At 33.5% G+C, this 60,575-nt stretch overlaps 4 protein-coding genes and 1 pseudogene across 5 annotated transcripts; 2 read left to right on the top strand and 3 right to left on the bottom strand.

Moving 5' to 3' along the window:
* The first annotated feature begins 5,824 nt into the window (after window positions 1-5,824).
* LOC120256772 (uncharacterized protein At4g14450, chloroplastic-like) lies at window positions 5,825-6,604 on the top strand. The gene has a single exon (XM_039264436.1). It carries the CDS (start codon window positions 6,182-6,184, stop codon window positions 6,602-6,604), a length of 423 nt encoding a protein of 140 aa, XP_039120370.1. The 5' UTR covers window positions 5,825-6,181.
* Window positions 6,605-13,930: 7,326 nt separating this feature from the next.
* LOC120256773 (LOB domain-containing protein 29-like) lies at window positions 13,931-14,597 on the top strand. The gene is made up of 2 exons (XM_039264437.1): window positions 13,931-14,209; window positions 14,301-14,597. The coding sequence occupies exons 1-2, from the start codon at window positions 13,931-13,933 to the stop codon at window positions 14,595-14,597; spliced, it is 576 nt and encodes a 191-aa protein (XP_039120371.1).
* Window positions 14,598-15,732: 1,135 nt separating this feature from the next.
* On the bottom strand, window positions 15,733-28,957 carry LOC120256771 (poly [ADP-ribose] polymerase 1). Its single transcript, XM_039264435.1, is given in 21 exon segments — window positions 15,733-16,035; window positions 16,137-16,319; window positions 16,549-16,686; window positions 16,776-16,858; window positions 17,050-17,158; window positions 17,261-17,452; window positions 18,541-18,704; window positions 18,781-18,857; window positions 18,940-19,033; window positions 19,036-19,051; window positions 19,146-19,383; window positions 21,757-22,014; window positions 22,117-22,180; window positions 22,328-22,388; window positions 22,878-23,027; window positions 23,104-23,299; window positions 25,096-25,405; window positions 25,492-25,675; window positions 27,459-27,657; window positions 27,803-27,852; window positions 28,737-28,957. Coding segments are annotated over 21 exon segments (2,961 nt in total). The 5' UTR covers window positions 28,884-28,957; the 3' UTR covers window positions 15,733-15,987.
* Window positions 28,958-41,123: 12,166 nt separating this feature from the next.
* Window positions 41,124-47,453, bottom strand: LOC120256774 (annotated as a pseudogene).
* A 7,757-nt stretch (window positions 47,454-55,210) lies between these two features.
* On the bottom strand, window positions 55,211-60,437 carry LOC120256775 (putative ribosomal large subunit pseudouridine synthase SVR1, chloroplastic). 2 transcript variants are annotated; one of them, XM_039264438.1, is made up of 10 exons: window positions 59,917-60,437; window positions 59,754-59,833; window positions 59,114-59,214; window positions 58,948-59,017; window positions 58,694-58,787; window positions 58,557-58,605; window positions 57,127-57,277; window positions 56,323-56,379; window positions 55,616-55,671; window positions 55,211-55,493 (listed from the first exon to the last, which is right to left on the bottom strand). In XM_039264438.1, the coding sequence occupies exons 1-10, from the start codon at window positions 60,407-60,409 to the stop codon at window positions 55,439-55,441; spliced, it is 1,206 nt and encodes a 401-aa protein (XP_039120372.1). In that variant the 5' UTR covers window positions 60,410-60,437; the 3' UTR covers window positions 55,211-55,438. The 2 variants fall into 2 exon arrangements, with proteins under 2 accessions (XP_039120372.1, XP_039120374.1); XM_039264440.1 differs by lacking the exon at window positions 55,211-55,493 and having other exon boundaries at window positions 55,612-55,671.
* Window positions 60,438-60,575: the final 138 nt, after the last annotated feature.

Below are 60,575 nucleotides of genomic sequence, written 5' to 3' on the forward strand. Positions count from 1 at the left end.
CGGGTCTCAATAGATTGTTATTCCTAAATGTGGTGGAATAAACGTGTAAATCATATTCTTCCTAAATTTCTACTTCTTCAAACCTTTGCTCTTATTCTGCCAATTCTTCTATCTGGATTCCTCTGCCTTTATCTTTAAGTCAATGGCTCTCTAAAGTAAGTCATTTGATTTATTTGTTCTTCTAGATTTCTTATTATTTTTAATAATTGTGCAATTACCTCTTTATCTGTGTTACTGCTACAACTTGTATTGGCTATAAATCTTTATTTTTCTTTAAAATTAAAACCAAATAATTCCCAGGTACATCTTCTACATATAGATAATTTGCATAAAGTGCACATAACTCTATGTCTCAAAACATGGAACATATAATATTTATCACATTTTTCCTTATAGTTAGGTTTAAAGAGCTCAAAATTATGAGAGCACTTGAAGAAATCTTCTACTTGATTATATTGTTCTAAAAGAAATTTAGAATTATTATCCAGATTATAAGTTGAATTCATTCATTTATCCATTTTGGGTTCACATAAGCTTCTTCAAAGTCTGCTAATTTGCCCATCTCTACAAAATTATTGGTTTCATTTCCTCCAAAGAAACTATAGATATCACTATCATTACTATCTACGCTTACTTTATCAATTTCATTTGCTAATTCAAGTTCTTGATACATGTTTAATCTTTCTTTCTTTAATTTACCTTTTTACATTCTTTGGCATAATGTCATCTACCCAACATTTATAGAATTCATTTTCTAGGGTATTTATTTTGTTTAAATTTCTTAACATAATTGTATTTGAGTTTCCCTTTCTTATATTATGTACTTTTCAATATATGTTTTTTTTATATTCTTTATGAGTAAAAGGTATATAGATTTTATTGCAATAACTATAGTTTGTTATTTGTTTCATAACTTGTGCTTCTAAACATTTATCTTTAAAATAATTAAAAGTAAATTGTATAAAAGGTCATGTTCCTATTAAATTTTCATGACCCTTTTCAACCCAGCATTTAAATATTATGTCTCCTAAGGGTTTTGGCAACTTACTAAACCATCTTTTAATAAGATTATTACTACTAAGACTCTTCTTGTTTTTGCTGCTAAAGTTTTATAGACTTGGTTGAATTTGACAATTCCATTGAAATTACTTATTTAGAGTCTTTCAAGATCTCTTGATGAGGCATCTTGCAACAATGTGCCTCCTCTAGAAGAATTTGTTCCTAAGATAATTTGTCTTGTTTTGTTACATTGTAAGCATTGTTTGCCATCTCTATCATGCTTTGATATTCCGTGGGATAATTTAGCTTCCAGCTATTTAGCAAATTTGTGGCCGTTGTTCCTAATAGAATTCCTATGAAATTTGTAACACTAATATTATCTAATGTATGGGAAATTCTTTCAATAGTGTTTATTGCATCAAACTCTCATCTGTCAATTAATTCTAGCCATTTTTGTCGGTGGATTGTACTTAGAATTAACATGTTTACTTCATTATTTTGTTTTGGCATTGTCTTAACTACTTTTACGGGATCTGGTTTACCTCTTCCTTGTCTATTACTTTGTTTAGTATATTGGGTAAAATCATAACTCGAAAATTGTTATAATGGTTGGGTAGTTCTACTAGTTCGTTTTGTAGAGGTTAAAGTTACAGAAGTTCTTCCTTTATCTAAAGTACTATGGGAACTACTAGCTTGTGTCTATCTTACTTAATTATTATTACTTCATTTGGATTCAATGTTCATCATTGCTTCATCTAGATTTATCTCCTCTTTTGTCTTAATAAGTCTTGACAGTCCTAGTCTTCATTAGTAACATATGATTCTTCTATATTATATTCATTTTCACTATGCTACTTAATTTGTTTCATAGGATATTCTTCATATCTATATCTACATAAGGAAAATTACATCATCTATATCTTTTGGTAGTTCTTCAAAATTTTCTTGCTAACCATATCCTGGATAAAGATTGTCAATCAAATTTCCATACTTAATTTGGATTATATCATTGACAATATCAACTTTCTATTGATTCTAATTTCTTTTCCAAATCTGTCTTCCATTTTTCTAAATATTAGAGATCAAATTTATGCAATCTCTTTAAGAGGGCTTCAATCTTTGGATCAAACCTTTTTATGCATGTATCATCTTTTTCTATAGAAATTTTGGAAGAATGAACACTCGACTAAAAGGAGAGGGAAAGAGAGAGCAGTATCTTATACACGTATTAACAACCAACCTGAACTGCACCCGGAAGGGCCATCTCCGACTCCTTAAGGGATGAAAGAGCATGAACTAATCTCTAAACCGATGGACTTATCTGAGAAATGAGATTGGTTAGCTGCTCCCTCAAAATATTGGTTAATTGACCGGAATAGAAGGCATCGAAATCTTCGAACCATCGCCTTACAGCCCGAGGTTCCCAAAAAACCGATTCCTCTTGAATCGAATATTTGCATTTGATCCGACTTCGATCAGAGAATGCCTATGGAATTTTCACAGAGAAATCTACTTGTTAGGATCTAATATTCAAATTTTACTACATTTTCCTGGTCGACTATCTTTCAATTTTGATCAATGTATATGTCTATCATTTCCATATTTTCTAAAGCTAATTATTCTTTCATAGCTTATATTGTGTATTCTTCATACAACTCTTCTAAGCATATGGCTTTTTCCTCATATTTTTCCATGGTAAAACTTAATCGTCCATCACTATGTTCATAATATTCAGTGTTCTGTGGGAAAAGGATAGTTTGTTCTTTTATCTGTTTTATATCCCTTTCTTTTCATGCTAATAATACTGAGTTATAATACTTTGCCAGGAAAGCTTTTATACCCTAACTTCCTAATATTTTGGTTATGTTTTCAATCTTATATGTTTTTATCAGCTATTTTTGGACAATTTGACCAGTAAATGCCTTAGTTATTAGTAAATTTGGTTCCACATATGTCATATAGTAACCTTTTGATTTATAATCAACTTAATATGTTTGAATAAGGTACTTAAAGAAACTAGATAGTCTGGTGTAAGATAAACTAGTTCTAAATTGGTATTCATATCTACGTCTATTACTCCTATTACAGCTCTAGACATTGATTCCATGTGTTTAGCATCTGCTAAGCTTGCCATTACTTTGGATCATAATCTTTTATGATTCATTCCTATTATTCCAATTAAGAATAATCCTAAATGTATGACTGAGAATCCTGACTCCCACCCAAGTCAACCAGGAAAAAGGGAGCGAGAGCGGATGGAGCGAAAGCTGCAGAGGGTCCTAAAGCAAAATTGGAAGTGCATACTTCGGCTATCAGGCGGAGCTTGGAGTTCCTTGGTACTTCGGTGGAGGGCTCAGGGGAAGTGCCGATTCCGGAGGGTGGACGTGATTCGCACACTGGCTAGTCGGTAGCGGTTGGGGGAGTGATGGAGGCAGTTTTGTTGCCTCGTTTTGCTGTGTTTTGTTGTGTTTCCCTTGCTGTTCCACTTCTTGTGGTTCTTGGTTTTGTTGTTGCTTCACCTTGCCCTGCCTAGCGGCTGTGTCTTGGGGGTTGTCTGTATCTTTTATTTTTATCTATTCGAAGTAGTTTATCCACCTTTTTTTTTAAAAAAAAAAAGTAGTTTGACATAAGATTCTTTAGTTACTAGATCTAACACAACCTGAGCATCATCATTTTGACAACACATCTCAAATTCACATAATGCTCATAAATTTTGTTTTGGAAGTCAAAAATACCATTTTACATAATTGTTCTCTAAGTATTAGTTGAACAATATTATTTCTGACTTTTTCTACCTGTTGTTCTCTAGAGAGGAACATTTCTTTTGCTTATATATTTTTTTAGTTTTAAAAGTAAATCTTCTCACTACATTTTATGAATCTATGGGGACTTAGATTTTTTTTCCATTAACAATAACAAGATTCTATACTCTCAAGTTCATCAGCTAATTCTTGTCTCCATCTTCAACTTTTTTCATTTTTAAATAATACTATTTATCAAATAGAGGGTGAAGGAAAGATGTTTCTTCCTTTCGTCTTTTCAAATTATCTTTAATGGTATCTTATATGTTATGTAGTCTTGTGCCCGTCCTAGCCATTGCAATCTTTTTTCTTTAATCTTATTTTCTAATATATATTCAGTATAATGTCCTAGTTATATTCTAGAATGAACGGCTAATATTTTATTATAAGTTTTTATTGGAACGCACAAACACAAAAAAAGTAAAAATAAAAATTCCTTATTTAGCTCTTATTTATCCATGTGGCCTTCATTCATACCTTTAAGTTGGCAGTTGGTTTTCCATATTTTCATGGTGAGTTCTTTCTCATTGTGCGATGTAGGATGTAGTTCACAAATGAACTACAACCAGGTAATGTCACTTTTGGGGAAAGGGAAGATCCAAGAAATGAAGAATATTGAATGCGAAGATCCCAGAAATTGAAAAAAAAAAATCAAACAGAGAACTTTAGGGAACTAAGAAAAAAGAACTGTTTTTTAAAAGTGAAATTCTGGCAAACAGACGGCTGATGAACCATATGTGCCAAGAGGTCTTTTCAAACTAAGAACCATTTAGGAGGTTTTTTTCCCAACGCAAGGCATTTCCAACAATTTCGGTCAAAACTAACCCCATGAATAGATGAAAAGAATAAAAAGTAACATGAAAAATGAAAGATTTTTTTTTAAATACTGAAACTTTAAGGGACCATGCATGTGTGGATTGTATTAATTGGAGAAGCTTTTGTTCATTTCAAGCTAAATTTATTAATCATTTTTTGATGCGTTGGAATGAGTAATTAATATGTTTAAACAAGAGAATTGTAAAAACAAATTACTAGACAATTATAACTTAATCAATATTAAATATTTTTAAATTGACAATTTATTTTTTAATAATTTTATAAAATTTAATTATTAAATATATTTATTTAATTAAAATTTCATTAAAAAAAGTTAGTTGGATAAGTCTTTCGTGTTGGGCCAAATGGGCCCCATCAATCGACTAAGCAAACAAACATTTATTATTTCGAGCCAATTTAACTTGGTCTGTTTTATTGTATTTTGTTTGGATTATTATCTATATTTTATAAACTACTCACTTGTATCTAGATTGTAAGCAGGTGTCAGCTCTTTATTACCATATAAATAAATAAATAAAATATTTACAAACTCATTTTATACTTGCAAATACCTTTCATACTACACTTTTACTTTAAAAATAAATAAATAAAGAAATAACATAGATAACGTCTAAGTAAAGTTCTCTATGACCATGGGAACTTAACTCCTTAAACAAAAAAAAAAACAGGTGCGAATGATGGTAAAATATATAATAATAATAATAATAATAATAATAATAATAATAATAAAAGAGAAGTACTAGCAAGTCCTCTAATTCTTTCACTTCTCCAATTCTTTGAATTTATAAAATCCAAAAATAAAACATAATTTTCAAAACTTTTATTAAAACTAACTTAAATTTAAATTACAAAATTATCTAACACTTGATGTCACCCTACTTCCCACCGCAACTAATGTTAGAGATATTTTCAGTATTATATTAAAATATTAAAAATACATGACCCAATAAAAAAAATCTAAAAAAAGATGAATTAGAAAATAAATGAAAAACTCAAGAGTTTACAAAGTCAAAATAAAATATTCACATGAGGTTATCAATAATTTTATCAATAATAATAACAACAACAACAACAACGTTAGCTCACAATAAAATTAGCTAGCGGTCCCAAAGAAAAAGCATTGAAAAGGAAAAGACAGGATGGTTTTGTTGAAAAATTAATTATCAAAAGAAAGATAGAAAAATCACACATTTGATCCACAAACCCTTCATACCACGTTCTCGCCACATGATCCCCGGCCCCCTCCTTTATCTCTTCTTCATCCTCCTACATCCTCCCATCCCTTCTCCCTCAAATCCTTCTACAAACATTCCTAATCTCTCCTCTTTCATCCTCAACTAATCTTTGTTCTCTTCTTGATCCCTTCCCTTCTCATCACTCTATATATCATCCATCTCTCCATCTCTTTTCATACTTTTATTGTTCTCCCACTGAGAAACCAGATACAAACTTTTTATCATTTCTTCTTCATCATCATCATCATCTCTCTCTATTTCTTTGTTTTGTTTGAGTACATAGATAAATATAGAGATTGAGTATATGATATGGAAGAAGAGAAGGAGAGTGTTAGTACAAGTAGTGAGAAAAAAGGTGCCAAAAAAAAGCTAGAAAGACAAAGAAGCAGACTCCAGATGCAAGCACCATCTTCAATCCAAGTTACTCACACATCCATCTCCTCCCTCTCTGATTGGAACATCCCCATCCCTCTTCTCTCCCCTCTTGACTTCCCTAACCCTCTCCACCACCACCCTTCAAACATTCCTCCTCCTTCTTCTTCTTCTTCTTCTTCTTTTATTGATATTGATCATCAAGAGCTGAGGCAAAGAGAAGAGAAGGATGATGGTGATATCAAAGGGAACAAATCTGGCACCGGGTGGAGAGGTTGGCAACACCCGGCGGAGCCGTTTCACTATGAGCCTGTCCCCGGCAAGGCTCCGGCGTTCCTCCTCCCTTCTCACTGTACTTGATTAATCTGATGTTTTCAATAATTTCTCTTTTTATTGGATCCATTTGTAAAGTTGTTATTATTATTGGATTGTTACAATGTGGCAGTCTCTGTTAGGTTGGCTGTTGATTTGTATGTGGGGTTTTTGAGGTGGAATTTTACATATATACCCCTTGGACTATGTTGAAAATAAAAAAATAAAAAATTAGATTTTAATAAACATGTAAAACTTGAAATGAGACACATTTTTCACTTCTCCATCTCTCCATCTTCTCAACAAAACTCACATAAAAGGTAGTTTGGTGGAGTTGGGTTATTTTTTTTTAAAAAAAAAAAGGAACGAGGGACATTCACGGAATTTCACAATATAAGCAAATTTATTTTTTTCCTAGGGCATCCATGCAATTTTATTAATTAATTTTTTCTTTTAACACCAAAAAGAAGCCAAATTATAAAATATATATATATATATGGTAAATTATACTTTTGATTTTTTTTCATAATAAATACTTCTGAAAATATAAACTAAATACTTATCATCATAAACACATTCAAATCTCACTTCATTAAACCATTTTAAGAAAAATTAAAATTAAAATAAAAAAAAGGAAAATCCAAATGCTAACTGTTGATGTGTCATATGGACAAATTAAGTTGTTATTGCAAAAAGAGAAAAGCAAGGTTGAGAATCACATGCACATGAAAAAGATCAAATGAAAGGCATGGAAAGGGAATATTATTGAGAATATTATTGGGTGGGAAAGTTGAAAGCTTTGCTGGTTTTTTATTTGATTTATTTGGATCTTGTGACAAATGAGGTAGCTCATGTCATGCTCCACTCTTGTTTTAAGATTAGTATGCATCTTTGTGGTCAATTTAACAATGACCACTAATTTGGTTGTATTTATCTTATTAAATTGTTTATAATTATTCATGTCAAATTTGATGGTTATGTTTATTATTATTAAATAATGAACTCATAAAAAATGAATATATTTTTTGAGTTATTGATTAATATTATGTGAGGTTTGATTAGTATGAGAACTTAAAGAAAGGATAAACCATATATATTAATTTTTTTTTTATGAACCTTAAAATAATTTATTGCACATTTCACCTATACTACCGTTAATAAATAAAATAAGAAGAATAAAGTTATGAATATTAACATCACTCCAAAATCTAATGCATAATTATAAGATAATGTATATGTTGTTTATAATACTTTTCACTTATTGCCCAAGGCCAACACTTGGTTAGTGCAAGTAGTAAGACATTTAGGCAGTGCATAATCAGGCACAAGGTTAAAACTTCGCATTTATGACTATATCAACATTGTTTATACATTGTTCACTAAATTCTCAGTATTGTTGTTCATTCATTATTTATTAGATTACAGGGATAGGCCATATTATTCATTTTTTTAAGATTGCATAGCAAAAGGGATTTACTATCCTAAGATTATAATCCATGATATACAATAGTGAAACATAGAGTACGCCTTTATTGCCCAGCATGTTAGCTAGCTCCACCTGATAAATTCTTAGAGGGTTGTTACATGCCTATCTCTTTGACCTTATTTTTGCTTTGTATAAAAAAAGGAGGAAAAAAAATATTGCCTAAACCAGATTAGCTTATCAATAATTAAAAAAGAACATTGTGATTTATAAAGATATTATTAATATGATAATGTTGTGGCCCTATTAATAGAAATTGAGTTTTACTTAACATCTTTTTGCAAGCTCCAAAATGGAATAAATCACCAATTTTCTTGAACAAGATATAATAATTAAGTGTGTGACATATTTTCCTATTCTCTGATCTTAAAGAGCAGACTCTTAAAAGAAAAACCCTCATCAACTTTGTTTTCTCCCACAAATCTCATTACAATTTAATAGGGTATATTTATGTTCATTTTCACTATTTGATGGAAAATATTACCTATGGTTTTTATATAAAATTATAAAATAGATAAAATATGCATATGCTTTGAATCATGTATATCATATATCTCTCTCATGTGTAATACATGATGGATGATCTTCTAGAATAATTATTTCATATATCTCATTATTTCTTATTTGTTTACTTATTTTTTTTTTTAATGTTTACATTCACCGCAGTTAAATTTAAGCTTTTTCCACTTCAATAATTTATTAGTTATCTTATTCAATAATTCTTTATTTTGTATCGGTTAGTTATCAATATTATTCTCTATGACTTTCTCTATTTTTTTTATTTAATTAGTTTATGATTTATTTATTTTTTTTAAAAGAAAAAGCCAATACTAAAATTATTATTTGGGCATTTTCAAAGTAAAAAAAAAAGTATTAGATAAATAAAAAGGAGAAAACATTATACTATTCAATAAAACACAGGCTAAAATATTTCTACATAAATTCACCCATAGATAAATTAACATGATTTTTGGTATACTGAAACCCCACATACAATTGACCACAAAATGAGATAAAAATAAAGCATGCTGTCATCCAATGCAAATAAATTAATTGGGAGTAATGAAATAAAGAAACAGATATTTATAAAATAATTAGGTGATATTTGTTTTAATATATATAAAACTATGGTGAACACGAGCCCCTATGTTATCTTGGCAATAAATAAATAAATAAATAAATTTAATAATCACACATTGAGAACAGGGAAAAAATTATTTTAAAGTAACGTATACAATATGGAGATGAGAACTAATCATGTGCTGCATGGAATTGTTAATCAGCCTTTCATTGTGAATTCTTACCCAATAATTGTACTTTTAATAATTAAATTGAATATTTTATTTATTTGAGTCATGAATTACACATAAAAAGAATATTTAGAAGACAAGACCAGAGTTTTGAGGATAGCATAATATTATCAAATTATTGAGGTTTTCTAATCTGGAATTGTGTGTATGTGTTTGTATGTATATCTTTATAGTTTATACAGTCAAGAAATTACATATAATAATATATATATATATATATATTTTTTTAATTATTTATAAGCTATGTAAATTATGAAAAACTTTCATTTTGATGTTCAAATTCAGCCCTAACATTTTATTATATTACAAAATTTTAATAAGAGACCAAGTTTTCTACAAAGTCCCTAGATAAGGATTTTACAAATGCCAGTTAACAGGTGAGAATTATCCATTCCAATGAATAGTTAGTGCAACAACAATCGTAAAAAATAGTGTTACTTAATAATATTATAAATAATATTATGAACGGTTATACAAGTGGGATAAATAGTACTATAAACAGCTATGGGTGTATTTGAGCCGAGCCGTTCGTGAATAGCTCTGTGTTCGGCTCGATAAAGGCTCCTTCGTGTTTAGCTCGTATTAGTAACGAGCCCAAGCTCGAACATCGTTTTCAGCTCGATTAATAAACGATCCAAGCTGAGCGAGCCCAAAAAGCTCGGCTCGTTTTTGGCTCAGCGAACACGACTGTGACCAAGTTCATGAACAAGCTTTCGTTTATAAAGCTCGATTGTGAGCTCGTTTATATATATATATATATATATATATATTACATATATATGTATATGTATATGTATATATTAAGGTGTATATGTGAATATGTCGTTGTTGTCGATTTGAGTTACTACATATAGGGGCTATAAACTACTATTCGAAGGCTAAAAGTCTCATTAAAAAGCTCATGTCAACTAGTTCATTAAGTTAAATGAGCTCATAAAGATAAAAGCGAAAGCTTTCGAACACCACCAAACTCGGCTCATTAAATCTTGTGAAGAACTCGTTTATTGTATAATTAAAAGCTCGTTTATAGTATCATTTACTAATTTTTATTTGTAACAATCATTAATATAATCAAACTCAAATCGAGTTGAGTCACACTTGATAATGATTCATTAAATAAGTTTACTAAATAAAAAAATAAAATATAAAAAAATAGTCAAGCTTTTAATCAAGTTAGCTAGCTAAGTCTAAGCTCGAATTTTCTTAACAAGTTGAGCTCGAGCATGAAGCTCGAAAAGAAGCTCGATTAGAGCTCGAGCTCGGTTAAAAATAATGTAATCGAGCTCGAACATAAAAAAATGAAGCTCGAAGAAAGCTCGGCTCGAGTTCAAGCTCGATTAAATAGTAACGAGCCAAGCTTGAACAAGACAAAGCTCGGTTCGGCTCGGCTCGTTTAACAGCTGCAAAGTGCAAAATAGCATGCATAATATTTTTTTTATCAAAATCATCTAATCATCATAACAGTAAATCAGTGCATCACAGCTGTTGAAGCTGATCCCCCAAAGAGATCCGATCAACCACCAAGCTCAGCCATTGTTTATGTTAATTGTTGCTAATCCTCTCTCTTCACTCTTGTGTCTATCTCTCTCATTTCTACAATGTTTGGTGAATATCCGCGAGAACGTATTGTTTTTTAATAATCTTATTTCTTCCAGAAGAACTCCATTTATATTAGCAAATGTATATATATATCATTATAAAGATTAAAAACTCAAATTTCTTTTTATTTTAAAATTTCAAAAAAAAAAAAATTTATTATTTTCAATAATTTTCTCATAATAATTTTCTTATATTATTCAAATTAAGCGTCTCAGACACAATAAGGTAATTTTTTTTATCTCATTACATTATTTGGAATAATAATTTTATTTTAAAAAAAAAATACCGCACGTGGAGTGCACGTGTCAAAACAAGTTTAATAATAAGAAGAAACGAATACTCAAGGTGTCATTATCAATAAATATATAGGTTATCAGTGGGCTTGTGACAAAGTTCTCTTATTTCTACACTCAATCATCGACACACGTGTGGAAAAGAAACTCACACGTGGCAACTAATGAATGTGTGAAAGGCTACCGCAACCCTAGTTTTGTTTACAGCCCCCAAATTTGACTACCAAACAGAAAGAAAGAAAAAAAGAAGAGCCGCATAAATAGTAATAATAATATATTATTTTAGACAAAAGGAAATAAGAAAATTAAAAAGGCATGACATTTATCAAGGGGAAGGTAAGATGAAGCAATTAATTAAAATTTGTTGATTGATAACAAGAATCCAAAAGAAAAGAAGAATTCCATTGAATGGTTTTCTTCTTTTCAAAGTTTGGCCCAGAGAGTGAGTGTTTAATTAGAGCATCACTATAAGCACTCTTGTCCTCTTATATATATATATATATATAGGCACATCATTGCAAATTTTTATTTAAAAACCTTAACGGTTAAATATTATGGAGGATTAGTTGAAACTAAGAAGCCTCTTGATTTGGCTCTAACTTGAGACCTATAACTTGAGTTACAATTTATTCATATTTAATTTTTTTTTTTTAACTTGGATTAAATATCAATGGTGAAATTAACCCATTAGAGGATATATTAAATTAACCTTCTACAAATACTCTCTTTCTGTCTCATTTTATATGTTTACTTCTAAAAAAAAAATTTCCCAAATTATCTATCAACATAATTATTTAAGAGTTAAATTTTCAAATTTAATCTTATAAATCTATTTAAATACATCTCAATCACAGTCATATTAAAAACAATCTTCAAATAAACCAATCCACAAAACACATAGCACTTTCTTCCAAAATTGACTTTGATCGAGTAATACAAACTCATACTTGTTTCCTAAGAAAAAAATCAATGCGCATGAAAATAGCATGCGTTTAATGAAAAAGAGTAAAATAAAAATAGAATAAATAGATGCGAGAGAGAGAAATAGTGGATGGTGAATGAAAAATGGATAAAATAGGAAAAATTAAGGTAAACATGCAAAAAATTTCCTAAATTAGAGTAAAACTATTGAGGTAGAGTAAGATGGAAGGAGTGTCTTGAAAGATAAGAACCAATACCTACGGTATATCTTATACATATGACTAACAATCGGGGAAAGAGTTAGACTCTGTGCTATATCGCCTAACCACTTTTTTGGGCCAAGATGATTGGCTAGACAGTTAAGAAAGATAGGTGCGTGTACAAACCTCAGCGAAGCAAGTAGAAGCGAAACCCATGCACATATAGGCATTTGGATCACTCACACATAACCACTACTCATACTCTCAAAAATATGCCTTCACTCAAAATTCAAACTTTTAATCACTTATAAAAAATTCTAATAGTGACCCAATTAATTACTAATAAACCACTTGATCGTTGGTTGCTCAACCACTTATTTCGATCAAGTCTCCCACAAAAGCCTAAGAAATTCTGAGTATTTTGAATTGGACAAACCTTACATGAAAATGCATATGTATATATATTGCGGATTAAAACTTTCATCTCAAATATTGAAATGACATAACATTCTCCTCAAGCACAAACAACAACAAAGGTCAGATTAAAGATTAATCAAAGGGAGGCAGTTGGCATGACAAATTATTAACTAAACATTAAATTTAAATCACTAGATAAATAATAAACCCCTTGCATTATTGTCCTTGTAATGTTATATTATAACTTAGAACCCAAAGTGATAAGGTTTTCCACGCTGTCTCTCAAGCCAATCACTAATATCTGGTTTAAAGTGGCCAATAAGTACACATGACTGAATCCACTGCCACATAGGATCAATGGCAGACCTTGCTATTCCCCACTACCTCTGGTCTTGTTTAGAGTACAATGATAGCTTTAAATTATCACCTGATACCTTCTTGTTTACTAGCAAAGCAGCTCAATTATCATGCCAAACTTTGGAAGATGAAAACAAATGTTTGCACTCCAAGTGATTGATTGTGTCTGGAATATATAGATATATCTAATCAAGTACTTGAGAAAAATGCTAGTGAGGTTTGTACTTCAGGTACATAAGCCCCCACTTGCATTGAAGATAAGCAACACATGAAATTGAGTGAAAAGTGATTACCCACCTTTTAGGCTCATTTAAGTTTTACCCTGGCTATGAATTGATTGATGTCACTGGGTCTAGTTTCATTTTTCCAAGAATATGCTTTCAAACTGTTCTCCAAAGTGTACTCAATTCATGGCCAAATCCAAACTAAAACACCATATTCACTATACACTATGTACTGAATATATGTGCTTGTGGTCAAGGTCACAGAAGAGGCCAATCGATCAAAAAAAGCATGAAAAGGAGAGATGAGTGATTAAGCAAACAAGAATAGAAACATGTTTATAGGTTGAGCTTGTGCTAACCCTTTTGTCCTTTTAGAGCCTAAATGAATGGAATCTCAAGTAACTATAGTATAGAGATGAAGTGGAAGAGAAGGTTATGCAAAGGCTAAAAATAATGAAATCTGTAGGCCATGAAGGAGACATACCCAAATTAAGAATGCAGCATTTCAGTGTTTATAAGAAAGGAGAAGAAGATGTGGTGTAATTCCAATCTAAATCACAAGGCACAAAAATGACATGCATTGGCTCACCTTGTGGAGCTTGCAAATTCCTCAGGAGAAAATGTGTGAGAGGCTGCGTTTTTGCACCGTATTTTTGCCACGAACAAGGAGCTACACACTTTGCTGCCATCCACAAGGTTTTCGGGGCGAGCAATGTGTCGAAACTCCTCACGCATTTGCCGGTGCAAGACCGTTGTGAGGCCGCCATCACCATTGCGTATGAAGCACAGGCCAGGCTTCAAGACCCAATTTATGGCTGTGTTGCACATATCTTTGCACTACAGCAACAAGTGAGCAGTAAAGCATTACTCATAATAAAAATACCAGTGCAACAAAATCTGGGATTGTTTTCTCATCAATGTTTTTGCTGTTGCATTGCAGGTTATCAACCTGCAAGCACAATTAGCTGTTGTGAAGGAACAAGCAGCACAGAGATTTGTCAATGGTTCCAGTTCTCAACAAGATGGGCAATGGTACTATCAGAATTCATCAATCAATGCTGCAGAAACAATGTCAGCATACGAGAACGGCCTTATGACATCCATTAATGGCTTTCAGTCTTCCACTCAAGATGATAACAAACATTTGTGTGGAATTCATCAAGAGAACAATGGGACACCAAGTAATCTGGATATGGAGGACCTTCAATCAATTGCATTTGGATGCCTCTTTCACTAGTGAAGGTGTTTTGAGCATGTATCTTATGTTTATGGTCAATTTTGTTAACAAGTACCCTAAAATAGAAGATCCTTTTGCAATATAAATGAATAAGATACCTAATGAACATCTAATAAAAATCATTCCATAAAAAAAGTATAGGGTATCTGATACTGCTATAATACATCTTATATCTTTCCTTTTGGATATTTGCCTGTTGGTGATTTTACTGCAACAAACAATGAACATTCCATATGCATAGACATTAACAAACTTTAACTCCCAACACATTGATGTGCACAAGTTTGTGACCAACGCTGGCATATCCCTGTGCTTACATATGAACTTGCACGGTTGCATTGTTTACCCAGATAAGAACATATATCAGGTGAGTCTCAAATATCTAGAAGACACTCTTATCACCTTTTTAGGTTACTCAAGCTGTCCCTCTTCATTTTCCCTTCATATTTTGTACCTTCTCTCATCAAACTTCATGGTGATAAATATAAATAAACCAAAGGAAAAGCCTATGTTTCAGATGGTCATTGTTGCAAATGCTTCTTCTATCATTGGCCAAGTTCCCTCTTTCATAATTGGTTGCTCAGAAAAAGTACTCAACGCACGTGAAGGATGTTAATATGTCATAATGACTGATACCCTATAAGATTGGTGCTGCAAAATCCACAAATTCCTCTAAGCCACATTAATGGTGTTCAGGTCCATGTGACTGCAACCTATATCATCAATTATTGGGCATATCAATGGCTACAATCACAAGAAGATTATGCTCGCATTTTTATCTCCACTCAAACTTGCTAATTGAGCATGAGTGAAAAATGCTGAATTTATAATTCCTCGAGTATGACCTAGAATATTTAATGCAAAGAGTTATCAATTACTAACTTGCTGAGTTAAGCACAAAAAGATAGAGAGAATGGGGTTAGCAGAGACCAAAACTTGGTCTCAATTATAGTGGGCACGTTGTCTGATTATGAAATGTAGGGTTCAAGGGTGGGCCAGATGTAATCTAGATTTATGTGCTTGATTAGGGTTTCTTTTTAAGACGATGCTTGCTTACAAGCATCAGCCAAACAGCATGCATAAACACTTACCAAAGAAGCAAACAAAAGTTTCCAACATAGGGAATGCCAGAAGATATACCAGCCAAAATAATGCCTACTATTTGCATTCATAAACATAGTCCCAGCATCCTTTGGACTCTAGCCAAGCAGAGATGATAATATTTGAACAAAATAGCATTGAAGGATAGGATTTACAAGAGCGGTAGGGAGGGAATGGGGGCAAAGGCATCTGAGTACCAGAAGAACTGATGCTGTTAGAAGCAAAATGCAGCATCCACCAACATGCATTGCCATCCCCGGACAATCCCCAAAAAGATAACTGTTTTTCCTCACCCCTTGTGATGAAACCTCACCTTTAACAAGAACTGCATCTTGACCTGTCCAACAACCATGGATTGTTGTTTAAGAAGGAATAGTGATGAGCGAATGAATAAGAAATAGTTGCAGAAGTATAAATTGTGTACAAATGGATACCAACCTGAGAAGTATCGTAGACAATATACTCGTTATAAAGTAGTTCTGATGCCCAAACTGATGAAGGAACAGGTCTCCCACAAGGCACAACAACTTCATCCTTCCATTTAACAAACTCAGATTCTAGAGGTACATTTTTCCCAAGTCCTTTGGTTGAGTGCTTCCCTTTTGGTGGCTTATCCATGTACTGTGGCGAAAGAAGTAATAATAAAATCATGAAAACAAAGTCAATTACATAATCCTCAAGGCAGTAACTAAGTTTTAAGAAATCATAGAAGCTCATGTAGCAATACAGATCAAGATACTAAGTCATTAGGTTAACGGTAGTGAACAGAGAACAATTGAACTATCCGGTTGCAATGATTGTGCATGGTGCATCTAGATTACTGGAGGAGCTATAATATTTAGGCACTTACCGTGGCCTTCTTGAGTTCATGCATTTTACCCAGAGCAACCTCACTTAACAGCATCAGGCCTACTGGATTTTTCTTGTCGACATAACAATATTGAGCACTCTTGCTAACTAGATCAGCGAAGTAAATTCCTTTGCCAAACTGATGACAAAAAATGGTAAACATCATGTTACATACATATGGCTTGTGTGTGTGTGTGTGCGAGCGAGAGAGAGAGAGAGAGAGAGAACCATATATCCTGTAACCGGAGCTTCTGGTGGAGCTATTCTCAGACCTTGACTGAGAATGCCCACAAAATTTGTCACCCGCGAACCTGGCAAATGCACAAAAGTTTCAGTCATCTGTCTCCCATAACTTTCAGAAAATATCAAGTACCACAACATTCAGTTTGTTGTTATCAGCAATACTATTTGGCAACAACATTAGTAGAGAAACAAGCACAGAAACTCATAAATAGCACCAAAATCTAAATTGAACTAACCCAAGTTATAAATCATAGCATACCATGCCATAGAAGCATCTTGTTTTCAAGTTTATCTCTATATGAAGCATACTTGTCAATTTCTCCTTCTCTATCAAGAGCATAAACCTCTTCCAGTTCAAGGGTCCAGTCCTGAGAACCAGGAAAATCTATAAGCAACAAAATTGGAGAAGCCCCATATAAAAGGGCAGAAAAAAATTCACTCAGTTTGAAGGCCATGAAATTGGTTATTGCCTTATGAGTAGGAGCATGAGTATTGAGAAGATATTTCTCCACTATAAGGAAATCTTCACTATCATGAGGCAAAGGAGCAACGGTACAATGGAGCTTATTGTACTTCTCATCAAGAGATTCATCCATTTCACTATCAAAACCAACAATTCTAGAAGCAATTTCGATATCTTGTAAAGCCTCTAGCATTTTCACCTGAAACATGAAAAAGAATCCATTTCAATAAACAATAAAATTAGCATAAATAGACAAGAGACATCTAAGAAAAATGTATAATTAAAGTAGACTTAGAGGCTTTTTGCGTCCCTGAATCTAAGAAAAATAAATATGCAGTTCAAATTAAAATCCTCATAGCTATCACCCTCTATATACTATATAGCCCAATGAGAGCCCATTCATTGTTGAAAAACACAAATTATTACAGCAAATATATCAACATAAATCAAGAAAATAAGATGCGATAAGAAAACATCATTACCTTGAATTTTTGTGAGGTCTAATTTAAATGTACTGGATTACAGAAACAATAGAAACTGGCCCACAAGCGAAAGGCAAGGATCTTAGTCATAATTCATGGAATAATAAGAAGTGCAGCACATGTGGCATGTACTAAGGATTAAAACCATAAAAACAAAAGCTTTACCAGGTTAATAGCGTAGTAATAAACATGAAAATCAGAAATCAGATATAACACAAGAATTCCAGACCGCTAACAAAGCTGAAAGTAGAAACAGGAAGATGGAAATGGGCTTATTCAGGCCACTCTAATTATGTTTGACTGAGATCCCTAAATATTAGGATCAATTACATCCTTTACTAATGATCAGAATGCATATTTAATCTGATCTGGTACTTCCTCCATCTGGCCCATTTTAACTACGTAGAGCAGTTTGGATTGGGCCATTTCTATGATGGATGCAACCCCAGTTCATATATTTACCTATGACTCAAATTTAAAAGCAATCAAGATCAGATTGGTTCATTACAATGTCCATGTCTTCAGGTAGCTAAATGGCATATAATAGCATGAACATTGCTCAGCCGAAGGGTGATAACTTGGATCTGGTTGGTCTTACAATTTCTAGAACTTTTAAAAGTCACATACTTGCAAGCGATAACCCCAGAAGGCAGAAGGAATAAAACCTCACCATTTAAACAGAGCCATATAAAATAAATAAATAAATAAATATTTTTTTCTGGAAAAAAGAAAAATCAATCCTGACATATTAGAAAAGCATGTTTTGAACAGACTGAATGTGTCTTGCCAGTTTGAAGCCACTCACCTTTGCCTTAACACCATCTTCATCTCTTATCACATGAGGATGAATTGAAGGAATAAGAGTGAAAAAGCGATTGCTAGCATCAACAATCAAGGTCTCCTTCACAACTAGTTCATGGCCATTACTATTATTTATTAGATTTTGTATCTCTGTCAAAGCTTCAAAGCCTGCAGAAGTGAATTAAAATGTAAAAATGATGGATTTCAAATCAGATTTTACAAGACTATTAAATGCAAGGAGTGCCTTTCTGTATATTCTTCTTGCTAAGCCTTCCGAGCGGCATCTCGGATAAATTGATCTCAAATTCTAGCATAGCAGCTCTGGAGAGCAAAATAAATGAGACATCATTTGCAAAACATTTTACAATTTGAAAGAATAAGCAGAAATGAGTCAATGATTAACCTGTAAGTTTCAACATCAAAAAGCATCTTCATTAATTCCATGAGTTTAGGTGAGAGTGAACTCTCCTTTTCCGGAGGATTCTTGTTTTTGGTGCTTCCTTAATCCCATAATCCTAACAAACCACCAAATCAATTAATAACACAGAAGAGAATCTAGAAATTGATCATGTCCAAATTCAACAAAAATTACATGAAACCTAAACATACAATTTCCAAAGGGAAAAATCTGCCTGGCTGCTTTTCAAAGTTCTCCTTAGCCTCCCATGATTCCCATGTATTTCCAGTTTTTTCAAAAAATAAACGTTTGAACTCTTGAATTGCATCAGATTTTGACATCTCTTCCAATTTTGTCCCACCAATTTTTTTATTCCCCACACGTCCCCATTTACGGAATACATAACAGGCTGAACCTTTGTCCTCCTGGATAATCTGAAGAATGTAATAACTTCAAGAATAACAAAGAAAGTCAGATTCAAACCACCACAAGACAGTCTGAAACCTTTAGTGGAGTTAATAGTTAATTTTTCCATCCAAATTATAATAATAAGCACCAAAGAGGAATTAGCATCATAGAAGAATTATGCCAAGTATCAATGCTTTATCAGAAAACATAATGCAACCAAGTCTACCACATTGCTGCAGGATGAACTGTAATAGCATTTCATGAGGCATTGTTCTTGGGATTGCACCCAATCAATGAAGCACAGTATACTTGACTCCAAGGACAGAGGAACACAACTGCTTCTAGGGGACAAGATGGAGTAATATGTAATATATATAACGAAATAGTGAATGAACTTAAATACAGAGCTTAGATTGAATAGTGGACATGACAAATCAGATGCCTCAGAAGGCATATAAACTTATTCACATACAAAGTCTCTTCTTCAGTTCCATCCTAATCAAGCACATCTCCAATGAAATCCATATTAAGGCTGAGGTGGATCATCTAGCTCTGTCAGATAATATTAGGTTCGCGAAAAGCATATATACACTAATTGGCATCCTATGTAGCGTTGGTACTTTTTCATCCAAGTTATTTTGTGAGTGATTGATAGGAAGATGATCCTTTGGATTTAAAATCCTTGCAATGTTTGGCATGTAAAAAAAAAATTGTTCATTAAAATCCATGGAAAATCACATTCCAATGTTTGGTAAGTAAGCACTTTCCTGGGAATATTTTGTTAATTTTCTAATATACTCTTCAATTAGTTAACCAGTTAATCCATGAAAAGTTAATATTTAACCAAGCTAAATGAAGTGGTATTTAACCCTCTCAATTCCCAAGCATAAAACATCTATTTAATCATGTTTGGGTATTTCTTAATAACCTTTGAAGACTTCATATTGTGTTGCATTAGTCCAAATCCTTCTAAGAGTAATTGGCCAAATATCTATCATGTGGATAAGATTGCATGGCCTTCTAATAACTCAAATTGCTCAATCACATTCAAAACAATAAGTAATTCAGCATTTGGAATTCTTAAAAGAGGTATAACTACAGGATTGTAAATACACAACACAAATTTTATAAGTAAATATACAGCACAAAATGATTTAATATAAAGTTAATATTTAAACATGCTAATTGTTTGCCTAGATTGTACAAAAAAGTGATTCAATATAATCACCAACATAAGAAGAGAAAGTTAACGTTTAACCATGCTAAATGTTTACATAGATCGTATAAAAAAGTGATTTAATATAATCACTAACATAAGAAGATAAAGTAAGTATATATATATATATATATATATCACTAGCATGTAAACAGATTGCACTCTAGATATCTCCATTAAGTACTCCCCTCACCAATAAGGATACACCTTTTTAAGACAGTTGTAATCAATTCAACACCTTGAATCTCGGAAAAAAATATTCTAGAAGAAGGAAAATAGAGAAAAAAAAGAGAGAATAGAAGAAGGCAAGCAGTAAGATAGCTTAAAAAAAAGAGAAGCGGCAAGGATTGGAAGAAAAAGAGAAGTAGTTGGAGCTAGTTTTAGTCGTTGAAGATGAAGGCATGTAGACAAAATCCATTTTTGCAACTTTCCCTCAACTTTCTGTCACTTTGGGAAAATAGATTCCTAACCCAACCCAACAGAAAATGATTCAATTATACGAAAGGGAGTAATTCCACTAGGTCCACGACTTTCCTTACAAAGAAACCATACCAACTGTGAAAAGTAATTCCACCCAATTAAATTCCATGGAAAGTTCTCACTTCCCATCATACCAAACGCGCTCCTACTGTTTTGATTCTAATTCCCAACTCCAGACTAAACCAAGTTCAGGTAAATCAGTAGAAAAAGATTGTTCAAGTGAGAGGGATTAAACCATCGACATTTATTTTATTGAGAATTGAACCTACATGATAATATCTTATTATTAGGGGTGGGCAAATGCTGCTTAAGCAGATAACGCCCTTCTTTCAAATATATTGATATTTAATGCAGCATTAAAAAAAGACCCTTGAAAATTAGTCACGAGCATTGTACTAGCATGCAGATGCAAATCACATTGGTATACAATGTCAGCCAGAACCAAACCTTACACATGCTTTTTATATCATTATGTTGCACTAAGGTGCCCAGATTATTTGTCCATGATCATTAAGAAATACCAGCTCCAAATGTTGCTTTATTGACATTTTTTGAAGCCATGAGAGCAAAATTTGCATTATGATAGAAGAGAATGATTTCTTAAGTACCAATCAATTGACCAACCCTTAGACAATCTAATGTGTTCCACAAATGAAGAAACAAGAACTTCAGTATGATGCATATAACAGCGAAAACGAAAATTTGACAATAAATCTTACCTATTAACTCCAGTCGACAGATCAGACATATTTAAAGTTGTATTATATATGCTTTTCCCATCCTCAAGAATGTGCCCTGTATCTTGCAGACCAGAGTCTTCATGCACAGCACTGTTTCCTTTCACTTTCACAGTAAGAGTACCTTCTCTTTGTGCCTCACTTGCTGGTTCAACTTTATATAAATCAAATGGAAGTGTTCCCTGCTTTTTCATACAATCACTTAAGTAATCCTCTCTCACCACTGGAATCTTCATTTTCCTATAAAAATGGACAAATCAAGTAAACCCACTAAACCAGAATAAGTGCCACCAAGCAAGGCAATAAGAAATATAGAAGCTATTCAGGTAATGATAAAAAAACCTGGCTTTTCTAATTTCAAAATCAGAGTCATTCACTTCTTCAATCACAACCAAACAGCTAGTATCTGAAAATGAAGAATGCCAACATCGAGATCAAAGTCAAACAGCCAAACTTGGCTCAATGGGATTTTGAATTAGAATCTTCCAGGTAAGAAATAAAGAAAACATCCTTTATAATTTTAGTTTAATTTCAAATAAAGAAAAGAGTATGCCTTTCTTAATTTTTGCATGAATTTGCACACCAACGTCTTCAAGTTTCCGCTTCCAATCCTCCTAAAATGTCAATAAACAAAAGGAATCATATTCTAATTTATAAACAGATGGAACTGATAATAATATGGAAACTATTCTTGAGGTAATGGTAAAGAAATTTTTTGATAAGGGGAAGATAAGGCCAAAAAGCCCCAAGTAAAATAAAATATTACAAGGAAAGACTGCAGCTTCTAGATGATTCCGCAATGAACTGCTTAATAATAGGAAAAAATGAGCGTTAATTTTTTGTTTTCTTGTAACCATTACCTTCATTTACACATTGAGAGTAACTAATAAACTAGCACAACCTGGAATATATATCACCTTTTTGTTCTTAATCAACTTTCACTGATTTCTACTGATATGAGCAAGTTATCCAGTATTAGATAATAGAGCATGAAAAAAAACCTAACTATGGCTTCATACTGTACAGAACAAGAAGCTAGAATAGAAAGTTGATAAGCTCCTTAATTAAATCAGCAGGAACAACTATGCACATATCCAGGCAACCTGGGGTTCTCCAGCTAAAGCAACTTTCAGTTCTTCCAATTTTCCACTAGCAGATGGTAGAGACATCGAGGACGTTTGAAGTCGCACAGATTTATCAGATAATGGTGGAAGCACTCGGACAGGTTTCTTCACTTTCTGAGACTTGAACCACTGCACCAAATCATTAGTTAAGACATATTTTGGATCAGAAACAAAAACTTCTAAATCTCCAAATTGAATAGCGTACATTTTTAAGATATTGACTGCTTGATTCTGCTGGAATTTTCCATTTCTCCTTGAGCCGAACAGGCTCAGTTGTAGAATATGAGCACTTGCTCCATGCTGATACATGACCATTGCAACGATATTGTCCACCAGAATAACACAACGGACCAGAACATATAGGGCAGCTTCCCAGTGGTCCAAATAGCATCCCATCAGCACTTGACAAGAGGCATACACCTATCAGTCTCATCCTTAAAAAATTCATAAAGTACTTGTACAACAGACACTTCAAGCAAGACATGCAATAGAAGAAGATTTCTAATTAAAATTCTGGTGGTCAAAGAGAGCAAGTGTTTCTTATAGTAAAGAGGGAGAAGGCAACTGTCTCATGACATTTTCAGTGCTCCTAGAAAGTAAGAATGAATCTCCAGAGAAGTGTAAAACCATCTTGCAGGGCCAAGCATTAATTGGAGAGAAGAAAGGGAACAACTCCAACTATAAAAACCATACGGTCCATACCAAATCAAGAAGAATTTGAAGAAACTTGGCACTATCCAGTAAACAGGAAATAAACAAAATAATAGCCAAATTAAAATTTAATATAGCAAAATATTATTATTTTAATTTTTGAAGGTTTGGATCTAGCATTACTGCATGACAACTGAAATCCACAGCCGAAAAGTAATATAGCATGTTATTAACAATCAAAATGTTTGTGGTAGTAGTAAAGGATGACTAGGACAAAACAAGAACAACACTCAAGGGCAATTCCAAGGATATTTATCAGTTTGATAAATGACTATCTAGCACTTCAGAAATTCATCTATACGAATATTATCCACTAACAGTTTCTAAATTTGTTTGGAATTGTACAAATGCGAAAGCAAAATTAAAACAAAGAGAAGGCAACTTTTATGCTACTCAGTCAATAAAGTTGCAAAAGGAATGTAGGTGCAGATGAAGCCAAAAACATGAATCAATGACTATATTTTTTTGAGTTACACCTCCCAGTCAAGAAATTACAAAAACTAGTGCAAGAGGTCACTTACAATGGGATAACACAAGCCATTTCAAATAAAGCAAAGCTAAAGGAAAATGGTCAAACTTGAATCCTTTTTCAAGTACATAACTTTCAACCACATATGTCTAATTTACCAGAAATTTGAACCATGAGAAGAAACCAAGCAAAACATAAAACCTGACTTTTAGGGGCCGTTTTGTTTGGAGAAATCTTGCTCAATTTCCCAAACATCTTGTAAAGACATGTAACACAACTATCTTTTATAGACACTAATTTAACAATATTCTCAAGAATATAACAGCTCCAAGATTTTAACTTTCCAACAAATCATGGTTAAGTGTTTCTCCTGAAGTACTTGTGCAATGACACACAATAGTTTGGTTGAAAATTGACGTAAGTATTTATTCCCCAAATCGACAGTTTTTTTGTCATATTTTACTTTATCTTGATTAAATGCATATTTTGACATATTTTGATTTCATGTATACATTTCATAATTGCATAAGAAAATCTAAATTCTTTTTAGGTCTGACCCATCTTTTCAATGGTAACAGCCTAACCTTTTATGTGCTAAATGTATCATTGGCATAAAAGAGTATTTAGGGAATTTAGTGTTATAACATGGTTATAGTCCCATCTAAATTATATGCATACCAAACATGTCAAATTAAAATACTTGTCAAGTTTTGAATTGAATTATTCACAAACCAAACATGACGTTCTAACATACTTAGGAGAATCAAATTCCCAGGAATATAGTTATCTAAGGGCACCTGGCAACTCATGAACAAACCACCTCTTTATAAGCTCTAAACTATGTTTGTTTTTAACGTGCTTATCAAAGAAGACCTTCGCAATATTATCACATTTAGATATCTTGAAAAAAAGAAGATATTCAATAAAAAGGAAAAAAGAAACAGCAATAAATAACTGACTAAATAATGAGGAATGAAATCATCAATATTGAACTGTACCGTGAGAAAATAATATTACCAGCGGTCTCTCAGATCAAATTCTGATCCAGATGAGTATTGCCCGTTTTCCTGAAGCATTTCTCGTAGCTCTGAAGCACTAACATGCTTCTTGAGCTCATCTTTTATATTCCACAAAGCCTTAGTTTGCTCCTCCAGTTTAGTGTCAAGGTCAGAAACATTTGAATCATGGGTTTTACTTGATGCACCAATTTTAGGCTGTTCTACATCATGTTTTGGAACTTTAGACTTGAGCTTAATGTTTTCAGTGTTCTTGCGCTTAATGCCTTTTGAAGTTGCTCCTTGCAAAGGTTTGTCTTCAGCTACTCCTGCTAGAGCTTTGTAAACCAATATCAAGTCAATTCAGGAAACTATTCTTTTGGCAAATGAAGAGCAGAGAAAGTTTAAAGCTGACTACCTCCTTTTTGGGGAGACTTATCCTTGACAAGGGAAGATACAGTTTGCTTCTCTTCAGGTGTAAGCTTGTCCCAGCCCGATATTTTTTCAATAATGGTTGATGGGGACATTTCTATGAAACATTTGACATGGTGCCACCCAAGAGCTCTTGCTCCTTGTCCCTCGGGTTTGGTTGAGACACGTACCTAAAACAAAAGGCATCAGGATACTAGTTAGTTTTCAAAATGCAAGGTCAATAATTAAAGGATCATCAAGTCACTTAGAAGTTTGAGAATCCTCTAACAATAAAAGCATATTCCGTTGAATACATGCAAAGTCTGATATTATTATTTGTAGAAAATGATATCACAAAAGTTTTTTACCCTACAAGCTATCTAACAAAACTATACTGGACCTGCATGTGCAACATCACATTGCTTTTCTGGTACAACTTGACCTAGGAGGCTGGATTAGCTCAAATTTACCTCTGATATCTTCGCTACAAATACCCTTCTTCTGTGGTCTTTAGAATGTGCCATCAAAGCAGCCTCACCTTTTGAAATAGTTATGTTTATGTTTGGCATATAAACTGTCTTTCAGCTGAGACTTTAACTCCCACAGAAGTTTCATTTATCAACTCTTGTATAAACTTTTACCAGTTTAAGAGTATCTAAGGGCTGTTATTGGTTGTATTGACTTACAAAGAAACAAAGAAGGCATATCTTTCTATTAGCCAATGAGTTATTCCAAAATATCTAACAAACTCGTCTCCATCCAAAAATCTCAAGGTAAAGATACGGGCAATTTTTCAGCTGTTGAATCTTCTGGGACAAAACATGTATTACAATAACTAATTCATTTTGGCCAGGTCAGGTAGGGCCATCTCATCATGATTGACTGTGCTGGTACTTTGTATACCAATAGCGCTGCTGGTTGCTGTCTGTGAGCTAGTTAACCAATTCTTAAATTTTCCCACAATGCTTATGCTACCGGATGCATATTAAAAATTTTTTAGTGCAATCAAGATAAATGAAATAAATCTTCATGAACATGATGGAAAATCTTTATAAGTGCAGTCAAGACATAAGAAGCAATAAGTAAGATGGCAACCTTGGCCTAGGAATGCCATCCTATTACAAAGTTGGCCCAACACAAATGATCATCTTACTTTAGAACGTTCCACATAAAGCCTATTAAATACAACACTGAAAAATAATGGAATAAAAAAATAAAATAAAATAAATCTTCATGACCTTGATGGAAAATCTTTTCAAGTGCAGTCAAGGCATAAGAAGCAATAAGTAAGATGGCACCTTGGTCTAGCAATACCATTCAATTACAAAGTCGGTCCAACACAAACAATCATGTTACTTTAGAACCTTCCACAGAGCCTATTAATACAACACTGAAACAAATGGAATATAAAAATAAAATAAAAAACCATCTCTCTCATCTAAATCTACTCAAATCATGTTATTGTAATCTTTACAGTCTTTTTGGTCCTGAACAATACAAACCTCCCCCCTCCTTGTTCAATTGGGAACCTAAATCCCACAAATGACTCAATTTAGCCTTTAAGCATACAAGAAGAGCACAGGAACAATCCCTAAACTATGAAGAAAATGAACATTACAGTTCTTATTCAATGTATAATTTAATTCTTTTGCACCAAAAACAAACTTTTTTTGTTCTCAGTGACCAAATTATATTTAAAAGTGCAATCCAGAGATGACAAGTGCAGTTACATCATAATATTATATCGTTTGTGAATGATCATTGATCAATAATGATATAATTAAATGTAATAAGAAGTTACATAGTTTTCTTGTTTTTTGATCAATCAATACCTCCTCTTAGAACAACTGTTTGTTATTAGTGAGACTGAACCTGAAGGTACATATTCATGTAATCCAATAAAAAATATGTATCATACATGTCAAGCAAATAAGATATTACAATTAAGAGAACAAGTCAGATATTTTCACCAACCGTTCCTTTTGTAATCTTCTCATTGCAGTGCTTACAAGAAGCACGAGATGTTTGAGAAACCTCGATGCCACACTCATTATTCACAGCCATAGATGACTTTGATGTGGAAGATGTATCCAAGGTTGTACCTTCCACATGCTTCCTCAACTTTTGTTGATCCTCCCACCGAAGCAAGTCTAGGCCTTCAACATCATCAAGGCTGATGATCAAGGTTAAATGCCTTAGTCAAGTCTAAAGCAAATGCTAATTAAGACATAAGGGATATTTGCAAAAGAAATGTAGCTAGAAATACAGCAGAATGAGAAAGAAAATAAAGACAAACATCAGCAGCAACTTGCACGTACGATTTGATCTGATTCTTCTTCTTGAGTATGCATCCAGCATGGTTCCACATCTGATACAAAAAAATAAATAAATAAACTCAATTAGACTAAAGAGATTACTAGGAACAAATGATTTCAACATAAACAGGTGTAGGAAAAGTATTCCTGCTTATTAGCTTGAGCACAAAGATGAGAAACTAAGGAAGTTAATGTAATCCTGGATGATGGTTATTAAAATATGAAGCATTAGAAAACCAGGAATTATGCACACTGCTAGAGTATTGTCTATGTTCAGAATAAACCTCCTTGACAATTAAGTTCTCTCCATGAATTTCCTTCCTAACATTATATAGAGTGAGAAGTAATTCCATATGATAATGTTTCTCACAATCAGAGAACCTGTAAAGACACAATTCATTGCATTGGTATTTCTTACAAGCCCAAGCCCTTATCCAAATGAGAAAAATCAATGCAAATAGAAAGGAGCAACTAAAGCAAGCAACACAGAGAAAAACACACACACACACACACAAACACTGAAAATTGACATAAAAGACAGTCTTTGAGAATCAAGATGCAATTAAGTATCAAAATAATACAAGAAATTTGGAGGCATCGAAAATAAGGTGAAGAAAAGGAGCACAGTGGGGTTGCAATAGTGACTAGCTGGAATACAATAATTCATGACAAACCAAACCCCAACTCAATAGAAAACCCTAAAAAATGCGCACATTGCACAGATTACACAACCAAGTTATCAAACACATCAGAAAACCGAACAAAACCAAATGAAAACCCCAAAGCAACCTACCACTAGCACTGAGCAACCGAAAAAACTCAACCCTAAAAAAAAAGGAAAAAAACCCAAGAATCACTCTTTCAAGAAGCAAGATTAACGAAAAATGAAAACAAATACAAGAAAATCGAAGACAAATGGAAGGGAGGGGGTGCTCACAGGCATGAAACCATCGAACTGAGTGGCAGCTACCATCTTGCCGAGGCGGAGCTGTTCCTTATCGATGGGGCTTTTGCACGACTTGCAGGACGAGCGGCCCGACTTGGCGTACTCCGCCTTCCAGGGCTTCGGCGGGTTCGCCGCCATTGACGAAGAGCAAGAAGCAGGGAAGAGGAAGAGAGAGCAAGAGAACGAGAGAGAAAGGGCTTTAGTTTTTCAGGGCTTCTTTGGTAGCTTATAAAGGAGGCATTTTTGGCCTCGTTCTTGTTGAGGAAGCTGGCGCATTTTAGCGCGGACCAAGAAATATGGGGCCCATTTTTAGGAAAATGTGGACCCTCTTTTGAGAAATGTGGGGCCCTTCTATGGAGTGTAGCATTCTGGTGTGAAGGGTCTAAAATAGATTCGGGTTTGGGTTTGGGTTTCGATAGCAACGAGTGGCCGCGAGCCAACTCTTAGCCCGAACTCACTTGTTTTCAAAGACGAAACTAAGGGGGTTAGTAGGAGCTTCAGCCCCCTTGGTACCGGTGTTCTTCTTTGTTTGGCTGAAAGACATAGAACCAGCCCGCCCAGCAGCCCCTCCTCAGTTCGTATTGGTGACGCTCGCGGTAGCCGAAGTCAGTGGCGGAACCAGGATCCACTACAAAAAAAAACAAAATCACAGTTAACCAATAATATAAGTTTTGATTAAAATAACCATAATTTGAAAACATACACCATAAAAAAACATAAAACAGTTATCTAGGGACACTTGAACTAGAACCGACACCAGTTCTAGTGTTGAACACACGAGGCATGCGATTAAGAGGAGATAACTGCATTCAACGAGTTTGCATTTTCTGAAAACGTTGTAGAATTGCTTCATTATCAATATTTCCAAAAACCTCCCGCTCAATATAGACAACCAGACTATCGTTCATCCATTCATCTCCCATTTTGTTGTGCAAGTCAGTTTTCACAATATTCATTGCCGAAAACACCCTCTCAACACTAGCTGTCGCAACTGGCAAAACCAATGCTAACTCAATAAGGCGATAAACAAGCAGGAAAATAAAACATTTTCTTGTCTTAACCATCTTCCTAGCAAAATCTCCCAAGTCCCTAATATTTGTAAAATCTTCATCATACCGCACATCGTAAATGAAGGTGGCAAGTTAATCCTCAAGCATCATGCATTCAGTCATTGAAAAATCTTCGGGATAAAGCTTTGCAAGGCTGAAGTAGCTTCTGGATGTTAAATTTGGAGAACGAGTCCCTTGGATCAAGGCATGACATGAGAAGAAGTAACTCTATGCTAGCTTCTGGAAAACGGTTTTGTATTTCTTGTGCAATCAAATCAATAACCTAATATTGCAATAATAATAATAAAATTAGAAATAATACTAAAAGAAAATATCAATGGTTTTTATAAAAGCATAATAAATATAAAAAATAATAATAACCTCGCAGAAAATCTCCACGTGGTAATAGTGAAAAATGAGTAATGGCTTGCCCCTCTCACCTAGAACGGCCACGAATTCTCATATTATCATCCATATTAGGTACTGGGATCGAGTTGTTTTCACAAAAAAAGCTAACCTCCTCTATAAATTCCTTCCATCCAGTCTCCCTTAAGCCTTGAAGCCAAGCTATCAAACGCATGGCTTGAATAATATTCCGATTCATTTGTTATCCCTAACAAGCGCCTCATCAAATACATTATGAATACAAACTGATAATTCTCCATTTTTTTAATTAAACTTGCCGCGATACCTCTATTATCATTAGAATCACCATCATCATGCACATTTTGGAGTACCTCTAACACTGAAGTCCACATAGAGATTAGTCGAAGAATTGTAGTGTAATGCTATCCCCAACGAGTATCCCCTGGTCGTGCTAAGCTGGATTCTTAGTTTTTTCCTCCGTCACTAATTATCTCTTCTTTCTTTAACTGCTCAACCAATTTATCATGATGTTGTTGCCGAAATTGGTCTTTCCTTTTGCACGATGCTCCGGTCACATTAACAATCATAGTAACATATTGAAAAAAAATCATTCACATTCCTATTATCTTTAGCAATAACAACAATCACTAATTGAAGTTGGTGAGCAAAACAATGGACATATCTTGCATATGGATTTTATTTTAGGATAAGTGCCTTCAAACCATTGAATTCACCTCGCATATTTGATGCTCCATTATATCCTTGCCCTCTCAGTCTTGAAAGAGACAGCCTATGTTTAGAAAATAAACAATCAACAGCATTCTTCAAAGAAATGGTAGAAGTGTCAGGCACATGAACCATAGAAAGGAATCGCTCTATCACATATCCATCTTTATTTACATATCATAGAATAACTCACATTTGCTCTTTCACTGAGATATCCCGAGCTTCATCAATCAAAAGGGAAAAATAATTGTCCCCAATATCATCAACAATAACATGTGTAATCTTTCTGTACAAGCATTTGCTAACTCCTTCTGAACCTTTAGGGAAGTCATTTGATTATTTCCAGGGGCGTTTTGATTAACTGTCCTCCAAACTTCTTCATTTCGTAGGCTATACCACTCAAGCAACTCAAGAAAATTACCCTTGTTTAATGAGCTCAAGGACTCGTCATGTCCACGGAAAGCTAGGCCTTGCTTCAAAAGAAAACGTATCACATCCAAAATCGCAGTTAAACGAATACGGTATGCAACCTCCATCTCATGTGAATGTGCTGCTAATTGGTGTGATACACTCTGCCTTTGATTTTAGAAGCTTTGAAATTGTACTCTAGCATCGTTATGTGCACTGTTCACATCACCAACATGTTCTACAAAATTTATCTAATGCTTTTTTTCCAATTATTGAACCCCGTCTTGGTGAATGCATCTTCTCCTATTTGACTTACTCTATTTGACTTGAAATATAACACCAAAAACAAAACACTGCATCTTTGGTCACACTATACTCCAACCATGGATGTTGTTTAAACCAAGCATCCTGCAAGCTCCTCTTTTGTTTGCCATACTCTTTCTGTGGAAAATTGTGCCCAGTTGGTTGACAAGGGCCTCTAGTCAATTATTCCCTTCTAACTTGATCTCTAATCCCGATATCAAAATCTTCAATCGGCTTTCGCAGTCCCGAGTCACTAATAATGTCATCTAGATCAAAATTAGCATGAGCATTCTTCTCTTGATTCAGAGCCTAATGGTGCTTTGCAAGCATTAGATGACTCTCCACTTCGTGGTCGTTTAATTAAAAATTTATTCATACTCTGCAATACGCAATTGACAATCCCAAATTTATCAAAGTGTTGGATGAGTCATCAAGACTATTTATTTTAGTACATTGGCAATGTTGCTAATCAAATCATTAATCAAGATTAAAGAACAATTCAAGCTCAACATTTATATATTTTATTATTTTCATTAGCAGTTGAAGCATTGTGTCTAGTTGTGTGTGAAGCTTAGATTTAGTTGGTGTTTAATTATGAATTAGTTGTATAGTTATTCACATGTCAGTTATTCTTCATTAATCACTATGTTGTTCCCACTGAATACATAAGCATATTTACATAAACTCATTCACAATTTTGCAAGTGAAAGGAGCTTTGCATCACTGGTTGCCTATCAAACAATTTTGCAAGTGAAAGGAGCTTTGCATCAACTAGAAGTCTAGAACAAGTAATGATAATGAATAGAAAGTATTTATTTAATTTTGTTGGATAATCTCCTTGAAATAATCAAAAGTAGATGACTAGGGCCTTGTTTGGATTGGCTTTTGGAAAACCCAGAAGTGTTTTTTTATAAATTAAGCACTTTTGGGTTCCAAAAATGGTGTTTGTATTGCCTTTTCTGAAAAAGCAGAAGCTGTAAAAAAAAGTTGAAAAACAGTTTTTTTTCAAAAGCTAGTCATGAACAGCTTATGAAAAAAAAAAGTTGTTTTTAGCTTATTTTTACTGCTCTATTTCTACATAAAAGCTAATCCAAACAAAAAATACAAAAAGTGCTTAACTTACTCTGGATAAACACTTTTTTTCAGAAGCACTTCTACTAAACTATAAAAAAGCACTTTTTTTATAAGCCAATCCAAACAAGGCCTAGATGGTATAAGCTTACCTTGGATAAACCAATGATAAGCAACTAAACAAGAGTTGGATTTTCTAAACAATTGGAACCTGCTTCCTGCCACAACAAAATGAGCAATAAAAAATTAATAAGAAACTTTATAATTAATTTTGTCAATAATGAAAGGCCTAGCTTTTAATTTGTAATTTGTAAACACATCATTCATTCAGATTTACTCATTCACATATATGATATATTAAACAATAAAACTAATTAAAAAATAAAAGACAAACCAAATGAAACTCTCATCTTTGAACAACTGAACTATGAGCTGATTTTCAACAAACTCTCAAATCATTAATCAATATTCAAGAACCAATCAATGGATTGAAAATCTCTAAATCGGGCAAGATGAATTGATGAAGAACTCTCACTACTCAAGAGCAATGGAAAAGTGGAAATTGGAAAGTGGATTACCAAGCTGGATGAGTGGATTGCTAGAGCACTCACGGGTTCAACAAGAATAAAAGTATTAACATTGGGATTAGATGCTTTAAGCCTAATCAATTAGTTATGTTTTTTTAAAAGCACAACAAAAAGTAGTCATTGGATGAATATCATGTGGTTGATCAATGAGTTCATTCTCCAAAGCTTGAAGCCTTTAACTTTGATTAATGGTGGACCCAGACCATTGAATCATCGGTTCATTTTACAAAGCATTAAGCCTTTAACATTGATAAATTAATGGTGGACCCAGTGGATCATGGCCCATTCTTGCCAATCTGACCCATTTCACTTGAACTTGAAGGGAAAAGGAGGCTGAACTAGTAACTTGAGGCGGGCTGAAATCTTGGTGAACTTCGGCGACACTGTACATCGGTGGCTTAACCTCCGGGGCAAGGGGGGTTGAAGCCCCCTTTGCCCCCTAGATCCGCCACTGGCCGAAGTCACCGAAGGAGTGGACGAGGATGGCGGTGCGCTCGTCGTCGGCGGTAAAGATCTTGGCAAGGAAGTCGTCGGTGTAGTGGACGACGCCGCACGAGTAGCACACCCGTGTGAAGGTGCCCAGATCGACGATGATGCCGCCCTCGCTGTAGCTCGAGCACACTGCCATCATTAAAGAGACTCACAAAAGAGACAAAGGTTTGAATTTTATAGGCTTTATATGGGCTCGATAATGATGGCCCAAGAATAGATACTGGGCTTGGAGTTTGAGCCTTGTTAGAATAGTGGTTATTTTTTTATTTTTATAATAATATATATTTAGTACTGTTATATAATCCGGAGTTTAAAACATAAATATTAGTTTTAATATAAATCACATTGTTTAGAAATTTATTTATTAATTAGAAAATTAATTCCATTAGTCAACTTTGGTATTTGAATTCTATTTTAGCAACATTGTTTAAAGAACAATTAATATAATTTATATTTTTATGTTATATTAATTGCATAGCAAGGAAGCTTAGTTGGTAAAATCTACAATTTAATATTATTTATTTTTATATAAACAAAAATTAGCTTATTTTCAATCACATCATTCATAGTTGAATTATACCAAACTTTCTGACAATATGATATAATAAAAAGATCAAACAAGAGGAATGCTAAAGCTCTTAACAATATGATATTCATTTCATTGAAGATCAAGAATTACTAGAAATTAGTTAAAAAAAGAGAGAAAAAAATTAAGAAATCCATTGACCATAGCCAAGGCCAAGAAAGGCATCAGAGATCTACTACTCGATCAAAACTAATCTTAAACCACACATCAGATAAGATCAACATTTTATGCTTTTTTGTGATTATTTTAATTAAATGTCACAATATCACACTATTTTGTATCTGAAATATTTTTAAATTTTTGCAGTAAGCCCCGCCCCCCACCCATAATCAATAAGTCTTGGTTTCTCCCCCCCCATAATCAATAAGTCTTGGTTCGTCCTATATATATATATATATATATATATATATATAAGCCTTTCAAAACCTAAAAAACCCAAACACCAATGGTATACATTATTGAATACAAACAAACAAACAACCCTATATATATATGTGTGTGTATTATTTTTGATACTCAAAAAATTTAAAAGCAAATAAATAATCTTAAAGCATTGTTATCTTTATTTTATAGATATTGGGCCGACCCTGCCACAAAGATTACAAATCCTAGGGTAAAACCTTCATTACCTTGATCCCCAAAAAGTCTAATCTTGTCTCTGTTTCTAATTTTAGACCAATCTCTCTTTGCAAATGTTTGCTATGAGATTATCTCCAAAATGTCATACATATTTTGGTTGGCCCGGAACAAAGTGGGTTTCTCCCTAGCCGTGGCGCTTATAATAACATAATCGCAGCCCATGAGATAGCCCTTAGCCTTGAAACTGATCCTCGTATACACCTTAGGATGATTTACAAAATAGATATAGAAAAAGCATTTTATATTATTGAATGGACGGTTGTTATTGCTACCCTCTAGAGAATGAATTTTCCAGATAATTGGATAGCTTGGATTCAATCTTGCCTCTCCTCTGCTTCCTTCTTTCTTATTCTTAATGGCCACCACACTTCTTGGATTAAGAGTACCAGAGGCGTTAGTCAGAGGGACCCTATTTCCCCCTCTCCTTTTTCTTCTAGTTTCTCAAAATCTTACTGTTAATCTAAACAAAGCTCTTTCCCTTGATTTGGTGCCTGGTTTCAACAAAAATCTCTCTAGCAATTTCAATCATTTAATGTTTGCTGATGACATAATCTTTGTCATCAAGGCTTTTAGTAATTCAGCCAGAAATTGTGTTCTTTGTTTGATCTTTATCAAGACCTTACTGGTCAGTGGTCCAACCTTCACAAATCAACCTTCTTTGTTCCTTCCTGGTATAATAAAAAACTTGCAAATTCTATCTCCAGGATATTAGGAATTAATCTAGGGAATTTCCCCTTCACCTACTTGGGAATCCCTATCTCTCCTAGAAGGCTCACTATTAATTAGCTTCAACACATCCCAGATAGAGTTAGGACTTCTATTCAAATGTGGAATCGCTCCTCTGTTTTTATTGCTAGTATGGTAGTTCTTCTAAACAACACTATTTTTGCAATTCCTAACTACATTCTCTCTGTGATGAATTTACCTAACACCATTCTAGATTCTATTTCCAAGCTTGCTCATAATTATCTCTGGGGTATGAAAAGCAATAATATTGGTTTTTATTTAGTTGGTTGAACAATTACTACTCTTAGCAAACTTGAGGAGGGTTTGGATTTGCGCAATCTTAGGCTTGTCAAACATTCTTTAATGGCTAAAAATATTTTTGTCATTCTTAATTCTGACAGAAAGATTTGGATTGATATCTTTAACTACAAGTATAAAGATTGGCATGTTTGGAATCTTGGTAGAGTTTCCCATTCTTCTTGGTTTTATAAATCAATTTGTAACACTGTTTTGATTCTTTAAAACCCTATTTTGTTTGAGAACTTGCAATCCTTCTAATGCTGATTTATGGAAAGATCCATGCATCTTTGACCTTCCTATTTTTTAGAAGCCTACTTTCTTAAATATGGCTATTCATTTTGAGAATATGCAGTTTTCAGACCTCATTAATTCTGATCATCTTTGCTTGACTAACCTGGACTTATTATTTGGAAATTCTCTGGAATGGAAGTGTATTTCAAAAATCAGAATTGACCCCCTTGAAAAGAATTATTGGGTTTGGTGTCCTCTCTCTTGTAAGTCTTCCATTACTGCTACTATCTATGATCATATCAACCATGTAAATTCTCCCTCGGATCCCTGGAATGGTTGGTATGCTATCTGGAAACTTCCAGTTTTACCCCAAGTTAAGATATTTATGTGGAAGTTGACTCACGGGAAACTCCCAACTGGAGCATATATTTACAGTCCAAATATTGACTTTATTTGGATTAACTTGTCAAAAAAGTGCTTTTTTTAGTTTAGTATAAGTGCTTCTGAAAAAAAGTGCTTCTCCAGAGTAAGTTAAGCACTTTTTTTATATTTTGTGTTTTGATTAGCTTTTTTGTAGAAGCAGAAGCAGAAGCTGTAAAAATAAATTAAAAAACATTGTTTTTAAGAAGCTGGTCATGACTAGCTTCTGAGAAAAGTAGTTTTTCAGCTTTTTTTACAGCTTCTACTTTTGCAGAAAAGCAATACAAACAACTTTTTAAAACCCAAAAGTGCTTAAATTATAAAAAAACACTTCTGGGTTTTCCAAAAGCTAATCCAAACAAGCCCATTAGCCCTTTCTCCCTATGCCCTTTATGCGGTCTTGATAAGGAATCGACCTATCACTTAATTTTGAAATGCAGCAAAATCCTTCCCTGTTGGCACGAGCTTTATAGCAAGCTTGGTTTAAATAGAAATGATATAAATCACCTCAGCTTTGGGGCCTGGCTAGTTGAGAGAAACAACTCCTTTGCTGATAACTCACAGTTTAAATCCCTAATAGCCACTACTACCTAGCTTATCTAGAAACTTCGTTGTAATGTAATCTTCCGCCAAAATCTAGCCAACATTAGAGCAATTGTTTCTTGATCTTGGTTGTAATGCATGGACTTTATAATCAGTCCTTACAGGGATGGTTCTAAACTAGCTCTTAAAACTTGTTCCATTTCCATTTTTACTAATGCTTCTTAGAGCTCTAAGACTACTCTATCAGGATTGGGCTTTATAATCATTACTAATTTGAGTAGTATTATGGTTGCAGGAAGCACGGGGGCACAAGCTGATTCTCCTATCATGGCCGAATTTGTAACTGTCAACCTAGCACTCAAAATTTACTCTACAAAGAGATGGAAGCCAGACCATATTTGTTGCGCCTATCCAAGGATTTTACAGTTTTTGAAGAGTTTCAGTCCCTGCATAGCTTGGCATATTAGCGAGGAGTATCATACTTTGAAGAAGTCTTTGGAAAATCTTGGAAATCCCTTCATCAAGACTATATCGAGAGATGATAATAAAGCTATTGATGCTCTTGCAAATTTTGGCAAAATGAATTTTCATCTCTCCCTTTTCTTTCAAGGAATGGAACAACCGAATTAGCTGGAGGATCTTTGCTCTAGGAGAAAATATCTTCTTTTAGCTTTAAGCTCTTTGTTCAATAAAAAAATTACAATTATATATATATATATTGGCATCCCCAGAATTTCAAAAATTAGAGAGAGAATGATGAAGAGAGACACAACAAGCAAAGGAATAGAAACAGTAGAATGAATAGTTCTAAAACACTACAAGAGTTAGGATTTTTAGTGACAACATTTTTGTGTCACGAGGTTATTTTGCCACAAATATTAGGGTTTTTGTGTGAAAAAAGTAACATACACTATTGTTTACCTTAATTATGATAACTTATGTTTTTGTCACTATTATAGTGATAATTGTGACAATTTAGTATATGCCACAATTAAATTGTCACTATTAATAAATTAACAGTGGTAAAATTTCTTTTGTGTCGAATGTTCGTTGCTAGAAGCATACAATATTTTATGTCAAAAATTTCTTGATGAGAATGATGTGTGTGAGATCGAAAATACGCGTTTGGCATCATGTCTGTGAAGAGAACACCATATGGCACATCGAAACACAAATATCATATTTATTTCCTAGGTTCTTCCATTCCTAATAGAGGCAAGCCCCTATTATTAATTACCCTAGAATAGTATCTTGGGAACCTTGGATTAAGGGCAAAAGTACAAGTAAAAGGTAAGACAAATTTGCGAATTATAAATTTTGTTATTTTATTGCATATATTCAATACATCATTTATATGTCAATATATGACTTTCTTTATATATATATATCATATATCGTTGGTGCTGCCTGTGCCTTGCCACCACGTTGCGTGCCTCATTGCAGTCTTGAAATAAATATTTCATGATTGTCTTAAGTATTTTTATAATTTTTGTTGCCGTTTTGAAATGAATAAGTCACCGCTGCTTGTGCCTTATCACCACATTGCATGTTGTATTGTCACTTTAAAATATATATCTCATTGCTGTCTTGAGATCATAAATTTAGTCACTAGCCTAGAGATAAGCACCCTTGTTGTTGCTTTGAGATTAGCAGTGCATATTTCTCTGCTATCCATTTGCTTGCATATCATTTCCAGATTTTTTTAATTTATTTGATCCACACTTATCATAGTGGGTTCTATTTATTTATTTATTTTTAGGGGGCATGTGAGTATATAGCATGCACACTTCTCATTTTTTATTTCATTTATTTATATCATGCACGTATGCATGCTTTCTCAACTTTTATCTCATGCACTTGTGCATGCAAATTTTTTTTTATGCCCATATGCATGCATGACTTGCTCATTAGACACATTTAATGCTTCTCATTCTTTCTCTCCCATCATTGTAACGTATCATTTCTCATATATTTTCATTTTATTATTTTTTTTATTTGTTTATTTGCATGTTTTTTTTTCTTTTTTTTATGCATTGAGATAACTCCATGCTTATCATTTTCGTCCCATGTACGAAGGTGGGGCCCGCTTTTTTTAATTATGATACCCGTGAGGATTTGTTCATTTGAATTTTTTTATCAAGCATGTATGCATGCTTCTCATTTTCTCTATTTTTTATTTTTATTTTTTTTATCATTATTTTATTATTTTTTTTGTCATGCATACTTCTCTTTTTTTATATTATATATTTTTTTGCATGCTTCTCATCATTATTTTTTTATTTTTTTAACATGCTGCTTCTCTTTGTTGCCATCATGTGATTATTTCCCCTCAATTTTTTATGCATGCATAGTTGGGACCCTTTTATTATTATTGCATAAATTGATGGATACAACAGTGATGCTATTACCGATGATTGAATCATCAATAGAATACACTTTCACCAAAATTAAGGAATCAGTGTAACATTATCATATGTCGTTCATAGGCAACTTGATTCAATAACAATGACAACTAAGGGTGACTAAAAAGTGCCAAGTTCATAAATCAAATATCCCGTCATTTCGGAATCCTCTATTACAAGTTGGCCTAACATAATGCTGTTTGAGTAGCCTGCATGATAGTGCCCTCTTGGAAGAAAACAATGGCATCTAGGTGCTCAACCCAACTTGGAGAGATTGGCAAGCATCATCCATCAACTTCTTAGCATCATGTTGAAGATTTTGTTATAATTATCATGCTGTGGTACCACAATCTTTGCTCCTTAGATCCGTCTCATATACTGTGTATCAGCAACATATTCCTTTTGCTTCACAAGTTCTTGCAACTTCGGGAGCATGTTGTAAACCGTGATCGATCATGAACAGTAAACACAATAGAACTGTTTTTGATATCAATTCAGTTGCATCCAAGTTTCTTTCTTACTCCTTTGATTTTCATCAATCTCTGAACTCCCTTAGCCTCCTTTGACTTTCCATGTAATGCATACATGTTTACAAGCAAAACATAGTTACCAGGATTGCAACTTCTTCTCCATTTCCAAGTCTCTACAGTTCAAACATATCCGCCATACAAGCATGATGTTCATTTTTCAGGTGCCATCCCATGAACTCTAGACATTGAATCAAAGTACTTGAACTCTTGTTTTATCAATCTAATGTAACCACAAGCTTAGAGAACAAAAACATAGATGATGTAATCAAACAACTTGATGACAATATCACCTTACCCATGTTGCTGGAATGTCGTAATAATCGTCGTCCACATTCACATACTCCCTGGACTCTTCAAATACATGATGGGCATAAATCAATCAACCACATTTGGCGTGTATCATGATCAGAGAGCTTGCAACACATCGGTTGCTCTCAAATCCAGCTTTCATGGCACCATGTTGCCATGTTTGTGCAAGCATACAAGTAGTAAAGAATGAAGCCTCATCCGGGACAATGTCATCTCTTCTCATTGCCTAAAAAACACTTGCAAGTCTCTTCCCTTCGATCACTGTGAACCAAACCCATCATCAGCACATTTCAAATCGTAACATCCCATATACACATTCTATCAAACACTTCAACTGCAACCTAAAAGTGATCACATTTACCATACATATCAATGCAAGAGTTTCTTCCAACCTTAACCCCACTCCCATGCACTCTTCGGCCAAAACTCAACCCTTCACCGGCGTAGGTACTGAGAACACTAGGAACATTTACTAAAGCAAACCAAAGAACACTTAGCATGAATCTCCTCAAATGTTTACATCGCCATGTCACGGCATCTATTTCACGTGAATCCCACGATTAACAAGTTCTACAAAGTTTTCTCAAAGACATCTCGTCGAACACCTTCTGTGATGAGTCCATGTCGCCGCACTTGGCGTACATGTTGAGCAAAGCACCGGCGATGAAGACGCCGCACTCGAGGCTAAGCTTACGCGCGAGCGTGTGCACTTGCTTGCCAAATATGACCAACCCAGTTTGTGCACAAGCCGACAGGACCATAATAAGGAAGCTTGTAGTGGTTTTCAACGAGCACGCTAATGTACTCAGCCTGTGATGGAGTGAGCTTTGTGAGCTTTGAGCCGATCTTGTATAGGTGGAGTGCTGCCACCTCCTCATCAAGACGCTTGGGCAACACATATACCTTCTCATATTTTTCCTATTACTCTCTCCTTCCACAACTTCAGCTGAGAAATCACCTGGTTATTAAAAGAGCAGAACATGACATAGCTAGGATGGCCAATGGAACAACCTTCAGCAAGGACAATGACACCAGAATTTGTCTCGGAGGAACACCAACAATCAGTCTGGGGGCTTAATGGTGATCCTCCTCACACCAAGATAGTTCTTTAGGCCAAGCATGTCAATCCCATTATCAAAGTAACCAATACCGCAGGCAATGGCATTGTTCTTCATCTTCTATGACATCATCCAAGGTGAATATAGGGATTCCTTCCATCAAGGCCTGGAGGGCGCAGATAGGAGTTTCGTCCTTCTAGGCTAACACAACTGCAGAATCACGGGCGATGGTAACAACAACTTCGATATATTTCTAATCGATAGAGATGGGGAAAGAAACGACAACAATATCAGCTGACAGCGGTAACAACAACATTAGCAGGCATCAACGGCAGTAATGTTAGCAAGCAGCGAGCAAACTTCAATATTCTATTTTGACTATTATAACGAGTAGTAGTACTGGCAGCAACAATGAGCGCAGCAACATTGACACCATGACAACAGCAAGCAGCAGCATCAATGATAAGCAGCAGCGACAGAGGCGATAGTGTCGGTGACGGCGACAACAACAGCGGGTAAAGATAGTAACATCAATGATAAGTAACAGTGGCAGCGACATCGGTATCAGGCAATGGCAACGAAAGCAACAGCGACGGCGGCTTATCTTAGCCACTCAACCACGACGGCGGCTTCAACGACGAATACGGCAAGCAGTAATAGTAGCAATAACGGTGTCAAGCGGCGACAACGACGCCAACGAAAGCATCAGGCATGATTCGCGGCATTACCTCAGTCACTCAACCACAATGGCGGCTTCAATGATGAACACGACAAGCAGCAATAGCAATGGCAGCGACGCCAACAAAAGCATTAGGCAGCGATTTCCTCTTATATATATATATATATATGGATTTATGTAGACATAAGGGGAAGAGAGAAAAAAACCTTCATCTTCCTCTTGCTAGTTTTTCCTCAAAATTGTTTTTCCCTCTCCTCCCCTTTTAAAAGCTCTGCCTGTTTTTATCCTAACCTCTCCCTAAGAATCACGGAGAATCACAACGAATAAGATAGGATAGGATCGATTTTCTTTTTTTTGAAAATTTAATAATTAATTTCAAAATTTGAAATTTTAATCATTATTATTTATTATTTATTATTTTTTTATCAATTTGCCTCGAGATATGTTCTCAGGTTATATGAAATTTAGGATCGCCTTAGGATGTGTACTTTGGCTATCCTAAGATTTGAGATTGCCTCGAGATATGTGTTCTCAAGGGCAATCTTGTAATTTGCATTTATGGCTCGAGATAAATTCTTAGGTGCAATTTCATAATTTGCATTTATGCCTCGAGATAAATTCTCAAGGGCAATTTTGTAATTTGAATTTCATTATTTGCCTCGGGATTTGCATTCTAGTCCAAGACAACCAATTAAATTTTTTTAAAGGGAAAAAAACCAAAATTAGCTAGGATTAGGACATTTAAATTTTAATCCTAACCATGATTTAAAATTTAATTAAATTAGGATTTGGGTCCTACTAGGGCATATGTTATATTATTTACATATAAACAATGTGTAATTATGACAAGAAATATTGTCGTCACTCACTTAACATATATTTTTTGTTACAACAATTTTGTTATAAAAAATTCATCAATTTAGTGCCCACTAAATATTGTGACAAAAATTAAATTTCTTAACCATGTTATTGGGGTTTTTATGCTAAAAAAGTTAATTGACACAATAGTTTGGATTAGTTGTGACATCTAATTATTTTGTCACTATTACAATTTCAATTGTGACAATTTAATATTCATCACGATTATACATCTTGCCTTTTGTGTCGATAATTTTAGATACAAAAAAATTTAAATACATAGTATATCTGTATATATATAGTTGTAAAATTATATAGTTAATAAAATATTAAAAAGTCTATTTTATCCTACCCAATCTCAAAGGTTATATATTAAACAATTATATATAGAATTTAAAGGTTTTTAATATTAAAATTTAACATGATTTTACCGATCAAACAAAATTTTTATTTATAAATATTTCAAAATAATCTATTGGACACTAAAAAATTTTGTTCTATTAAGCCTAAATATTAACCTATTAAAATATTTAAAAGTAACTATGCTAAAATACTAAATCATCATCATCGCATTGGTGAAGCCGCCCGTATCTACAATGCAAAGAAGAATATTCCATATATATATATTCATCAATAATTTATCAAATAAACAACTGTTTTTCACATAAAAAAGACTAAAAGTAACCAAAAGAAATATTAAAAAATAGTAAAAATATAGGCATGAGTTTCTCCAATCTAGTTTTTATATACTAAGTAAATTATGCTTGTACTACAAGAATTACGACATTATGATTTTTTTTTGTAACTATCAATTTATTTGTCACAAATATGAAGTTTTTTGTGATAAAAAAATTAATTAACACTATTATTTCAGTTAATTGTGATAATTTTTTTTATCACTAAAAATATTACAATTGTGATGATTTAGGATCTCTCACAATTACGTTGTCACTATTAATATACCTATAGTGCCGTAAAAAATATTTTCATTTGTTGTGACAAAAGTGTTCTTCGCTGCTGGTTATTTTATTTTTTTGTTATCACATTTTTTATCACAAAAAATTCAACTATTAATATCTACTAAATATTGCCACAAAAAACTCTAATGTTAACATATTTTAGGATCAAATTCGATATGTGTGTGTCTATATATATATATATATATATAAACATTTTATAAAAAAAACTATTCAAATTTTAAAAATATTTGTAAAAATATGAGATAAAAATCGATGTAAGAAAATATTATCCAAATTTATTGTTTTGCAAGTTGTTATTGTTTACCCAATCCTCAAAATTGATATTTTAAGGGATAGAAAACAATCTTTTAATTTAGATTATGCCTATGATTTGTAGTATTAGATAAAGATTTTAAAAATTAAAATTAAATAGAGATTTACCAAATCTTACAAAACAAAATCTAGATAATATTAATTTTTTTTAAAAAAATTAAAATTTAAAAAGATATATATCCTCAATGAACTTAACATATAAAAGGAGTGAAGCCTAGAGTAATTATGTGCCTATGGAGATCGATTGCAACGGTGTTGTTTCATTTGATTCAGAGGATTAAAGTGACTCAACTAGCTCTTGATGTAAAAGTACATGTTATTGATGGCCACAAGATTTGCTTATTTTTCTTTTCTTAAATTCTTTTGCTTTGTTTATGCAATGGATAAGAGAGAATTATTTTTTTGCTTTATCTTTTTTAATCTTTGAAGCTAGGTTTATTGAAATTTTTTTTTTTGATAAAGTTATTGAATTTTTTTTCAATGATGATTGTTAATTAGTGTGTTCTTTTTCGATTCTTTGAATCTTAGTTTCAGGTTCATCATAAGAATATGTTATTTAGATTTTGATTATATGATTTTTCATTTTTTTTAATGATTTTTTATCTATTGAAAATCACAAAAGCCAAATGCAACATGGAACTTGTCTCAATTGAGAAGAAATAATGATATGAAAGTTGTAATTAAATTAGAATTTTTTAATTTTTAAAATTATTTCATTTGATTTTTTCCCCTAAATGTGTAAAATAAGCATCAAGGAAAGAGAATAACATTGAAGTCTCAACAAGGAGCTAAAATTATAGCAGAAGTTAAGGCTGAAAAGCAAAAGAGAAGATTCAAATGCATAAAAGAGTACATCATCTCCAAATTTAGGATAATTTTATAAATTTTTTCTTTTTTAAAAGGATAATTTTATAATTGTATTTTGGATATTAAAATTTTCAATTTTAAATCTTCAAATTTTTAATTTTGTATATTTTGATGATATTTATTTATTTCTTTTTATATAATATTAAATACTTTATTTGCTTGTGTGACAATATTTTTACTACTAAAAATTTGTCTTTACAAAAGCATCTAGAATATAACTTTATATTAATCACAAATAATTTATTATATTAGTGACGAAATTAGCGTAACATAATTTTTATTTTAGTGACAATATTATTTTTAGATTAATAATTTTATTTGTGACAATATAAACACATAACAATATCTCCAAGTAACATTAGTGACGAAGTATTGGTCACCAATAAAATATTACTATTGACAAAAAACGTTTTGTCACTATTGTATCTTTTTGAGTCAATAATATTATCACAATAAAATAGATTATTGGGTTGGCTTATTTGTCGCAATTTAGCATTTTTTCTTGTATCGATAAAATTGGCACAACAGAACAAATTATTGTGACCATTTTATTCGTCACGATTAACATCTTTTTGTGTCAACGAAATTGACATAAATAAATAAGGTTATTGTAGCCATATCGTTTTGTCACAAATATTAAATTTGTTAGTGTCGTGAAATTAGCAAGAAAAATATAGAGTAATTGTGACCATTTGTCTAAAATGGTCGCTCTTGTATTAGCATCGGAGGTATTTGTGACAGGATGTGACGACTTCTAAAATTTGCTATTTATTACTAATTGTAACTAAAAGTATTGCTTTTAGTGATAACTTTTGTTATCACTAAAAATAAAATTTGTTGTTGTGAAATGATGTACCGGCACTTAACAGGTGGGTATATTGTTCCTACAGTTTGGGTTTAGTTATAACTATCGGTATAGCAGAAATGTAATTGAACGGTTGTGATAGATTTGATTACTGTGCAATTATGATTGAACGGTTTAGATCAAATACTGCGGGTTGGGTTTAGACTGTATGTCTAGTAGAAATAGAATTAAATGACTGCAATTTATTAAATTACTATGCAATTATGATTGAATGATTTAGATCAAAACACTGTGCATCCCACGTTCAAATCTACGGATGTTCATAGATAATCTATGCTTTTATATATATATATATATATATATATAAAATTATTTTTAATATAATCTTTTGAACATTCTCAATGCACTCTTTATTTCAATTCACTTTTTTATGGTTGATCCAATTTTAGTTTCTGATTATTTTAATAATAATAATAATTGATTTTTATTTAAATAATTCTTCAATAAATAGGTATTTTAAGGATGAAATCCCAAGGCCCAGAACCCCATCAGAATCCAGAGACCAAGTCCAGAGGCCAAGCTCCAGCCTAATTAAATGCAACATTGATGTAGCATGACCCTTAGCGCTCGCATTCTACTTTTTGGTGCTATACTTAAAGACGTAGATGGAATATTATTGGAAATGGGAAAAATAAAGAAAGTAAATATGATAAAATGACACTTATGCCTTTTATTCAAATGAATATTATAAAAATTGAAAAAAAAAATTAATTGTTATAAATAAATATTTCAAATTTTTGTTAATATCATTAGTAATTAATTATTAATTAATTAACTATAATAAATAATTAATTAATGAAGAAATATAACTAATTAATTATTATAAATAAATATTTAACTATAATTATTAGTTATTATTATTTCATTTTAATTATTAATTATCAATAAATTATCAACTTAATTATTATATTTAATTAAACTATTATTATTTAATTAATAATTATTGTTAAAATTATTTATTTATTTATTATTTAAATTAAATTATTATTTTAACTATTAAATAAAAGGGCAAATTGATCATTCTCTCTAAGGGGCTGTTTGGTTACCCGTAAGTGGGTGTGATGTAATTTCAATTACAGGTAAAATCCCAACTTTGGTTGTTTGGTTTACTATGAAAAGCATTTTTGCTGTGAATCAACTTACATTTTTGGGGTGTTTTGCTGCATTTGGACTTACGGCCAAATTGGCCGTAAGCCCAAATGTTGTATTTCTTTTTCATAAAAGTTACCCCTTCATTCACAGGTTTTGTATCTTCTTCATTCTCAAGACTATACTCACAGGACACCCTCTCCTCCTTTCCCTTGCCTGCTCAGCCTCCAAGGGCTTCGTCATTGAGTCCCAAGGCTTCCTCACCGACTCCCAGGTCTTCGTCACCGACTCCCAGAGCTTCAGCTTCGTCATTGACTCCTAGGGCTTCGTCACCGCCTCCCAGACCTTCAGCTTCGTCACTAACTCGTAGGCTTCGTCGCTGCCTCCTAAGGATTCGAAGCGGAGGTGAGCTATCGCCAATTCCATATCTTTTAGGATTTCTTTGGATTTCTTTGGATTTCTGTTAGGAATTCATTCAATTTGGAAGAACAACTTGTTCATCTCCCACACACAAGTATTTGCTGATGATGTGATGTGCTTTTTAAAACAATGGAATCAGTTGCTGATGATGTTCGTTTTGTAAATGCTACCAAATACGTTGTTCATTCCTTCCTTCTTACATTATACATAATACCTTGTTGGATATGTGGTTGGTCATGTACAGCTACGGGATTAAAACCAAATTTTCTTTTTTTCTTTTTGGTTCCTGCAAATATCAGTTCTTGTTTTGTTACAAACATGTACAATTCACAAATTCTGAAAAATAAACATTGTTTAACTTTTGTTAAGGCCTTTAGGCCTGAATATGAGTCAACTAGACTTCACTCTTGGATTGATGAATGTTGACTACACTATTAAAGTACTAGGTCTGACTTAACAATTAGAAATTAGAAACTGAGAAAGACATCCTTATCCAAAGTTTATTAGTGGCAGCTCAGTGATTAAGGAAGGTAGGCAACATGCTTATCTTGAAAACTTCATCTTAATTTTCAAGAGATTCATGCTTATCTTGATTGATCTCAATACTTTATGTTCACTTTATATAGTTGAGACCCGTTCTCCATTTATCAATTTGTACTATGATGGTGTACTATGATGGAACCCGGCACCCTCAACAAGAGACACTGGAAAAGCAAAATGAATGAATACATGCTGGTAACTCAGTGTTCATGCAGCCAAAAGTAGGAAGATATTAAGATACTAGTGTTTGAAGACAATGAATATGATGTTTAATACTTTAATATATGCATGAGAAGCAAGGATTGTGGAGCCTTCAATTGATGTGGCAAGTAGGACATTAATTATTGGGTGGTGCTATAGTTGTGACCACAAAATCCAACAGATAACACTAGTGGGCTTTAATGCCCAAACATGTGAGATAAGTTGTCTACTAGTGCTTGTATAGTATCTCTAGAGTCCCTTATAAAAGGCAATTTATTTCTAAGGATAATTGCCTTGGTACCAGTGGTATTAATATTTTACTTTGATCATGTTTATTAGTTGCTAAAATCATATAAATACACTTTCGGAGTTTGAGTTAATGATTTTGTCACCACTTGTCTATAGTTTGGTAAGTAAGTACAAAAGGGTTGTTTTGTATTTGCTTGCATTAAAGTATGCACAACATTTTAAAAGTCAACAGAATAAGTTATTGCCTAAGAAAGTAAAGATATCAAGTATACAAGTGGCTCCAAAATGTGTGTAAGATTGTAGGTTTCACATTGGATAAATAGGTGAAAATAAATAATTTCGTATATAATATCTATGAATGTTTGCCCATCAATGTTCATTCTCAATCGAATTACTGTCAGTTGGTATATATGCCAACAAGATAATTATTCTTTAACCTATCACATAATTAATCTTCATGTATGTGACTAATTCTATGTCCTGTTGTGTCCTATTATGTCTATATCTTGTCTGTCATTCAACATCGATCCTCTAGTTGGAATTGCCTGCATTCTTTTATTGTTCTTGTTGAAAAATCATACTATTATCATACTATTATCTACAAATCTTCTTTACTATTTGACCTTGTGTAGTTGGCCTCTGAATGATATTGCTTGATATACAGGTGTCTCAAATAGAGTGTGTCTTAAGCCACCCATGAACTTGACCCATTATGCACAAAAAACCACAAACTAGATGTAGGAGTCCTGGCATTGAACCATCAACAACGTACATTGAGTTGTTATGGAACTTATCTATATATCTATATATATAATTTGGCTCATTATCTTGAGTTGATGAACATTTTATTAAGTTATGCTGTTTGGTCCATTTATTTCATTATTTATTATCTTTTCATTATTTTTTATTTATATTTCAGGTGCCTCATTATTTATTAATGAAAATTTCTTTATTTTATGATCTTCAAGGGTTTCATTTTTTTTTTTGTCAGTAAATTATATGCTTCTATTTTAATTGTTGATTATTCTATGATTAGAGACAAGTTTTTTTAGAGATGTACCTCTTTGCCCATTTCTTCTGCCTACTATTATTTTGAATTTTTTTTATCTAAACTCAGATTATAAATGGACAATCAATTTGGTGATGAAAGCGTTGTACTTGCCACCGCTACCATTGTTGCAATTGTAGCGTTAAGGTGGTATAGTAGGAGAAGAGGATTGAATTTGCCACGAGAGCTGTATTACAATAGGGATCTACAACGTACAAATTATATTTCAAGAATAATACATGGATCCGAGGAGGCTAGTATAGCAATGCTAAGGATGAAAAGGGTTGTATTTTTTGGGTTATGTGATTTATTGAAGTCAAGAGGATTGTTGTGCAACACCCTACATATAAGTGTGGAAGAGCAAGTAGCAATGTTTTTTCATATTCTTGGTCATAATGTGAGGAATAGGGTGATTGGAGTAAATTTTTTGCGCTCCGGAGAAACTATTAGCCGATATTTTAAACATGTATTATATGCCATAGGAGAGCTTCGGGGTGAATTTATCCAACCGCCTCGCACAACAACTAGTTCAGTAATTACACATGATCCAAGATTTATGCCATATTTTAAGGTAAGAAAAATATTGAATAACTCTACTATATGGCTCAAAGACTTATATGCAATACGTAATATTTTTGTCCATTAATAAATAGGATTGCATAGGAGCGCTTGATGGTACACATATCCATGCATCCGTTCGAAAAGAAATTATAGCTCGTTTCCGTGGGAGAAAACCATATCCCACCCAAAATGTGTTGCCCGCAGTTAATTTTGAATTAAGGTTTACATATGTTCTAGCTGGGTGGGAGGGTTCAGCACATGATGCACTTGTACTTCGTGATGCTTTAGAAAGAGAGGATGGTCTTATTGTGCCTGAAGGTATGTTACCATTTGACAAAATTATAATTATTACACTGTCGGAATAACTAATACAATTATCCATGTAGGCAAGTATTACCTTGTAGATGCGGGATATTCTATAAGAGCGGGTTTTATATCACCATTTCGTGGTGTTCGCTATCATCTTAAGGAATTTAGTGCCAGCTCACCATCAAATAACAAGGAACTATTTAATTATAGACATTTTTCATTACGCACTACCGTGGAACGAGCGTTTGGAGCTTTGAAGAATCGCTTCAAAATTCTCACATCTAGACCATTCTTTCTATATCGAACACAAGTGGATATTGTGGTTGCATGTTGCATTTTACACAATTATATTTTACAGGGAGGTAATGATATTTATGTACCCGATGTTGAAGAATGGGAACCTAATGTGCAAGAAGTTAGAACTCAATTCCAAGCACGTGAGGAAGCAAGAGAATAATTAGCAATACGTGATGTAATCATGGAGGCTATGTGGAACAATAGATAGTGTTTTCCTTCATTGTGGTTTTGTTGTTTAATTATATACCTTTGTTGTGGTTTTGTTGTTTAATTATATACCTTTGTTGTGGTTTTGTTGTGGCATTCTTTTAATGTGGTTGTTTTGTGTTGTTGAATTTTGTAATTGTTCTTTTGATAACTAGGTTTAATGTGACACTATATAACTTCATTGTGTTCTAACTCAATGTGATTGTTTTGTGTTGTTGCATTTTGTGTTTGTTTCTTTCTAATTTATGTCTTCTTCATTTATTGTCTTTTTTTATATGTAAAGGATGGACTCAGTCGAAATGACTCAAGAAAGCGAAAATATTGGAAGGAGATGCCCAACTAATTTTAGGTGGACAACGATCATGACGTCATTTTTGCTCAAATGCTTAGTTGAGCAAGCAAACCTTGGCCTTAAAACTAACAAAGGTTTCAAGAGTACTGCTATCAATGCAGTTGCGAGGGCTGTTAGTACGAGGTTTAACATGGCTGTGAGTGATACACATGTTATCAATCGTCTCCGACATGTAAGAAAAATATGGGTAATAATAAAAACGCTTAAGAGTTTAAGTGGGGTTTCTTGGGATGATTCAGAGAAGAAAATCATTATGGGCATTGAAGAATTCCGAACATACATACAAGTAATTTGAAGTTTGTTTTTTATTTTTATAATTGATATTTGTGTGCATTATCTCTATTTACTTGTCATTGTTTCTTTTTTTTTTTTGTAGTCACATCCTAATGAAGCGGTTTACATCAATAAGCCCATTGAAGATTATGAGAAGATGGCCATTGTTTGTGGGAACGATCAAGCGACGGGGTCATTTGCAAGAACAGGTTCTCAAAGCTCTAGGAGTCTAGGTGTCCGCATGGAAATGCCATCAACACCACCGACATTGGATTCTGACGATCAACCACAAGGGTTAGATGATTGGGACTTCACTCAATCGGAACCTCCTCCGGCGGAAACACCAACAACATCCACTTCTAGGGTGAAAGAAGTAAACAAGGGGTCAAAGCGTATTAGGCGAGAAGAATTGGAAGTCATGCAAAAAGTCTCCATTGGATTAGATAGGCTTGCAAGTGCCGCGGAGACGGATAAAGGTGTACAGTTGAGTAAGAGATTGTACGATGAGGTCATGACTTTGATTGGCTACTATAATAAGTCTGATCTTGGTTTAGCATATGACCATCTGAATGCCCAAAATAATCTAGCAACTGCTTTTATAAACAAAGATCATGACCCTCGATGCTTTTGGATGGATGGTTTCCTTAGGTAGTTGGGGCGTGATGGTGGTGTCTAAGTTTGCCTACTCTTATGATTTACTTATTTTGTGTGTTTTTAAGTTTATGGACAATTTATTATTTTGCATGTTGTTTTTGTTTGGAGTTGTTGAACTATGTTATGTTTTATGAACATGTTGATAATTTAATGGTGTTGGTTGTTAAATTTAGGTTGTTGAATCTCAAACTTGTTTGATGAACATGTTGAATTATTGAATATGATTTGTTGACTTTATATCTTGTTTTATGAAATGTTGAATTATTGAATATGATTTGTCTCAAATTTGAGGAATTTTAAATTCAATTTCAAGTGAGTATGCTCAAGTGATAAGCACCAATTGATGGTTGTATTAGTAAGTTCAATTCAAGTATATTGAATAACTAATTTAAAAAAAAAAAAAAAAAAAATACAATTCATTAACTTAAATCCATTTTAGATAAATAAAATACATTAACTTAAATAAATAAAACAGATTTTAAATGAAATATTAAAGAAAATTATAAATTATAAAAATTTTGAAAATAGGGGTAATCTCACCACTTTACATGGTGATTCTAACCCATAACTTACATCAAACCAAACACTTGAAAAGAAAATACAGCATTTTCATTTACAGGCAACCAAACAACCATGATGTAAGTGAAAATACAGTAATTTCAATTACATGTAAATTGACTTACACTGTAATTTGAAATACTGGTAACCAAACAGCCCCTAAATGGGAGGATTGCTCACTCCTCATCCATTCCTCTCTCACTCCCACTCATGACCATCCAAATACTCCCCTTCCACTCCCACTCCCACTCCCACTCCAATCATGTAAATCAAATAACCCCTAACTCTCAAATTGTTGCCAAACAAGTGAAGGTCTTTGTTGGTTGCGGAGTCTTGGAATTGATCAGGTGGACATCGAAATTAACTCTCAAATTGTTGCCAGACAAGTGAAAAAGAATGCTCTCACTCGGGATTTATAATAGCATTAATTATTGGTGATTGTTCAGAGTCAATGTCTCTGTTTAGTGATGTTAATGTAAATTTTATCAGACTATCAGCTAACTTAGCCGCTCACACTTTGGCTAAGAAGGTTGACGTGGACGCTATTCTAGTGGACTAGATCTCCACTCTCCCAGATTTCTTGTTTCATGCTTTGCATCAAGACTTAATTAATGCAATAATGGGGCGCCCACGTGAGCGCGGCCCCATCCCCATTTATTCCACCGAGGCTTGTGCATGTCCCTGGGTCTTTAGTGGGTTCGCCCCGCTCCTCTTTCCCAAAAAAAAATTAATGCAATAATTCTTCCAATTTTTTTTTAAAGTAATTTTACTGCAATAAAATATTTATAAATTAATATAAGGTAAAACAATCTTGTCATCAAGTGTGGAAACAAAAGTGGGAAAGGGAAGAAAAAGTTGAACTTTGTTTGGATAAAATTTTAATAAAAGAAAAATAATAATAATAATTGTTTAATAAATCTTATTTAATTATGGGAAAAAGAAAAAAAAATATACTGATTATACTTAATTAAAAAATTGAGAGTTTTATAATTTGTTTTAGAGGATCTTAGTGGATCTTTCCCCTCTTGCCATTTCAAATTAGAAAAAAAAAGTATAGTACCTAAATTGATCCCTTTACTTTTCTCTCTCTTCCCTTGTGGTCTCTCTACTTAGAAATGCTCCCAATTAGTCCTCTTCTTTTAAAAATGGGCTCACTTAATCCCTCTACGCTTGAAAATGACCCAACTAATCTCTATATTTTCAAAAGTAGAGAAACTAGTTAGGAGCATTTTTGAAAAGAGTGACCAAAAGGAAAAACAAAGAAAAATATAAGGGTCAATTTGGGTATTATAAAAAAATAGTTTTAAAGGATTTTGCGGAGTTAAAGTTAACAAATTTTTCACTTTCATTCAACTAAAAACATCTAATCCTCCTTAACATTTTTTTCCTTTTGCTTTCCTTCTCTGGCTCTCAATTCAAATTACGAACTATACAAGAAAAAATAATATGTCTTACAAAAAATAAATATTTTTTTAAAGTGCCATTGACCAGTGGTGGAAACGGGTCATAGCCAAGTGACATTGACCTAATTATAAAAAATGCTAGTGTGAGACATCCAAAAAGTTTCAAATTCAAATTCCACTGAAGTCACTCATGGTAACGAAACCTAAATTATGGATTTAAGCTTGTAACCTTAAACCCATATCAACTCACTTGTGGCAACGAAACCCAGATTATGGGTTCAAGCTTGTGACCTTAAACCCATATCACTAACTCACTAGATGAGAGTGCACAAAACACCCCTGATAGTGCTTGTTGCAGGGTAAATTTTTTAGTAAATCACTAAACTTTGACTCATTTTACTTTAATCACTGAACTTCAATTTGTATCAATTTGGTCACTCAATTTTAATTTCATTTCACTTGGTAGTAAATCAAGAGATTTCAGCCTCCAAATGAATGATGTGGCTCTTTTTCAATGACGTAGACACCTCTAATAAACTTAATAATGTGTCAATGAGAGGACTGGCTTAGATTTTTAGATAGTCATGTAATCAATTGGGAGTTGAAATCCTTGATTTATTACCGGTTGAAATCAAATTAAAGTTGAATGATCAAATTGATGCAAATTGAAGTTCGGTGATCAAAATAAAAGTAAACCAAAATTTAGTGACCTACTAAAAACTTAACCCGCTTGTTGCATTTGCCAAATTGATAACACTAACTTGTTGATGGAGCTCTAATTCTAGTTTATCGCTATTTAATCATTGCTCTTAATTACTTCATGTTGTCTGCCCCAGTGGTCATTGACATGCAGTTTCCCATTATTATTGCTTCAACTTTCAAGTAGCCACAAAGATGATAGATATATATAATATATGAATATATATCTATACATATTATATGGGTAAACAGCCCCAACAGTAGGGCAAATTTGCATAAATACAACACTAACGTTGCATATACATAACCCCAACGAAACACCAATATTTTTCATATATGCCAGTGTCAACTGTATGCTAACTAAAATGCTATTGGAAAATACAAACATACACTTTGGATGTAAGAAAGCATATCACTTTGAAGATCAAACTCAAAAATATCAGTAACTAAAAATCAAGAAGGTTGAGTTCATACAATTGGTACATGAGTCTTCGAGATCACGAATTCATAAGGCTTTCGCGTAACTCTAACCGCCCAACAACTTCAGATCAGTTTCTTTTAGTTCAACATGCTTTCCAAGCCTGAGATGAGCACCGCAAGCATATAAATTTAGCAAAAAAAGCAAAGGTTACCAAAATTTTGTGGAACAATAGAACGATCTGGTCAATTGAGACGAGCATGAACTGGAAACTAAAGAAGTTACCCGAGATCATGTGGAAGTCTGAATCCACCTATCCGAACACGTTTGAGGGAGTGGAGCTATCAGACCAGAAGAAAAGATTCATTAGCTACTCGAAGCTCAAACCACAAACTATATACACAAATAATTGTGCCTTCTAAATATGTAAGATTTGCACCAAACTTATTATAAAATGTGCAAGCCAAAGATTTTGCAAAAAAGGTAACTGATGACATCTACACGAAAAAAAAAATCTCATGACTCTAACATGTCAAACAAGAATGGCTTAATGTAAATGAAATTGTGATATTCAGGTAATGCAAAGAATGAAAATAATGATAAGCTAGTAACTTGTGCATTTCATTACTTATGTTAGGGAATTTTTAAGTCAGTTATCAAATAAGACATGTCCAAGTAGAAATAGTACACAACAACATGGCTATGCACAATTAGTGACAGCCAGAAAATTGCTCAGGGCTTAAGTGGCATAACATGCATAACCAAATAAAATGTTTAACCATTGTTGAATGCGGCAGGAGCTAAATTCCTAGGTGAACAGGTGAACCTGTTTACAGACTGAAATTGAGAGGGCAAATATGTCCTAAAGATATTAAAGCTTTTACATGCTCAATGATAGAAAGTAGCATGGATAACATGTTATGTGCAAATAAGCTAGAAGAATCTGGGTAAATGAACAAAAGATACCAGTAGTTCATGTGCAATTAACAAACCTGAAGTCCCGCATTTTTAACTAGCTCACGAACTTCATGGTTTCTCCCTTCATGAACCTGTTGCAAGTCCCATGGTAGGACATGCCATGTATTAGCAAATAAAATAGACATGTAAATGGACTGAAACAATGACACGAATATCTGGTATAATCCATACAGGAAAGTGCCATATTGGAGATAGACAACAATATACTCTCAATCAATATTTGCTTTCACACCAAAAAAGACACGCCATACACATATAACATGCCTCAGCCCACATACACATCGGGCCATCGGCCGATGTTGTCTCTGTAAACCTAGACCATAGCCTAAAAGATCATATGATTTCTTGAAACAGCAAAAAATGTTGCCACTATTTCCAAATATAAATAAATTTAAGATAAGTATATCTTTACAAAATTAATCTGACATCTGCTATGAGTTTTCTTTTAACTGATCCTAAAATAAAGACCAGTGAATGTTACTTTTCAATCCTCTAATGATTCTGCACAAACTCACCAACACAGAACTACAGGAAAATTAAAAGAAGCCCCTAGAAGATAGATACTGAACTTTGTAATATTCAAATGCCAAACACATGTACTTTCTTGGAAGATTTTCGGTCTTGTGATCAACAACTTCCCACATAGTGTGTGTGTGTCTATGTATGTATGTATCTACCTGCTTGCAAGCAAACTACATGATATTTATGACCAAGAAGCTAAAAATCACATGCCCAAACACGGACCACTTAAATTAACTGCAGACTGAAGCATAATTATAAAATTTCACAATGCTATCTACAATATTAAGGGACAATACCACAATCCGCAGCCGAGGCTTAGCTGCATCAGGCTGTGTTGGCAAAAGCTCCACTGAATCTGGTGTACAATGTATGCCTTCAATTTCTGTACCCTCACTTATGGCAATCAGATGTCGCCTCCGCACACCACCTTCAATAGTTGCAATATACCTACAAACAGAAGATAGAATTGAGCATAGGGTGTACTTACAAGACCAGTCTTCAAAAAATGAAAAAGAAAAGGCAGCACAAAATTCTTAGCAGGAGTTGAACCAAACTGCAGAGAGCAACATAAAAGTTTAAGCCTTTCTTTTGTTTCAAGCAACGAGATGGAGTCTAGAGGTGGCCATGATGTGATTAAACAAACCAATCGAAATAGTCAACAAGTTGACTGTTTCTGTCAGCTCGGTTAACCAGTTTTTAGGTTTTTTTCTTTTTTTAAAATAATATATTAAAACCAAAATAAGCAATAAAACATTAAAAAAATAATTAAAAATGTGAGATCTATAAACCAAGACCACACCCATTGGATGGATTAACTATTTCACTTGACAAATCTACCATAGATGTCCCATTCAAGGTACCACTCTAATAGATGTTTAACTGATAACAGACAATTATGTTAGATCAAATAATATATAAAACATTAATTAATTTTGTTCACTTTTGTATTTTCAAAGAGATCATTGAAAATTAAACTCCTTGTCTTTCTAATTACTAGTTAGCTTGACTCTTTGAATATGTTTATCTAAAATTAAAAATAAAAATATTAAATGAAATGGTGTATGATAAAAAAAAACAAATGAAAAGCAAATGGTTGAAAAATTAAATAGAAGAACCTAAATAAAAAAAACTTGAACTGAAGACCTCAAGCTGCTTGAGTAACATGCTAACAAAGTATTTGAAATGCTCCATGTTGCAATTTTTCAAATAGTGTAACTTATTATTAATATGCAATACATGAACTGGTTAGGTCCAGTTAACCGAGTGCATACAATTTACTCCAACTGAAACTAAACCAAAAAATCCAAACAAAAGCTGAATAGATTCCTTTTTGGTCTGGTTTTCAGTGCCCAGCCCTAAGTGTTTTTATGTGAAATTTCCTTCCATCAAAAATTAAAAATAACGTAGACCATTTTCTTAAAAATCGGACCATTATAAGGTAACATCAAGACAAAATCGCCTTTGTATTTTAATTTTTAGTATAGTTTTGGTTCTTAACTCTGTTTTGTGCAATTTGTTATCATGCAGCCTCTCATTAACCATAGTAATCAGAAACTTTGTTTGTCATGCACCTTAGTACTCCACTGACCGTTGCCTAACAGCTTTTAGTAAACAAAGGAGACTGGCTACATAAGAGAAAAGTGATTAATTATCTATAGAATTAAGTTTCAGCAGATCTGTTTAAAGCTGGAAGAATCGACGCAAGCTACCATGGAAAAAAGTTTACTCTTTTGACAATTTTGAGGAAGGATGAGAAAGTTTCTGTGCAAAATCACCTGATAAGAAAAATCAAAGTTAAATGGCAATCAGAAAGTGCACAATATATCAGACTCCTACAAGCCGGTGGTGGTTTTAATTGCTTACCATCATTAGTAACAATAATCAACCCAGATGTTGCAACGTCAAGGCGACCTACAGTAAATAACCGTGGCTTTGGCAATCCTTGATTTATTTTATTCTGGAAGTACATGCTACAATTTTTATAAATGAGTGGGTGCGATAAGAAAATCTAATTTAAAGTAGTAAAAGATAATGATAGGAAAAACAAATGTTTAGGTCACCGTAATATTATAAGAATTTATAAACTACTAAGAAAGCACAAATTTTTGTGCACATACCCAACGTTTCAAGTATTCATCGAATAGAGAAATCACTGACTTAGATTCCTCGCCATTTGAGCAGATGTACCTGTCCAACCATTTCTACAATTACATCACTCCATTAAAAAATATGCATAGGATGAATAAAAGAAAAAAAAAAATAGCAGAATGATGAAAGACCAACCCTTTTGGCTTGTTTAGTGCAAAATACAACTTTGGAGGTAGCTTCTTTGAAATACGGTTCCCATTAACATAAATTGAGTCTTTAAGAAGATCCACTCGAGTCTACATCATCAAAAGCAGAATTTAACATTGCGTAGTTCAATCAATTAATAAGCTCAAGAGATGGAAGTAACAATAAAGGAGGTAAAAACTACCAAATAATGTAATCCTTCAAAATGCAACCATGTTGAGATTGAGATTCAAAATCCAATCTTTAACTCACATATAAACAAATCACCAATTTAACATACCGTCATACAGTCAATTAATCAGTTTTAAGAGATGGAAATCAAGATAAAAGAATTAAAAGTTAGAAAATAACAAAATCCTTCAAAATCCAACCAAGCTGAGATTGAGATTAAAAACCCAAAGTTTTAACTCAAATATAAATAAATTATGGAAGTCAAGATAAAAGAATTAAAAGTTAGAAAATAACAAAATCCTTCAAAATGCAAGCAAGCTGAGATTGAGATTCAAAACCCATAGTTTTAATTCAAATATAAACAAATCACATACAAATTTCAATCGCTCCAAAGCCTTGATTGTTGCTCATAAGGAAAAACTTCTAAACAGCTAAAAATCAATTAAGCAAGAATTATTACCTGCGGAGAAGTGCACACCGATCCGTTGACTGTTACCTTCCCTTCAAAAATAAGCTCTTCACTACTCCGTCGAGAAGCCACTGATCACAAAAGAAAACCAAATCCACATTTACCGGCATTCAACATAAAAGAAAACACCAAGAAGAATCACAATCACAATCACCTCCAGCCGCGGCGAGAACCTTGCTGAGCCGCTGAGGTTCCCTGATCTTCTCATTATAGAACCTACGCGCAGCCTTCGAGTATTTCGGCTGTCCAGACGAAGTCTTAGATGGAGAAGACGAATCCGATGTGGCCTTGGTCTGCTTAAGATTCTTCTTTTCTTTCGCTAGCTTTTGCTCGGAGAGAGCGTGGAGAAAGCGCGCCGGTGGGGTGGACTGAAGCTTAAGGTTTCCGTTCTCGTCGCGGACGATCCAGGGGATGAGAAGGGGAAGCGACGAGGAGGAAGGGGCTTGTGGAGAGGGATCTGGGACTAGAATTTTGGGGGTTTGAGGGGAAGGGGCGAAGGTGATGTTGAACTCGATCGGAGATGAGGCGGCGCGGATGATGGGGAGACGGTGGAAGGCGCGTAGACGGAGTCTAGGGCATGAGAAGAGGAAGGAAGGAGATGAATGGAGGGGCGAGAGGGAGGCGAAAGCCGCCACGGCGGCCGCCATTGGAGACGATGAGAGCGAGATGGAACGGGAGGATAAAAATGCGGGAATTGAAAAGACATATCCGAAGCTTTGATAAAACGGAGCTCCGAAAATCACTAACCCGAATCCGAACCAGATTGGCCCACAAAATTCCATTGGATTTTGTATTTATAAATAATATTTTTTT

This window comes from Dioscorea cayenensis, unplaced genomic scaffold, assembly GCF_009730915.1.
Source record: "Dioscorea cayenensis subsp. rotundata cultivar TDr96_F1 unplaced genomic scaffold, TDr96_F1_v2_PseudoChromosome.rev07_lg8_w22 25.fasta BLBR01001638.1, whole genome shotgun sequence".
Taxonomy (NCBI): domain Eukaryota; kingdom Viridiplantae; phylum Streptophyta; class Magnoliopsida; order Dioscoreales; family Dioscoreaceae; genus Dioscorea; species Dioscorea cayenensis.

Coding starts and splice junctions, on each gene's coding strand:
- LOC120256773 (XM_039264437.1), top strand. CDS start 13,931: ATGACATGCATTGGCTCACCTTGTGGAGCTTGCAAATTCCTCAGGAGA. Junction 14,210..14,300: donor TCTTTGCACTACAGCAACAA/GTGAGCAGTAAA, acceptor GTTGCATTGCAG/GTTATCAACCTGCAAGCACA.
- LOC120256775 (XM_039264438.1), bottom strand. CDS start 60,409: ATGGCGGCCGCCGTGGCGGCTTTCGCCTCCCTCTCGCCCCTCCATTCA. Junction 55,672..56,322: donor TTAAAAATGCGGGACTTCAG/GTTTGTTAATTG, acceptor CTGGTCTGATAG/CTCCACTCCCTCAAACGTGT. Junction 55,494..55,615: donor AGACTTCCACATGATCTCGG/GTAACTTCTTTA, acceptor TGCTCATCTCAG/GCTTGGAAAGCATGTTGAAC.
- LOC120256772 (XM_039264436.1), top strand. CDS start 6,182: ATGGAAGAAGAGAAGGAGAGTGTTAGTACAAGTAGTGAGAAAAAAGGT.